This window comes from Callionymus lyra, chromosome 4 (assembly GCF_982586985.1).
Source record: "Callionymus lyra chromosome 4, fCalLyr1.hap1.1, whole genome shotgun sequence".
Lineage (NCBI taxonomy): Eukaryota > Metazoa > Chordata > Actinopteri > Syngnathiformes > Callionymidae > Callionymus > Callionymus lyra.
The window spans coordinates 28,214,582-28,268,951 of NC_141821.1; the positions used below are offsets into that span (position 1 = coordinate 28,214,582).

The 54,370-nt window shown below is 38.0% G+C and overlaps 5 protein-coding genes across 9 annotated transcripts; 3 read left to right on the plus strand and 2 right to left on the minus strand.

Annotated features, from left to right (window-relative positions):
* The first annotated feature begins 2,442 nt into the window (after positions 1–2,442).
* LOC148082354 (Y-box-binding protein 2-A-like) lies at positions 2,443–5,552 on the plus strand. 3 transcript variants are annotated; one of them, XM_087789512.1, is made up of 10 exons: positions 2,443–2,640; positions 3,066–3,129; positions 3,199–3,232; positions 3,294–3,383; positions 3,444–3,687; positions 3,806–3,887; positions 3,994–4,162; positions 4,705–4,851; positions 4,916–4,989; positions 5,069–5,552. In XM_087789512.1, exons 1-9 carry the CDS (start codon positions 2,565–2,567, stop codon positions 4,952–4,954), a joined length of 945 nt encoding a protein of 314 aa, XP_087645638.1. In that variant the 5' UTR covers positions 2,443–2,564; the 3' UTR covers positions 4,955–4,989; positions 5,069–5,552. The 3 variants fall into 3 exon arrangements, with proteins under 3 accessions (XP_087645638.1, XP_087645639.1, XP_087645640.1); XM_087789513.1 differs by having other exon boundaries at positions 3,444–3,647; positions 3,802–3,887; XM_087789514.1 differs by lacking the exons at positions 4,916–4,989; positions 5,069–5,552 and having other exon boundaries at positions 3,994–4,211; positions 4,705–4,779.
* A 292-nt stretch (positions 5,553–5,844) lies between these two features.
* On the minus strand, positions 5,845–15,767 carry LOC148082355 (solute carrier family 2, facilitated glucose transporter member 4-like). The gene is made up of 11 exons (XM_087789517.1): positions 15,566–15,767; positions 14,194–14,289; positions 11,481–11,641; positions 8,956–9,080; positions 8,764–8,879; positions 8,537–8,699; positions 8,152–8,339; positions 7,976–8,080; positions 7,406–7,507; positions 7,136–7,339; positions 5,845–7,058 (listed from the first exon to the last, which is right to left on the minus strand). Exons 1-11 carry the CDS (start codon positions 15,596–15,598, stop codon positions 6,840–6,842), a joined length of 1,512 nt encoding a protein of 503 aa, XP_087645643.1. The 5' UTR covers positions 15,599–15,767; the 3' UTR covers positions 5,845–6,839.
* A 2,421-nt stretch (positions 15,768–18,188) lies between these two features.
* LOC148082356 (cellular tumor antigen p53-like) lies at positions 18,189–27,086 on the plus strand. Its single transcript, XM_087789535.1, has 10 exons — positions 18,189–18,295; positions 19,182–19,349; positions 20,366–20,545; positions 22,389–22,563; positions 22,632–22,744; positions 23,177–23,286; positions 23,361–23,482; positions 26,483–26,562; positions 26,626–26,693; positions 26,768–27,086. The coding sequence occupies exons 2-10, from the start codon at positions 19,221–19,223 to the stop codon at positions 26,850–26,852; spliced, it is 1,062 nt and encodes a 353-aa protein (XP_087645661.1). The 5' UTR covers positions 18,189–18,295; positions 19,182–19,220; the 3' UTR covers positions 26,853–27,086.
* A 451-nt stretch (positions 27,087–27,537) lies between these two features.
* On the plus strand, positions 27,538–34,273 carry LOC148082357 (uncharacterized). 3 transcript variants are annotated; one of them, XM_087789519.1, is made up of 18 exons: positions 27,538–27,823; positions 28,470–28,694; positions 28,867–29,012; positions 29,793–29,862; positions 29,928–29,995; positions 30,378–30,453; positions 30,520–30,575; positions 30,696–30,753; positions 30,903–31,066; positions 31,417–31,486; positions 31,564–31,634; positions 31,711–31,794; positions 31,877–31,972; positions 32,037–32,140; positions 32,598–32,703; positions 32,801–32,945; positions 33,006–33,032; positions 33,106–34,273. In XM_087789519.1, exons 2-18 carry the CDS (start codon positions 28,478–28,480, stop codon positions 33,645–33,647), a joined length of 2,100 nt encoding a protein of 699 aa, XP_087645645.1. In that variant the 5' UTR covers positions 27,538–27,823; positions 28,470–28,477; the 3' UTR covers positions 33,648–34,273. The 3 variants fall into 3 exon arrangements, with proteins under 3 accessions (XP_087645645.1, XP_087645644.1, XP_087645646.1); XM_087789518.1 differs by having other exon boundaries at positions 27,539–27,823; positions 31,546–31,634; XM_087789520.1 differs by lacking the exon at positions 28,470–28,694 and having other exon boundaries at positions 27,542–27,823; positions 31,546–31,634.
* Positions 34,274–34,591: 318 nt separating this feature from the next.
* On the minus strand, positions 34,592–48,784 carry LOC148082358 (calsequestrin-1-like). The gene is made up of 11 exons (XM_087789521.1): positions 48,380–48,784; positions 38,388–38,481; positions 36,975–37,075; positions 36,715–36,826; positions 36,533–36,606; positions 36,336–36,466; positions 36,157–36,202; positions 36,038–36,092; positions 35,365–35,465; positions 35,094–35,168; positions 34,592–35,010 (listed from the first exon to the last, which is right to left on the minus strand). Exons 1-11 carry the CDS (start codon positions 48,614–48,616, stop codon positions 34,600–34,602), a joined length of 1,437 nt encoding a protein of 478 aa, XP_087645647.1. The 5' UTR covers positions 48,617–48,784; the 3' UTR covers positions 34,592–34,599.
* Between the last annotated feature and the right edge of the window lie 5,586 nt (positions 48,785–54,370).

The window sequence follows — 54,370 nt, forward strand, 5'->3', positions numbered from 1 at the left end:
AACTGTCAACACTAGCTTCAGACAGTAAAAAAAATGGCTGCTCAGAACTTCAAAATAAGAAAGTTGTACCAATAATACCGTATGTCTGTGGTATATTACTGAAAAGGGCCCCTTTAACTATTCATTATTGAATGAGGAAGTGTTTGTGTGTAAACACACATAGTTTGTCTAACTGGATATTTGTAATCTTTAAATAATATAACAATAATTTGTAATTTTTAATAGATAATCTGGTTCTTGAAAAGTTGACTTTCTTGACAAAAGGGAAAATACATGGCGTTTATGCTGTTTGGACATGTTTTATTTAGTTAATTTGGTTTATAATAAGACGTTTTTATTTGTTCAGGTTTTTCCTTGATTTTCTGGAACTCCTGTTGTGTTATCAGTTTTATCTTGATCTTTAAAGTATATGTTTTATTGAGTATTGTTTTGATTGTTTAAGCGCTTTGTGACCCTGGTCTGGAAAAGCGCTATACAAATAAAAATTACTTACTTACTTAGTTACTTATAGTTTCCCTGTTTTTTTTGTTTTTTTTTGTATTACAGAGAGTTATTACTGTATTGGGGTGGAGGTGGGAAAGGGGAACTCATTTGGGGTGTTTTATGTTCTTTGTATTTTGATGAATGAAAATCAATAAATAAAGAATATGTATGAAAAATTAGACCATATCTATCAGGAGCTGTATGTATGTATCTTGACTCCATTCCAACTTTTTCAACGTTCATTCCTGCAATTTTATTGTAGCTGCAAAACCCTAATAGGGCCCCATCCTGGATGAGGAGTGACAGAGGAAGGGCAGGGCAGAACGCACACTTCATTCATAAATGAATGTCTTAGTTACACCCTTTGAGATTTGTCCGACATTTGAGATTGCCAAACTTCCTAATCTTTGTTAACGACGGCCTTTATTATGCACATTTCCCTCCCTGTGGCTTCATAACTAGTGGCCTGGCTGAACATGTCAGAGACTCCAAGATATATTTAGAGCCCTGAAACTAGAGTCCTATGACCTATCTGCTCATGCTGGTAGTCAGAAGCATGGCTGACCCAAAAAGGAACACACAATTCCAAAACTCCAAATCTCATGTTAGCAAAGCACTGTCTATCTGAAAGGACCCTATTCTTTTGTCTGTTTTAAATGTTGAACTATTATTTTACTCTGCTCCGCCCCAACCCTATATTGTTTGTGATTGGTCAGGTGCTTGAGTTGAACTGGGTTGAAAATGAAGCTGTTCAAAATAATAAAATGAATATTTTTGCATTTAATCGTATATAGACGTGGGGCCCTGCACAAATAAAGCTAACCTACTTACTTACTTTAATTGCAGTTCTACTACTTAGATCTCATCATTTAGGAAGATCACTGGACAAACTCATCAACACATGAAGCTAACATGAAGGTATCATGACATCTAACTGAACAACGCAAAGACCCAGTTCTCATACTCTATGTACTTGAGACCTTGGATAAGTAAGTAAGTAAGTAAATTACATTTGTAGAGCGCTTTTCCAGACCAGGGTCACAAAGCGCTTAAACAACCAAAACAAAACTCAATAAAATATCAACTTAAAAGATCAAGATTACACCAAGAATAACACAGGAGTCTCAGAAAAGTCTCAAGGAAAAGCCTGCACAAATAAAAAGGTCTTAAGATGTTTCTCGAAGGAGTCAGTAGACTAGAGGGAGAGGAAGATCGTTCCAAAGCTTAGGAGCAACAGCCTGGAATAATATTAAAATTAAATAAAATTAATGAAATGAAATTAATGACCCAACCAACAGAAAACCATATCATAAAGTAGATGGGCTGGACTGGACTTGCTTGTGCACCAAACATTGTGAAATGTTTCCTCAAAAATCAAAGCATGTAGCTTGCATCACATCTACTTTTGAAATTACATTTTCCTCAGGGGCCACATACTAATAATACGATAAATTATATAAGATAATTTTATTTAACTCTTCTTTATATATCTTCTTTTTTTATCTAAAAAATGTTTAGGGTTCAAGGTAAAAAAAAAGTGGGGAAAATACCTAAAAAAAAAACAATATTAATATATTTAGAGACTAGCTGTGGGATAAATAAATACAAAATAAAATGGTTAGGTTTGACCAAGGCATGTAGTAAACGTAAGCTAAAGAATTACAGAGTGTAGTTTCATTATCAGTAAATGTGTGAAAGTATTTTCCTCGCGATTGTAATTTTTTTTTAAATAAAAATAAAAATACTCGTAAAGTTTTTTTATCGGCTGTTGGACTTGTAAGTCATATAAGTAAAACTGATAAAATAGTCAGTTATTTTTTTAATTTAAACAATACATTAAGGACCAAACCCCTAGCTCTCCTTCCGTCTTCTCTCCTCCTCCCACTCACCTGTACGTCCCCAATTTCCGGTGACGCTCGACTAATCACGGCGAGGCTGCAGCGACCAATAGGACTTAAACCCGGGGTCTCTCAGCCGGCGCCGGTGTTGAGATAAAAAGAAACACTCGTGCATGACTGAGGTTTCCCGAGTAGCAGGAGGGAGGGGACGCCGGAGAGAGAGAGAGCGAACCGACTGCGAGCATGACCGACGCGGAGGAGAGCGCTCCACCATCGGCGCCGGATGAGGAGCAGCTCCAGCCAGAGAGGAGGGTCATAGGTGGGTCAACTTGTGGGTCACTGAATATGGCAACAGTTTTCACCAAAGTGTTCACAGTGAGCCTCAATAATTCTTCTTTAAAGTCTGCTCACTGGTTCCTGTCGAGCCTTACACGTGTGTTCAATACACAAAATTAGTCAGAACCAATGATCACATGGCGTTTGCAATGGCGCATGCGTGAGTGCCGCAGGTGAGCATGATTTTTACAAGGCCAGGTACTTGTCTTTTTCCTAAAACAAATTGAGTTTCTAGGACTTTAAGGCAGGTATGTTTGACATCAAGTCAGTAGCAGGTCACTCCCAAAGTATTTACATCTAGTTGGAAAAAAAAAGAAGAAAAGCTTGACCAACAAATCAAAGTACTATGTTTTTATTTGTGTGTGTATACATCTTTTTCTCAAACTACTGCTACCGCTGTTGTCACAGCCACCCTTGTGCAAGGCACAGTCAAGTGGTTCAATGTCCGAAATGGCTACGGCTTCATCAACAGGTACTGACCAATGCCACGTTATCTTTTGCCTTGACTGTCAATAATGGACGACTGTCTCTTTTTTTTTAGGAACGATACCAAAGAGGATGTGTTTGTTCACCAGGTAACAAGGACGACGCCTGTCCCGAGCTTTGACCTGTTTTAAAAATAATGCGTCTTCCCAGACTGCCATTAAGAAAAACAACCCGAGGAAGTTTCTGCGCAGTGTAGGAGACGGGGAGGTGGTAGAGTTTGATGTGATCGAGGCGGCAAAGGTAAAACATGTGAAATAATTTGTTTTGCAGAAATCATAGATCTCTTGTTTTGCCTGGCAGGGCTCTGAGGCAGCAAACGTCACAGGTCCTGGTGGCGTTCCTGTCAAAGGGAGCCGTTACGCTCCGAACAAACGCCTCTTCCGCCGACGCCTCTTCCCACGCAGCCCTCAGCCTCCCAACGAGGGCGAGGAGACGGAGAACGGCGAGGCGAGGCCTCTGCAGAACCGTCGCCGGCCTCGCAGACCCCGGCAGGAGATGCAGGATGTGAGTGGAAACATTAACCAGGAGCAGACTGAGCAGGAAAGTGTGCTACAGGAAGTGATGTCTCTGTTTTTAGGTTTGAGACTTGAATCTGCTACTATTTACACTGAGTTTTTAGCAACCATTTTTACATGTAAAAGTTGTTTGGATTTGTCAGGGAGAATCTGCTGAGCAAAATGACAAAACCGAAGGGGACCAATCACAAAGACCCCAACGGCGTAGGTTCTGGAGGCCGTATCGTAGGTGAGACTTCATACCGCTCTGGATTCTGCTGCGGAGAATCTTTTTTTTCCAAAAGAATTTAACCAATAAAAATGGTAAACAATCTGCTACATCTTTGGCTTGTCAGGCAGTACCGTCCTCGTCCTACACCTGATCAACCAGGAGATGGCGACCAAGTAGCAGACACGGAGGACTTGAAAGAGGAGCCAGAGACGAATGGAGATGTGACGGATCAGAAACAAGCTCGTCAGGCGAGGCGCCGCCGGCAAAGAAACTCTGAGACCTCTCTTTCTAAAGTCAGTGGTTATAAACTTTTTTTTTATTTGAAGGCTGTCGTCACTTCCAGTGAGCATAAAGTGATCTGGTTAAAGAAATGTTGGCGATTGAACTAGATCTGGTTATTTAGGATATAATTTCTTACAATTGTCAGTTTATGGATTTTAACAAGTATATTTCCTACAGTCCTTGTCATGTGTGTTGAATTTACCACTTCTGGCTTATTCAATCTTACATGGTGTAGAGATGCAAGGAGGGGCTGTTACAGCGATATTTATTAGCTACAAATTTATATCGCGCTAAAGCAAAGTATGATAAAATTCCATTTGTGTAGTAATCACACAATCAATCACGATTGAACTTTTTCTGTATTGAAGACGATTTATAAGGTTTTAGTTACTGAACATGTTAGTTTGTCTTACTGGAACCTTTTGAAATGCAGCCTTGGTTTGAAGGTAATCATTACACATATTGTTAAGTTTGTTGCTCATACATGAAGAAGTAAGAATTGAAGGATTTGTCTTATCCTGGAGGTAGGTTTCCAGTAAACTTGTTTTTACAGAGTGAAAACGAAAAGCTGCCGTCTGAGCCTACAAGTTCCCCTCAGCCCTCGAAGCCTGCAGATGCTAAAGCTGCTTCAAAATCTCAGAAGTCTTCTCCGAAATCTTCACCAAAATCCTCCCCCAAAAGCTTCAAGTCAGAAGAGGAGGTAAGCCGGTGCATTTTAGTCATTGAGATGTTTAAACAAAATGTATTTTGGCCCCACGCTGAAGGCAGCAGGGATGATATCGGAGCCAGCATTAGCGAAGTGATGTGGAGAGGACAGTCAAATGGCCCTTGGCAAGAGGTGGGTTATGGAGTTTTGAATTTAATGTTGGGTCATGAGTGTGTGAAGATGGTTCTTAAACCTCTTTGGTACTTGTTAGGTACAAGGGTTGGAGGACTGGACTCTTGGACCACGTACACTTCTCTCCCCTCCCAGCACTCCCCCATCCTCAAGTCCACTCTCTCCTGTCCTCAAGAGTATGATCGTGGTGCAGGGAAGATGGAAGGTTGTGGCTGTATAGTTAGAAATGGAAAGCCAAAATGGGAAATTTTGCTGTGCGTCTCAGTTCTTTCAATCCCCTTTCAAAATAGATTTTCTTTGTCAAGATTGGAGACGTCAAGTAGTTGTTAGAAACTATTCTTGATTTTTATTTAATTTTAGATTTATTTAATGTGGGGAAGCCAAGCAAGCGAGGTTGGTGGTGCATTTTGGGAGTTTGTTTAGTTTGATTACCACCAATTTAAATCGACTACGCCCATTTTCTCAGTTGTAGACAGACTAATGTTTTTGGGGGGTTACTTTTCTGTTTGGAGGGGGTTCTGTGCAATGTCATTATTGTCGTAATAAATGTCTGCAAACTTCAACCCTATTGTCTTTTTACATCTGGACTGTTGGATCTGTTGGGATGTGATGCATGTTTAAAAATATGTTGCTTCTGTGCAGAATGACTTATGAATGTCTTTTTGCACCTTGTCGATAAACATTTCAATAAGTTGGTTCATTACTTATTTACATTAAAAATATTTCCTCTAATGTGATCTTTCTACTTCACTAAACTATTAAATGCTTTAAATCTGCATGCATTTGTACAAGTAAATAAAAGGGTAAATCTCAGTCAGTCATTAGAAAAGCTGTGATTAAATGGATTAGGAAATGAATAGTTGAATCTACTTTATTTACATGGTTAATTAAATATTCACACATATAAATACCATTTTTCAATTCATAGACATTTCACACAGTCAAAATACACCCCAGTTCAAAAAAAAGCTTATGACTTGTACAAGTTATTGTTGTATGGAAAATAAATTGTGTGCGTTTTGTTTTAAGCATACTTGTAATGCCCTGAACATCTCGAGGTGTTTCCTACTGCAGTGTGTTGAGCAAAGAAAGTACCCGTCGGTTCCTAAATATGTACACTGTGTAATTGGAAGTGCTTTTATATGGACAAGTATTCTGTCTTTCCCCAATCACATCAGCACTGTTACAGAATTTGTTGCCCATAACCATGCTACCAGTTACTACTCCAATACGCTTCTTCATGTCGTTCATATCTAGCTCTACCAGAACTGGAGGTTGTGTTGAACTGACAATAATTGTCATCCTTCAAAGGAAATGAAAGTATGTCGTCACTGCTGTTTGTATGATCCTGGGGCATGATTGATGACCGACACTGACCAAGGTTTCATAGGATGGTCCTAAACTCTTTTTGCACCATTAACATTTGTTGCATTACGTCTGTCAAGCAGACCAAACTCGACTATTGAAGATCTTAACATCTTTGCTGTGTTTTGATAAAGTGCAGGAATTTCTGTCTCTCCGCCCATATATACATATTCCGCATTGCCATGGAATCAAAATTAAATCCTACCACACTGGCCCACAAGTCTCTTCTGTGCAAAGGAAACGGCTATGACACTCATTATCCAAAGGGGTCCGGAGCGAGGCAACTCTATTCTTTGGAACCCATTGGATAACCATGGATGAATGAGAACCTCCACGTGCTCATTCCCATTAGTGTCTGTGAGTCAGGTCCCTCCAGCCTGCATTGGCCTGTTATGGCCGAATGAAAATAAAAATACACTGCAGTGTGAATGAATGGTACAATAATGTGATCAAAGACTTTTGGAACAACAGTGAGTGAGGGTCCCTCAGTTATCATCTTGAATCTCCAAGCATTCCATTTCGGTGGAAAGCTTTTCCAAGCTGTTATCTGTGTCCATTATCATTCCCGCAGAGGGCTGGTGGAACCCTGCTGTTATTTGGTCGAAGGTCCTGCCCTGTGTCTCAGGTACTCTGAGAAATGTGTAGATGAGGAAGAAAAGCAGCAGTGCAGCAAAGATGAGGAACACGTACGGCCCGAGAAGATCCTGTGGAAGTTCAGAAAGTTGCTTTATATTCTGATCTGCTGCTGATTCAAGGCGATCTTACTGGTTTTAATACTTACAGCGACATACTGGAAGCACATGCCAACAATGAAGTTAGCAGTCCAATTGGAACAGCCGGCTACAGCCATGGCTGCCGGTCTGGGGCCTTGAGAGAAGAGCTCGGCTACAAAGAACCACGGGATTGGACCTGGACCCACTTCAAAAAAGGCCACAAACCCAAAGATGGCAACCATGCTAATGTAGCTCATCCAAGGAATGTTTTCCTACCAGGTGATGGAAGATGTTTCACTAACAAGACAAAACTTTTTGTGGCTCTCTTTTTAACTCACCAGCAAAGCAAGAGCGATTGTCATTATGACGGCGCAGATACACATCCCTGCCAGACCCAGCATATGAAGTGTGCGCCGACCCATCCGCTCCACAAAGAAAAGCTGTAGTGAAAACAAGAACATTAACCTGTTTAATTTATTAAATTGTTTAAAAATATATATATATTCCTCCTTTATACTGAATATAATTCTCTTAACTTGCGTTATCAACTGTTGTTTATTACTCTATTAATACAGCACTGCCCAACATTTTACTACATATGTCTAGTCAAAAGTATTTTTGTATTTGGCTCTCGTGTTAAATTGTGTATTTGCATTGTCATGAAAACACTGCATGTGCATGTGTTTCTAAAACAAGAGAAAAGTTTTATTTTGTCTTAGAAAAATTGATATGAAAATGTTACGTAGTGCTGCTTTAAATCACAATTTATTTAAAATATTTAAACTATTGTGTGCATTGCATCCAAGGGCGTTCATCCTGTCACACAGTTTGGTGAGTGGTGAAAATGTAACAGAGTAAAGCTTTGCTAAGTTTAGTTTTTGGATGTTTATACCAGGTCTAATACTGACCGAGACGATTGTGAATACACAGTTAACCACACCAGCTCCTATGGTGGCATAGACTGGACTCTCGACCCCAGCTTTTGTGAAGATCCCGGTGGAGTAATAGAAAATCTGGAGAAAAAAGATGCATGACATCAACATCTTCAACCTGAAGAAAAGAAGAAGCTTTGATCCCATCTTACAGCGTTGATCCCGGAAAGCTGCTGAGAGAGTTGCAGTAGGATCGAGATGATGATCGGCTGACGGTACATCGGCGACCGGAAAAGCTCTGGGATAGAAACTTTCCTCTCCATGTCCATCCTTCTCTTCTCCTCTTGCATCTCCAACAGAATGTTGTCCACGTCCTCTCGACCAGTCAGCCTCCTCAGGCCTGTGGGAGGTGGAGGTAATGTTAGAGTCAAAATCGAGACCAACACTAACTTTAAAACTAAAAATCTTTAACTGGTTCTGCTTACTTTCCCCCCTCTTTAACTCCCTCTGGTTTAGGTAAATATAAAAAATCCTGATCACTGAAATAAACCACCTGTCTAGTAGTCAGACACTGATAGAGGGGATGGTTCAACTCACCACTCTTGGCATGACGATCCTGGCATCTTACGATGTAGAGAAATCTGGGACTTTCAGGGCAGAAAGGCAAAAGTGCCATCTGAAGTACGGTCGGGACCACAGTTAGACCCATCAGGACAGGCCACAGCTCCTTACTTCCCAGTAGTGACTCCAGGCCAAGAACCTGTCGAGAGCAGGAAACTGATGACAGATTTGTTCTTCATCCAAACATGAGGTGAAAATGTTACCTGAGCAAAAAGAATACCAGTGACTATAGCCAGCTGGTGCAGCGTGCCAAGAGCTCCTCGTAGACTAGTGGGAGCAATCTCACCGACATACATGGGGGTTAGACCTGAAGCCAAACCTGTAGAGACTCAAAACAGTCAGAAAACCTGTTCTGACAAAGGCCACTTGGAATTAAACCAAGTCTCTCATCTTACCACAGTAGGCACCAATGACAAACCGTCCAAGGATCATCATTTCAAAAGACCTGCACACCTTTGACAACCCCATCAGACTTCCACCAATGAAGGCCAGAAGATTATTGATGAGCATAGCTTTCCTCCTGCAAGCAGATGATCCTCATCACTTCTTTTCAATGACAACAATAAAATCTTTTTTCTATCCTATCAGGGTAGTGTCACATTAAATGTCATTCTTATTTGGAAGGAAAATATTTTGCGGGCCCTGATAACACCTCATGGATTTCACTGAGGACACACTCGTATCTGTTTTCTTTTTCTAGATAAATCACCTTTTAGAGTTTTAATAAATGTAACATACTTTTCTTGTTGTGCAGTAAGAGACTAACAGAAAGAAAAAGTCATTAATATCATTCTATTGATTATGACTGTCTTGAAGGTTTTGTTTTGAATTAGATGGTTATTTTCTATTAAGTAACATTTAGCATGTGACTCCTAACTCATCAAGGCACTCATTTTAAGTCGAGTTTGCTCAAAAAAATAAACCTGTAATCTATTGTAAAATTGTTTTATGTCTGTGAATATAAGGCCCACATTAAACCGGTCGGCGCTGCAAATAAGCCACACCCGCCCACAATTAAACGAAAACAAAAGACCTTATCTATGTCACGTTTTAACATGAGATATTTACACTATACCATTGTACACAAAAGATTCTTTACACTTTTTATTCAATAAATAAGTTTGTCTCATCCATCACAATTTTAGGCGCATTATCTATTTCATTTTCATGTAGGTCAGGTCAGCCTGATCGATCACTTTTAAAAGCGGCATCATATGTATTGCATCATGTGTATTTTCAAGAAAGTCGTTCAAATCGAATTGTCGTCTTCCCAGGCTCACTATCTCCTCTGTCTTACTCTTGTGCTTCCTGCTAGAGCGCCTCCAAGAGGCCGTCAAACATAATTATCTTTAGATCATTGTATAAGCCTAGGGTTCAAAAATATCAATAACCTTGTTTGCCATTTCCCATCAGGGTAACTCTTCCTGCTCAATTTAGAGACTTCATGACTTTCTTCTTCCTAGTCACGAGCCCCACTGAACAGATAACTGGTCTATTCCAATGCCAACACACTCTTGTCACTACCCTGATTGAAAATATCGGATTTCATTTGCGTCTCTAGAATTTAGTCGTCAGACAAAATCCAACAAGTAATATCCATGCCACTCATTGAGCTAATATAAGTAGTTCTCCTGCCAAATAAAAGCACATGTCCTATTTTACTCCAGCACTCTTCGTACCGAGGGCCCGAGGGCACCCAGTTCAGTCTCGCCACCCATTTGAAACACTACCTTGACCCAAAGCAGCCAACTGATATTAATATTCTACTTCAGTGAGTGGGCTGCGGTCCAAACCAGCTTGTGTTACCGCAAGGAAATGTGGGTCATTACAAAACTTCTTTTGATCACTGATAAAGCTGAGATGTTTAAGTGTATTTCCCCTTTAAGGTAAATTTATCGAGTATAGTTTTTACTTACTGCTATATGGTGAGTCAGCAGTTTTGTTTATGATGGGATTAACTCAAGACTACTGTCCTTCTAGATGTTCTAGATGATTCTCAGATTTAGTAGAAGCTTCAAGAATTCAAACCATGGACTTATAGTACTTTTACTACATATAATTGATCTTCTGCAATAATGATGACCTAAAGAATTTCCCCTAGTCATGAGACACACGGTGGCATTTCTATCTAAGGGAGGATTGGAATACAGTAACCCCAAATTTCCACTGCATCCGTCTTCATTCCGTTCCGCTCCGACTGACACAGCAAACTCTTGCCCACTGTTTTAGTTTGAAATTCACTAGATGCTTTCCTGATCCGTTCCTGGTCTGTCTTCGATCCGTTGCAGCGCTTCGTGGAAAAGAGCTGGAGTCGCAAGATCACAAAATCAAAGGAGATCTAAAATCTTGCGCGGGATTATGGAATTTGCGTAGTATTGGGCATCTCCAGAAGTAATCACACACTCCGATGTTGATCTGCAGGTCACATCCAAAATGTTGTGTTCCTTTCAACTCCAACCATGTGTGAGTGGAATCGGATGTGACGTAATGTCTACGAAGTGATGTTTTACAATTTGGATTTTGATTATTGTGTTTTAGTTTGAAATTCACTAGATGCTTTGTACGTTTCACTTCTTTTGTGGTGCGATCTAATCGCAGTGGATTGATGCATGACGGCTGCGTCATCCGGCAAAAATAGACCTCTTGCGTATTTCTGCCGGACGCCAGAGCTAAGACGGAGCTGAGACGTGCTGCAATGCACGTGGTGGAATAACTTTAATCGACTTTAATGAGTCTGAGTTGGTCCAGGGATCGCAGCGGATTGAGAACGAAGCTGAGACGGATCCAGTGGAAATTTGGGCGATTCTTGATATTAATGGGCAGCTGTAAAATTCTACATTTGGAACTTAATACTGATTCATGCAATACTGTAAGACTCTTAACTTATTTTGTTGGATGAAATAATTCATCAATTTCCTACCTTCCCAGCCACTCTGAAACAAAGCCCACACAGGATGAGGAAACCATCCCACCAATGGAGAAAATGGCCACCGACAGTGACCAAAGAGACGTGAGGACCCCTGGAGGAATGGGCTCTCCATACCTGTGCACCCATGTGGAATTATAATCCTGCTCAATGATCTGAAAAAAAAACAGTGAAACATACCATCATTAAAAAAATGTTTGTGTAATTAAGACAATACTTTGCTATAAAACCCAAAGTGTGCTGGTGAAATCACACATGCGTTTGTCTGAGTGGAAAAGACAGAGTTTTACTAAGAAATTATGAGCTTGAATCTATTCTTACAGTTTACTATATGGTTTCTTTGTCTTTACCCAAATATGTGGGCTATTACCATCCGAACTGGCCTCTTGACGTCCCTTAAAAACACTGAAACTAAACCTGTTAAATACCTCAAAGATATTTCCTTCATTGCTTGGTTCTATACAAGTGGTTATACTCTTTCTTGTATTAGTGCTTATGCTACTGGTCTATTTGGCTTATTTAAAGTAGACCACCCCAACCTCATCCACACCTACACCCACATAAAGGTAACCAGCAGTATAAGATGAATTAACTGTTTGATTTGCCATCTTCTTCTTGCACAAGTAACATTGATGTTTTGACTTAAATAAAATACAGTTCAGATACAAACTTGAAGCAACAATACTTTACATTTTTACATGAATTCTTTATTTATTAATAATTATTTATAAATACTGTGAGACTTTTAAGCAAATTTAAATGTATCAGGAGGATAAGACCAGAAACTGACCAAACACTAGCTTTTATCTTGTTATATAATTAAATGTTCATGCCCTATGTGGTAATAGTGCTACAGTGATTCAACAATATTCTGGGGCACTCAGAAACAATATTTTTTATCCTATATATTGCTGCTTTAACACCACAGCTCTTCCTCCTGTTGTTACTATTTCAACTTCTATTTCCCCCCTTTTTGAAATATTAATGCTTTATAACACAGAAATAAACAGATCAAATCAAATGTACTTAATAAGGGAAGAAGAAAGAAATATCAATCTTCTAGCACCAAACTCAGTAGCTAGTCTAGCTTTACTTACAAAACCACAATTTGTATTACCATTTTAAATTCTGACACATTTTCCTAAACTGACTGTATGTGTTCAAATACCACTAAAATGAGTCAAACATTTTTTACAAGTATATACTAGTGATGTCCAGATAAAACTTCCTGAAACAGTGTCATAGTAGATCCAACTAGGTGGCTTGGTTTCAAAATGATAAAGAGATGTTCAAAAACAATAGAATATGAAGCAGTGAAATCCATCTGGTGGACTCTGAAAATAATATCACTGCTTCATCAAACCATAAACCACCATCAACTTATTACTACTACATACAGTAGCACCTACTATAGTAGTAGAAAACAACTACTATTCTTAAGCTTCTCTTGATTTTAAAGCTTGAAGAAGTTTATTCAAGGGGTCGGCCACTTTTAATGTGTAGACACCTATTTAACCCTTGTCTTATATAAGGGTCAAGGTGGCCCAAAGGCCCGAAGACAAATATGTTTGTGGTATCCCTTGTGTTGTCTCTGGGTCAAGGTGAATGACCATCACTGCATATGTATGGGGGTACTACAAACACATTCGTTTTGGGGCCTTTGGGTCACATTGACCCTGATATAATACATATAAAATATATATATAATATATACAAAGTAAGTAAGTAAGTAAGTAATATTCATTTATATAGCGCTTTTCGAGACCAGGGTCACAAAGCGCTTAGACAATCAAAACAATACTCAAAAAAGTACACACTTTAAAGATCAAGATAACACCGAGAACAACACAGGAGTTCGAGAAATTCAAGGAAAAGCCTGAACAAATAGAAACGTCTTAAGGTGTTTCTTAAAGGAGTCAGTAGACTCCATCAAGCGCAAAGAGAGAGGAAGATCGTTCCAAAGCTTAGGAGCAACAGCCTGAAAAGATTTCTCTCCTCTGGTCCTGAGCTGTGTGCGTGGAACCATAAGTAGATTCTGATCCACAGACCTCAGAGCCCGAGCTGGGGTGTAAGGCTGGATCAGATCAGTGATGTAAGGAGGAGCCTGACCATGAATAGATCTGAAAGTAAGAACCAGAATTTTAAAGTTGATCCTGAAAGAAACTGGAAGCCAGTGAAGAGTTTTAAGGATCGGAGAAATGTGAGTTCTCCTACTTGAGCGGGTCAGAATTCTCGCTGCAAGTAAGTAATATTTGTATTAAGACACACTCAGAGCCACAAAATTAATTTGAAAGATAAACTAAATATAACACAGTTAATAGCCGCCAAAAATATATTATATAAATAAATAAAAATAAAAAAATGTAACTATATTGTATATAAACTATTTTATATTATATATTATAATATATACATTTCAGTGGAACTAGCTTTACTCAAAACTACCAATTGAAAAAGTAAAATAAATGGAAGTTAAGGGCGTTAACTGTTCACACGATTATTTTTGTCTCCAAACGTCTTCTCTCTAAACTGCAGGAGCTGAATCAAAGGTGTGAAGAAGCCGTATGGGCTGAAGACCCCTGGTCTATACTATACCTTTACTGAACTAAACGTCCAATTCTGCATCCAATGCACTGATACCAGTATTTCTCCTCACAGAAACACCACTTCACTAACTGTCTTGTGCTACTGTAGGGTTGTGTTCTACCTGCTGTGGAGCATTGATGACGCCAATGTTGTATCCAAACTCCAGAGATCCCAGAACAGCTGTGAAGACTGAGAGAGCGAGGGTTCCAGTCACTGTCTGGGAAAAAGGGAATAAAGACACATTGAAATCATCTCTTCTTTATGATATGGCAGCGGACGTATTGACAGTTATTCTGAGAGCTGGTCATGATCACTTCCCCTCGGCTGCTGGTGACTGAATGAGTTTGGTATCATGGCAACCTCGAGTTACCTCGAGTTTCCCATCAGGCCAGTGGCAGCTGTCTTGTTGGTGACAGACGAGCAGACCCTTGAGAGCCTCTGGACCCCCCCCCACCCCCCCACAACCACCACTAAGTCTGCTGCTGCAATCTCACAACTGTTGGATTCCCCTCAGTGCTCTTCATTCATACATGCTGAGTCAGACATTAGCCACATAACCCACATTACCAGCATCTCTAGATTCTTCCCTATTCTCCAGATTTCTGGGGGTAGTCCCTTGAAACCTTTTAATTTAAACATGTCCAAATAATTTGTACCAACCTCCTCTGAGTATTAACCACATTCTGATCCAGAATGTTCATGCAGATTGGTTCGACGAGAGTTTTCCTGTCTTCCACTGGTGTAGCTGCAGAAGAGTCGTGGGAGGACCTTTGACAAGATCTACTAAGTTTGTCCTGGGAATGTGTCTCTACCTGTCAGTTCAAGTTCATGTGGCCCAGGCAAGGGACATTTAGGGAACTCTTCCCAATTTAGTGCCTTCGTGTGACTCAAAAATGATTGAAGAGACAAAGTTTAGTGACCTTTCAACCACTTTTTGGTTTGCACGTTGATGAGTCACTGGTAGGACTTGGAACATTTGTTCAGTTCAGCGACATGCCCACTCGACCTTGTCTGTGACTCATGAAAAGGGCACTTTAGTGTTCAAAACAAAGGGGCGTGTGTGTGCGTTTGCACCTCCAGTTACACAAGTAGGTTAAGCATTAGAACTAAAATGTAATGTGCATTTCGTTTTTTAATGTTGCACCTGCTCCTGTAAATGTAATTTGCAAGACTTCAAAAGTAAATCGGATAGGTTGAAACCAACAAAGAATTAAGTCCGGGACAGGCTTTGTTTATATGTTGACAAAAAAAGAACCAGTCAGTCAAGGTGACTTTCTTGGACTGGGCTACAAGAATCTGATCTAAATGTGTTCTATAGCTCTTTTCAAATATCTGTTGTTTAAGAAATCTATGTGACATGAAAAAAATAGACAATCATTCAGAAAAAAAATGCTCTGTGTTATCTCTCCTCTTGTATATACCAATTTATTTACTTGAATACCTTTCTAAGTTGTATTTTAGAGAAAAAAAAAACAGAAAAGAAACAGACCAACCTCTCCTCCGAGTTGCTGAAACCCGGACGGCATGACTTTGGCTGCTCCAGTCACCCAGTTGCTGGTGACAAATGTGCTGCCAAATGATTTGTGGAACTTCCTGAAATAGGCAACAAGCCCCGACCTAGTGCCCTAGTGCGTTGAGAAAAACGAAGAAGGCGACGGCTCCTGTGTAGTCCGTATTGAGTTTGTGTTGTGTTGGTCCACCTGGGTGAGAATGACACCAGATCGCACGCCTCTCTCTGTAGCCATGCGGGTGGAGGGGATAGGGGGGAAAGTGGGAGGCTCCACGCTTGATCTTTGTAGGTTACCACGGAGGTCGGAGAGCACGGCAGGAGCCATGATGACCTTAAAAGCAGCCGATGGCATGACAAGAACCCACATCAACATAACCTATAAGACAAGAACAGGGGTTGTTTTCATGATTAATATTGTTTTCTCTATGTGATTACAAACATGGCAACACGACGTTTACTTGGACAAAATTTGAGTTATTAGTTATGAAATTGTTTTGTTTTTTTTACTTAAGATAAGATAAAGATTAGGTCAAGGTATCCGTCAATAAAAAATGACAAATTAATAAAAACGAAATGTTTAATTTTACTGAAATGATGGGACATTAATCCAGGACCTCAGACGCACTCATGATCATGATGAGTCAACACTTCTCCGGCAGTGGAAAGTGGCTGGTCTATGCTCAATGGTTGCTATTGTCCACGTTCCCAACATCGACAAATCCCTTTCTATTTCAGAGTGCATGCCAAAAGAGTCATGCACCCTACAATACAGCTGCTTCCTCCGGTGTGGGGCAACAGGTGGTCCCTAAATTTAGGCTTCACTACCTGGATTACCAATGTGCGCGTGAGAAGTTCAAAATAGAGCCTGGTGAGTCCATAGTTGTGATTGGAGGGTTACAATGACACATAGTCATGGAGAGCACTTTCAATAAGGAGGTTCCAATTGAATCGTTTTAGCTCCGCCCCTCAGACGCACCCCCAAGTCAGGCTACTTTTCCCTTTAGCGGGGTCAACTTGACACTGGTGTCTGAACCTGTGAGTGTGTGTGTGTGTGTGTGTGTGACTGTGACATCAGAGAACACTCTTGACAGGTTCACGGACCAAGTGTTGACGCATCAGTTTACAAGCTGGAAAAAAGTATCACATGAATTCATACAGTGAGAGCCAAGGCGTGTTACAGAGCCAAAAGAAAAGATGACTTAGAGTATAAATCACCTCTTAACACTTGGGAAAAACCAAAACACTGTTTCAGCGATTCAAGGTCACAATTATTGTGACATGTGTTGGTCGAAAACCGAAAAGTTTACCGGCAAAAGGGAGGTGTGTCTGCGCACGTGCCCGTGTCCTGGTGGTCAGGTCATCTGGTCTAGAATCACGCTCTCGTAAAATGAGTCCCGTGACCATGACAGCTGTTGAACTGGACATTCAGTGAACGACACTGTAGGGCCCTTAAGTATGGGAACAATCATGAGTCAATGTATATTTTAAGGGACATAAAACTTATTTTTGAAGATATGTATATTTGAATATAATTAATATAGAAAAGAATAGAATATTAATAATACATTATTATTATTACCAAAAAGTGGTCTGTGGTTGGTTTTTTTTCTTCTTAAGAACGTTTGTATCAAACATTCGTATGACTCATATTCCATTTAAAAGTATTTAAAACATATTATTTTGGAAAACAAAGTGGCATCCTGGTTAGCAAGAATGTTCGGCTTTCAAATTCAGATGGCGTCTAGGTGGTTGGTTCCATTTTTCTAATGCTTGTTTTGTGTGTTAATACTGTTTCTTTTGAGTCATATTCAAGAGATGAGTTTCTTATTTTTCAAATGCATTGTGTTTTATCCTCTTTTTATCTCATTCGTATTATTTTACTTTTACATTTTGTTACGCCATCACAACAAATCCCAGTGTTGTGTTTACAGCCCTGGCAATAAAAGTTTTCTGATCTGATCTGTGCTGATTTTCTTCTCATGATTCAGGCAGATGCTGCAGAATTCACCTGTTTACTATTTCTTTCCATGTTGCACTGACTGTTTCTGGCACTCATTTTGCATAATTAATTTGAATACTGTTCTGTTTTTTTTATTCCTTATATTTCTATTTCCTGTATACATTTGTATAAAATAAAGAAAACATCTTGAACACAACAGCAGGGGGAAAAAACCTTGTATACTGGTGATATAGATACTTGGCCAATAAAGTTGTTTGATTCTATTTAAGTCAGGGAAACTCTAACCTACTCCCACATTCCAAGAATATACGTTCGTTAATACGTTAAGTGCCAGTATTCAATATGTTAAATTGAGCCTAGAATAATAAATAGTATTTAAAATGTATTAATTTCGCCAAGATATGACGACATTATGCTAGATTCATGTGCAGTTGTTTTTTTCATAATTAGCTAAATTAATCACGTAAAACCAATATATTTGCACAGAGTATCGCCGTAAAAATTATTTTCTGTGAGTGAAATACGCGTTTATGGGAGTAGAGATAAATTATGAATTACATGCATGTTTTTTTCCCACTAACATCTGCAACTGGTATCGATGAGAGTAGGCTTTACCCACTATTTAAATAGCCCTTGAACGCAACATAAACGTCACTGTTTTTAGGGAAGCTGCTCTCCCGCTGACAGCGTGCGCTCGTTTGCTGGAACAAAATAATCCAAACTCCTGTAAATCCGACTCGTCTGTCGACTGAGGTAGAAATTTCATTGTGTTTGAAGTTTGTGTTTCGTAATTCGTCGATTAGCGCTGCTAGGAAAGTTTTGCGCAACGCAAACTTGTTTAGGGGGAATTCCGAAACTCATAGCTAACGTTGTTAGCCACGGAAGCTAACAAAAACATCGCTGGCTCAAATCACTGCGTGAGTTCTCGCCGCACAAAATGTGTTCCTGTTGAAGATACATCGATCAAAGTGGATTGTTACGCGAATAAAACTCATTACAATTATTTAAATCTAACCTTTGGTACGGCTAATGGTGGCGGCTAATCTTAACTTTGTGTAAAATGAAAGTTGAATGTGTTTTTCTGCGATATTCAGTGCAAATAATCGTACAACTAATGATAAATTATTGGACGTTATAACCATCCACAGCTATTTAGTGGAAGACAGTTGTGCACGATAGCGCATAGGCCTTGTGATCGTGTGTTTCCTGTGCCAATGAAGGTAGTCGGTAAAATCTCGATTCAAACTTCTCTTGATAAAACAATGTTCAAGAAGTGATCAAGCTGTTATCAGACTCTTGTTTACCAAAAACGCCAGGAAAAAATGCAGATGAAACAAGTTAAATATTTCACCCCAATATACCCAGGCAGAAACAAAGACTGCCTTGTTTTATCAAGAGAAGTTTGAATCGAGATTTAACCGACTACCTTGGTGTTTCATTGGTGCAGGAAACACACAATCGCAAGGCCTATACGCTGTCGTGCACAACTGTCTTCCACTACATATTTGTGGGTGGTTATAACATCTATTAACGTATATTAGTTGCACTGAATGTTGCGGTAAACTGGCGTCTGATAACAGCTTCACCATTTCATTACTATGTCTATCGAAATGTGTAACGTTTTCATTAAAATTTTCAGATTTTCTCTTCCTCTTGCCTACCGCCTGGGCCGGTGAGGATGGACGATTATAACCCTGAGGCGAGCCAGAGCCTTCCTCTGAGCCAGGACACGTTTTCTGCATTATGGAGTAATATTTCGAATCCTCCCGAAATCCCCTGGAGAGCGGAACAACCGATGGACGACATTGTAAATATATTCTTTCTTCTTTTAGGCCCGGTCGGTGGCCACATTTACTTTGCCAATGACAATTTTACAATTATGTCACTTCTATTCTATTCTTTCTCGGCAAGTGGTTCTGCTTTTAAAAGTTATAATTTGCTTTTTAAAGCAATGTTTCGCCCCAAATCCAAACTTCACTTCTACATTTTCGAGTAATATGTTGCTTTTACAGTTGCATGCAAAAATGTATGTTCGTTTTAATGTAGCGGCTAAATTATGCATTTATCTCTGGGTCAAGGTGAACAACCTCCACCACTGCATATGTATTTCTGGAAGACGGGGTGGTCGTTCACCTTTTACCCAGAGACAACTTAAGGCTTAAAAACTTCCAAATACTACTAAGGTCATCTTCTGTGTTGTCCATTTGTATTGAAGCCTCGATGTGAAGACTTGTCCTGGAAAACTTGAATAAGTCTGTATATTTTAAGTTTGTTTTTAGCGGACGCTGCTGGGCCATAAGTCTAAATCTTCACTTGAAATGTTCTCGAAATGTTTTCGTTCCTCAACTTGTGCAGACGCTCAACAGCGAGAGCGCTGCCCTGCACATAAATTTGCACCAACATTATTCTTACAGAAGAGACACAGTCTGTTAGATTAGTCTAACCGGCTGGAACTTAGTTTGTAGCTGTGCAGCGCGCATGTCTTCTTTACTTTCAATTTACACGGGATTAGTATTATCACCCGACGTCTGTGTTTGGTGAACACTGCAATCACTCAACCCTTAGTGAACATGAGGGTGAGTAGAAAATGAGTGAATTTTGATGGAACTATCGCTTTAAATGGTAAATCAAAATATACCTTTCCTTGTTCTATGCATCATTGAGGAAAGTGTAATGTACATTTAATATTTCTCTCCTTTATGTCTGTCATAAATTGAGTATTCCTGGATTCTTTTTTTTAAGATTTACATGCTGTTAACATGTTCTGTACATGCATATAAACGGGCTTGAATTAACCTTTTTTGTCAACCTTCTTTGTTGCAGTTTTTAGACGACCAATCCCTGGCAGTATTGAACTACTTTAGTTTGCCACCGGAGGTGTCCCCTCAAGATGTTGCTGCACCTCAAGCCCCAACGGTCCCCGTCACCACCGATCATGCAGGCGAATTTGGATTTGGGCTTCAGTTTCAGAAGAGCGGCACTGCCAAGTCGGTCACCTCGACTGTAAGCAATCCCAGGAACAAACTTTATTTCCTACATTATTGCATGCAAGTCAAGAACAACGTTTTTGCAATTTGGTGAATATTTAGATTGGTTGATTGGAGAGAATATTTATGATGGAGCGAAGTGTCTCAGCTGCTGCTCACACTCTCCATCATATTTTCAACGAGAATTGCAAGGTAAGATGGTTAATGCACTAAAGGCATTTGAAAGAATGAACCAGCAAAAGGAGGATGTGCCTCCGGTTCAGACATCTGTCACTTGTCACGATTTGATACGTTGGCCACTGATTTAATTCATGAATCTAAAAATAAGGCCATAATTGGAATTAAAATTACATTTCCAAACGTCTTTTAAATGTGATCACATGACACTTAAGATGTTATGTTGGTTTCAAATCTCAACAAATTAGGTTTTTAATTAAATAAAGGTTACCACTTACTGATAGACATACAATCACGATAATGGAACTAACGAAACCGTGACGTAGTTTCAGCCTGCTCTCACAGTACGCTGCAGTTCTACTGTAGCAACTTCACAAAAAATATTTACATTGCGCAACATGGGAACGATTACATTCATTAGGTAGGTAAATGGAGTATCAGGCAATGTGTGCTATAATACTTTGTTCAAGCAAATTGAAAGTCAAGTTTGTTGGGGATTTAATTTTAAATTGTATTCAAGTCTTGAAATTAAGTTGCCTTATGTGGGAGGCAGCCTGCTATATATGATGTTTTAATTTTCAAGAGATGTGTTCGATTTATAGTCTGCATATATTTATTTTGCATACTTTTTTTTGGCCAAATATTTCCCTAATAAATGCAAAGAAAAACTAGTGTTCTAAAGGACCGATGATGTGTAATCCTCATCAAAGAATTTCCAAATTGCATAACGTACACTTCATAAAATAAAATGGAGGGCAGAAATGGACGTAAACCACAACTGCTTTTTGCGATTATTCGGTTTTGTTTTTGGCTGGTTCTAAATTGACATTCATTTTTATTGAAAGGCTAATAAGAAACTAAAAGCAAGCTAGTTTGTTTGAGGAGAAGGAATTTAAAATGTGTTTTTTTATCTTTACAGCATTTCTAGTAATCTTCATTACAATATTGATCACAAACTCTTTTTTTTTTTTTCCCTTTCGGACAAAAATCATGCAGCATCTGAGTTTATAGAATGCTTGCTCGACCACTAAGTGAAAATGAGCAAACGTCTGCCACAATGGCCTCTCTTCAGACGAAAGCTCAGCAGTTGTTGAACAGTGAAATCTGCATGTATTTGTTTCACTTTTCTCTCCCAGACATGAGTTGTGCACACTTTTGTTAGTATTTAAGTTAATAAAATATAAAACTAAAAAAAAAAAAATCGGATCTGCTCAGATTAAATCATCCAGTGAGTGTTAAAGTCATTCAAACAACTATGTAAAAAAAAAAAAGTCTTACCACAGAACTCTATGAAATAATCTCTCGAATCGCTCCTCACTCCATTCTTTGTTGAGTCCAATTCATTCTGGTTGTTCGCTAAGTTTTAGGTTCAAGGGTGACTGCGTTTCAAGAGCCAATAGCATCCGTGTTTCTTCAGTGACTCGGCAAACATCATGCCGTCGTTGGTCAGTTTAGGTTAGGTTAGGGTGATCTGAGCTGCTAGTCCCGCCCCTCAAGGCGCCGGTCTCTGGGAGAGCCGTAGTCTGGCTTCAACTGGGTCCTGACATGACGGGACATGTTCCTGAGCTGCTTTCCTGTCCTCACCAAAGATGGATAAACGGCTTTCCACAGTTTTGCAAAAACTCTTTTGACGTGAGTTACTTTGCAGCAGAGATCTGATGTCTGTCCTCTTTCATTTTCAGTATTCGGAGCAGTTGAACAAATTGTTCTGTCAAATCTCCAAAACGACTCTCATCGAAATCCTTGTCGCAAAGGAGCCTCCCCTGGGGGCCGTGCTCAGGGCCACAGCCGTTTACAAGAAGACGGAGCATGTGGCCGACCCGGTCCGTCGATGTCCCCACCACCAAAATGAAGACTGTAGGTCTATCATCATCTTTGTCTGCCTGCTGAGCATCGGTGCGACCTGAAGTGTCTCTTCTGTGCAGCTGCGGAACACAAGAGTCACCTCATCAGAGTGGAGGGGAGCCATCGTGCAGCTTACTTCGAGGACCCCTACACCAGCAGGCACAGCGTGACCGTGCCTTATGAGCCTCCACAGGTAAGACCTTTAACTTGGAAATAATCAAAACCTTTAACAACTGTATGTATCATCTGAAATGCTTTTTATAGTTTAATTTTGACCATAACCTGGAAGTTTAATAAAAACAATTTGTTGATTTATTGTGATTCATAATCATCATTTGAATATTAATTCTTATAATTTTAATTATAGGAGTTTGTGTGTGTGTAATGGCCGTTGAATAGCATACAGACTCTTTTTTTTATACAACTGTGGTGTCAAACTCTGCAGCTGTGAAGGACTGTATGGTGATGGCAGTTTTTAATCTGAAGAAAGAGGTGGACTACTCGATATGCCACCCAAGAGTCTTGTATCTGAGAGAACATGGAGCTTCTGACCTGTCGAAGAGCTCCAACAAGCCTACATGTGATCTAACTTGCACAGAACCAAGTCTTGCTTCTCATCTAACAGCTGGGCTCGGACCACACCACCATCCTGCTGGCGTTCATGTGCAACAGCTCCTGCATGGGTGGGATGAACCGGCGGCCCATCCTCACCATCTTGACTCTGGAGAGCCAAGAGTGAGTTTTGTTCTCCTGGCGTCATCTGCTGAGGTCCAGAGGTGTTGAAGGTGTTCATGTTCCTCTGTCTGTAGAGGCATGGAGCTGGGCCGTCGCTGCTTCGAAGCTCGCGTCTGCGCCTGCCCTGGTCGAGACCGAAAGACAGAGGAGGAGAACAGCAGGAAGACTCCCAGTGGAAAACAAACAAAGAAGCGCAGTAAGTATAGTTTAACAATCACATATATGAACGTTTTTGTTTATGTTTCGGCCTTCAGTCTGAAAGAACCTGTCCTTTATTAACAAAATAAACTGGTTTGCTTTTTTTAAGCCCACTTCTTTTTGTGTCTGCTCAGAGGTTTTCCACTGGAGGTGGATCTCATGATTCGATTCCCATTGTTGGGATATGGTGCAAAACTATTTAATTCAAAATCATTTCTGAATTAGTCAAATTAAAAAAACATCAAACAACTGTTGCACAAAGGCTAAAGATTCATATTTCTTAGTCAGTACTTCATAGTAAAAAAAAAAGCTGGTAAATAAAAGTTGTGACCACTTGAAGCTGGCAGAGAACTTTGTGTGTCCGTTGATCTGCAGCTGGCGACATACGATCCACGAAGTCCAACCCTTTTGATTAGAATACTAAGCTTACTCATGTTTGTGTGTGGATGTTGAACACAGTGATCATTCTCTTGTATTGTTTAACCTGGACTTCATCCCTGAACCTAAGCCTTTGAAAGTTAGGTCTCAGAGGCGTGTCATCTCAGACGATACTGCAGACAGTTTTTTTGCTATGTTTGACCGTCTTTCCTTTGATGACTGCCCAGACGTGGACAGTTTGATTCACTGTTTCACTGATCATTGTGTTGAAATACTGGATCAAGTGGCACCTGTTAAATCGAACTTGAAAATTCAGAAAAAACAGTGCCCTTTGACAAATGAAGATCTCCTGAGTCTGAAGAGACTTTGTCGAAAGACTGAGCGTCTCTGGAAGTCCACTAAACTTGAGGTGCATAGACTTCACCTCAGGGATCTGATGACTTCTTACAATGAGATGGTAGAAACTGCTAGATCTGATTACATCAGAAAACTGGTAGCAGCAAATAGGAATAACCCCAAAGTTTTGTTTGACACGATTAATTCTCTCGTGTCTCCTGCTCCTCAAATCACGCCTGTCTTCTGTGAAGCTGACAGCAATGCATTGTTGAGATTTTTCATTGACAAAATTAAATTGATCAAAGAGAAAATCTCTCCCCCTTTGTTTGGAACCCCTACTGTCTCTGAGCCCCTCTCCTCCTCTTGGTCCTCCTTCACTGCTGTATCTTTGGGTGATATTTCGGCACTAGTGAACAAGATGAAACCCTCCTCTTGCTCAGATGACGTCCTTCCGTGTAGGCTTTTTATCAAAGTATTTGATGTAATTGGCCCCTGGGTTACCAATATGGTGAACCTCTCCCTTTCCACAGGGGTTTTTTCCCAATGCATTTAAACATGCCATTGTGGAGCCTCTACTCAAAAAACCAGGCTTAGACCCAACTGACTTCAGTAATTTCAGGCCTATTTCTAAGCTCCCTTTCTTGTCCAAGATCTTGGAGAAGGTGGTGTCTGAGCAGCTGTCTTTGTTCCTGGATCAGAGCGACATCCATGAGAAGTTTCAGTCTGGCTTCCGTAAACATCACTCTACGGAGACAGCTTTATTGAAAGTGTCCAGTGACATCATGATGTCGGCTGACTCTGGTAAATTCACTGTTCTGGTTCTCTTGGATCTGTCCTCAGCCTTTGACACAGTTGATCACCAGATCCTGCTGAGAATACTGAGGGATGAAGTGGGACTGTCTGGGTCTGTGTTAGAATGGTTCTCATCTTACCTTTCTCGGCGCAGTTTTAGTGTATCTGCCAATCAAATGAGGTCTGAATCGGCAGATCTGTTGTGTGGAGTCCCTCAAGGTTCTGTTCTGGGTCCTTTATTGTTTTTGCTGTACTTGATTCCCCTCGGTAAAATCATTCAGAGATTTCCAGATGTTTCTTATCACATTTTTGCTGATGACATCCAGCTCTACTGCTCTTTTGATCCAACTGAGCCCCAGAGGCTGAACAGCTTAGTCAATTGTTTGCTAGACATCAAACAATGGCTGAGTGAAAACACTCTACAGCTAAATGTGGACAAAACTGAAACACTGGTGATTGCTCCTGATGATAAGATTCCAGGGTTGAGTCAGTACTTGGGTGACTTAGGTCAGTCTGTCAAACTGAGCCTGAGAAACCTGGGTGTTGTATTTGATAAAGACATGTCTCTTGTTCGACATTGCAGAAAACTAACCAGAAACTGTTTCCTTCAACTGATAAAAATCTCTAAACTTGGGAAAATGTTGTCTGAACATGATCTGGAGCTTGTAATCCATGCATTTGTTTCTTCTCGTCTGGACTATTGCAACAGTTTGTTTTCATGTCTTAACAAGAAGGAGCTGTCTCGTCTGCAGTTGATTCAGAACTCTGCAGCGAGAATTCTGACCTGCTCAAGTAGAAGAACTCACATCTCTCCGGTCCTTAAAACTCTTCACTGGCTTCCAGTTTCTTTCAGGATCAACTTTAAAATTCTGGTTCTTACTTTCAGAGCTATTCATGGTCAGCCCCTCCTTACATCACTGATCTGATCCAGCCTTACACCCCAGCTCGGGCTCTGAGGTCTGTGGATCAGAATCTACTGATGGTTCCACGCACACGGTTCAGGACCAGAGGAGAGAAATCTTTTCAGGCTGTTGCTCCTAAGTCTACTGACTCCTTTAACAAACCTCTTAAGACGTTTCTATTTGTTCAGGCTTTTCCTTGAATTTCTCGAACTCCTGTGTTGTTCTCAGTATTATCTTGATCTTTAAAGTATGTACTTTTTTGAGTATTGTTTTGATTGTTTAAGCGCTTTGTGACCCTGGTCTCGAAAAGCGCTATATAAATGAATATTACTTACTTACTTACAGTATCCATCCTGCTGTGCTGACCAAGGTGGAGGCACATGCTCTATGAGTGAGGCTCCTCGGTGATGAAAGGAACTGAAATAATACTGAAACATTTCTTAACAAAGTTATCCATCAGAACACTTTACTGAGAAATGGAGATGAGACTGAAAGCTTGGCAGCCATGTTGCTGTAGTTGAAACATTACTGCATACATATGTTGCAAAGATATAATCTCTGACTGTACTGATGATCTTTTGTCCGCCCAGAGAGCGCCGCTGCAAGCACTGAGGCCAAGAAGAGCAGATCTGCCTCCAGCACAGAGGATGACGAGGTGTACACGCTGAACGTATGTACTAATTTTCTTGATCTGTTTTGCTTCATGTATCCGCTCACTTCATGATCTCTGCAGGTTCGAGGAAGAAAGAATTATGAGATGCTGAAGAAGATCAACGATGCTCTGGAGCTGCAAGATAAAGTGTAAGAGTCCTGCTGGCTACTGTACTGTGGTGTGTGATGCATGTCATCAAACCTGTCTTTTTATCCATCACCAGAAAGAACAAAAATACTGTCAAAACCGAGATGCCGTCCAGTGGGAAGAGGCTCCTGCAGAGAGAGGAGAGGAGCGACTCAGAATGAAGATTCACTCTGATGCCATTTTCTTTAACATACAACTTTTTTTCTACTGCCGATTACGTTTTTATCCGTTTTCGTTCCTTGTCTACTACTTGGCCATGTTTTTATACCAACTTGAGGCAACACTGGGGGCTATGGGTCGTTTCTGTTAGACCATTTTTTTTTCTATTTTATATTTTTGCATGCATTCCTTTTTCATATTGACACGGATGTCAAAATAAAATCTAATCATGAAGATGTCGTCATTGGCTTGTATTTCTCATGTTATTCTGTACGCTCATGTTTGGAGTGGAGGTTCTCAAGAGGAGTTTCCTTGTATTTTAACATCTATGTTTGTGTGTGTCGCACAACAGACTTACGCACACTTAATGGAAGTTGTCTTTTTTTAATAGATGGTTATAACGGGTCAATTTCCTTACATTTATGGTGCCTAACTATCGTCTCTGACTTGTGAAGCAGGAGGTAAATGTGTGTCAGTCAATTACAATGACTGATGCGTTGGAATTGTTGTAGAAACATTTTGATGTATCAATTCTAGCTCTATGACTAGACACTGGTGTTCCGTACAAATGTACGACATGTTCTTGAAAATACAGTTTGCAGATAATCTCTTCCCACTGCGGGAGAATGACACAATGTTTTTGTTGGCGCCATGGACGGAAGGAAAATAACTTCTATGAGAAAGTGTGGGATTCTTTCTATTTTTGAAACTTTTCCTTCGATCGTATATACATAATTATCTGAAACTCTGCTAATATGAAATGTTTCCTTTCCGGTTCATTCGCCCCGTAATCTCCCGTGTACTCGCGCACGTCAGATTTAAGCCGCAAGTGTCTCCGAATCTATCGCGGAAGCGTCGCATTGTTGAATCCAGTGTGATTCTGTGTCTGCAGAGAGACGATCGCATTTTATTAGAAGATACCAAAGATTGTTTCGGTTCAAAAGACGCTCATAGGCACAGTGACAACAAAAAGGTAAGATTTGTTTTACAACACGTTATTTTTTTTTTTTACCTATTAACGCGGAAATAATGAATTTGCCGATATCCAAACCAACGTTACCTTCAAAGTTATTTTATTGTAATAAACCGTTTTTTTTTTTCAACCACATTGAATTAAGAAGAGGCATGTCGACGATTGCACACACTTTCAACTTGTCAAGTTTGTTATAAGACGCCATGCATCTTTGAATTTGGTCAACAAAAGTTGGTGACGTTTGATTGAGAAACGAAACTCATGTTTCACTGCCATGTCCGGTTCTCCCTCGCTAATACAGATGTGAAACCAAACCACATGATCAACATGTTTTATCTGTATTCAAAATGCTTTAATATGTTTAACCGATTGAGAAAATAAATGCATTTTTTATTTGAACCTTTATTATGCAGGTTGTTAAAAAAAATTCAAAGTTTCATGACCTGATGAGGATTCGTTTTTTTATTTTCACTATTCCTCTTTTTTCCGACTGTCCCTTTTTGAATCAATATCAAATATATATTATACAGTATATATAAAGATGAACAGAAATCATCAGTCAACAGAAATGTAACAGTGAAGTGACCCTGGGAAAACGTTGGTTTAGGGTTATAACCTTCTCCTCAAAATCCTTTTATTTCTACAGACTCGAAAATGTCCAATAAGAGTCTTCAAGTATGTCACTGTGGATGGTCCAAAGTGACAAGTTATCAGGGCCTGAGAATTCATCAGGGAAAAAAAGGATGCACACCGAATACAAGCCAAGAAAACGACTATTCAATGTTTTCCTTGAGCTCTCCAAGAACTGCGCCGACGTCTTTGATCAACTTGGAAAATCCTCTGCTGGACCGTTTGATTTACTCCACAGACGGTGTGTAGTGATGCAGACAACTTTGTCTGAAAATAGATGGATCAAAACGTACCTCTCTGCTTTACCTTTAGTATTTTTAGGATCATCCAGTCTGCATATGTTTCAGGGACCTGTAGCAGGACTTGTTTTGTTTTAATAACCACCAAAAGTGAGGTTTATCTTTGTCACACAGGCCCCCCCAGTGACTGGAGCATCATGGATCAAATGACTCATTCGGGTGTGGCGGGAAACGCCCAGTCATCAACGGCATTGTCCACAATGAACCCAGGCTTTCGGAATGGTCCACCTTTGCCCCATCTTCAACACAACTTACTTGAGGTGCCTAGTTCAGATTATTTTCGATGAACAGTGTCCATTAGAAAATGGCTTAATTTCATGACAAAATAATTTAATGTTGTTCATGATCGGGCATTTGTCACCGAAAGACTTGGAATTTAGGTCTATCATGCACTGTTTGTATGTTTGACCCTTGGAATTTCAGTTTTAATGGATAATTACTGTATAGTCTGAAAGATATAACGTAGAAAAAAATCTGGATGGTCTCTTGACACATCAAGAAGCATGTCTCAGTCATGCAGTAATACACAATTTCAAAACAACTGCACACTAACGAAAATGAGTAAAAAAAAAAAATACAATATAATAATAATGAATTTAGCTTTATTAGGTTTTATTACATAGTTTTTTATTTTTGCTACTTTATTTGTGATTGATGGCCCCTCAAAACACCCACTGTATGAAATGTGGCCTCCAAGGAAATAATGTAGCCCATAACTGAAGGAGAGGGACTATCTCCAGCCTATCAGACACCACCCAGTGTTGCCTGCTTGCCTTGTTTGCTATCAAACTAGCATCTGTCTCACGCAACGCAGTTGAAAAACTGGTTTTAATTTACATTTAATTTGGCTAAAATTGACAATTGTACTGGAGCACATTAAATGGAGCTAGAAAGTAAAAAAAACAAACAAAAAAAACTAAATGATTCTTTCAGGGTTTTTTGCATAAAAATAAAGTAAACTCATGCGGACTTTTGCAACAGCTCTGATCATCAAAGTTTTTACTTAACAATGCCTCAAATCTTCTTTTTCTCTTTGCTAGAATCAATCCATCACCTGGAATCCTACCTTAAATGTTGCTTGTTTAGATGAGTTACAACTTGTCATATCAGGTTTGTATCTTTTCTGAAACATAATTTGATAGGATTGTTTCCATTTATCAATACCTTCCATCCAGGTCTTCCTCTATACCAACCACCTGACAACCTCAAGATTCCCTCTTCCCAGATGACTTTCCTACCACAGGTACCACCAAGAATAATTTTTGGAAATGTTCAGTACTTCATTAGGTCTTCGTAATGTCTATTTTTGTGGTTGTGGATTTACTTACTCGAGATAATTCTCATATAATGACTCTCATTCTCATTAATTATATGCATATTTTTCTTTTACCTCAGGTTTATATCTTTTCTTTTCCTTTAATTCTTAATAATTAAAAATATTCTTATCACTAAAAAACTGCCTTCATCTGCTTTTATGTATCTACAGTGCAGCATCAAAATCTTCACTTTTCAAAGTCTGTTTAATGTTTTTGTAAACAATGAGCTCTGGGCTTTGAAGGAAGGAAGAAGATCTTCTGCACGTGAGGAACATAAGTATGTTTAAACCACTTCCTTTGCTGTGGTAGATGGGTCTCTTTCAACGTCCAAGCACTCAAACTGTTGCCTCGACCTCAGGCCTGAAAACAGCTACAGGCGGAGCAGGTAAGATGTTGTCGTGAGTGTAAAAAGAAATGTTCTTTTCATCTCTTCTTCTTCTTCTTCTTTCAGAGAACCCACAAATAGAAGCTGGTAGAACGATGCTTCCGTACACACCTGCACCACCGGTCATTGAAAATTTCCTTGTTCATTTTGAAGAAATATTACCTTTACCATTACTAACATTTTTTAAGGAACCATAAAACAAAACACACAGACCTAACGAAACATGTTATGATTTATTTCAGGAAACACCGACACTAGATGGCGCTGCCACAACACACATGTTGAAGAAGAGCAATTCATGTTGGTTCTTTTTTTTATTATATTGTGTTTTTGGTTATATTTATATATATATACATATATATATATGTATATATATATATATTTATGTATATTTTTTGAGGCACATGTAAGTTCACTGAATAACGAGTAAATTACATACATCCCAACAGACTCTCGAAGTGAGGCGAGTATCGTGGACCATAGGAACCTTCAAGTCCTGATGGAAAACATGTCGACTGCGAAAATAAATTCAGGAAACAACAGCCACATTCTTCCCAATCAACCTAATCAAGAGATTGGAAGATCGACACTGGATGATTGGAGTAAAACACAGGTAGTGTTTATGTTGAACCTGCAGCAGACCTTTGAATGTGCCTCTACGAGATGGTGCTTGTTAAGAGGAAGCCTTTCATTTTGTGCATGACTTGTGTTGTGTTGTTGATGTTGGTCAGTTAAGTCCACTTTTTGCCTCACTCCATAGACCAGTAACGGACATATCTTATCTTTCTAAAAGTGTCAACAAATAAATATGTTAACTCTGCGTAAAACACCTCAGTGTTGAGCAGCACCTGCTATCTCTGAAGGCTTGTGACACATGATGAGACTTCATTTTGAAATAATAGAGGATTTTCTTCTTCTGGCCAGTAAACTGATGATAGATTCTTTTATTCATGATTTTACCAGGCGCTGATGTCAAGGGACCTGGACCGTCAACACAATGCTGACAATTCAGAAGCTGAAATACAGAACTTAAGTATGTTTTACAAATTGATTCTTGTGTGCAAACTTTGAAAATGTGTTTCACATCCTCAGCTTTTCAAACCCCTCAAGGAGATCCGAGAAATGCCAACAAGGTTGAACCAAGCCGCAGAAGGCTGGACTTCTCCGCTGACCAGCCAAAGGTGGAAGAACGTCCCGATGTTAACCTTTATCAACACTTTTCTGTCCTGACATCATTTCTTTATGTTGATGCTCAAGGTCGCAGAACAACTGACGAATGATGTGACATCACGTGATCAGAGAGAGAAAGAAAATGAAAAAACTTCTCAGAAACTCTTGAAGGTATTTAAACCATTAAAACCATTCAACACTATTTAAGTATTTTAATGATGTAGTTATTGGCAAACGTTTGTATCTTTCAAAGGCCAGACAAGACCAGCTGCGAGCCTTTTTACAACAAGAGACCCGAGGCAGAGAAAAGAAGCTGGTTGAAGTCAGATCCACAGTGAAAGATTGCACTGTAAGACGTGGAACATTAGAAATTTGACGAAGACACATTTGATGAAAAGCTACATGACCTGTAGGAGCATTTGGCAGCCGAGTGGTCGGAGATCGACGCCGTCTTCTTGGAGGTGATGAAGATTGTGGAGGACTCGTGGCAAAGAGCTCTTCAGCCTCTGGAACAACGGTTAGTCAAGTGAGGGAGAGTGACAGCGAGTGTGTGTCCTCTTTTAAGAGTTTTCCACAGTGTTATCATGGTGTAATATCAACTTTATATTATAAAATAATGATGTTTTTAGGAGTAATTTAGTTTTTAAAAGCTAGCTTTTGTAATATACTTTGCGGTGGACTACTACCTGATGACTATAACTCATGCAAAGCATCATGGGATAAATGACCAGGACAACCTGGAATAATAACAAGGTCAGTAGGATTTATACTGACCACACACTCAAAGTTGTGTGTCAATGTAAGAATGAAGGCTTGAAACAAAAACTACAAAGACGGCCCCCTGCAGGATGAACACGAAACTGCACATTTGTAAATATTTGCATGACGTGATCTTGTATTGTGCGTGAGTACTGCAATAGTTCACTTGGCTTTCATGGCTAAATGAAATATATTGTCTAACCCTTCATTATCAGGAGAATGGATGTGGAAAATGATTCTTCAGTCGTGGTCCAAACATTATCTCAAGACCTCGGAGATTTCAAAAAGAAGATGGAGGAAATGGAGCGAAACCCTGTTCAGGTTGGTCTGACCACAGTCTTATGGATCAGGCTTCATACTGTCCTCTTACACCTTCTTACCACGAGATGTGTCTTTTGCTGGAACATCCACACACCAGGTCCCCTCCATGAAGACCATGAACAAGTCCAAAGATTGGAAAAAGTTGTCGGTCAACACCAAGGTCAACTTTGGGACTCTGAGAACTACAACATCATCAATGATGGATCAAATAAACCAGAAGTTAGAAAAGCTTTCTAGCATTGGTGAGTCCAGGGATCTTTGTTACTTACACTGAGACAGAATCTAATCGTATTTTCCAACAGAAATCAACAGGATTCCTTCATTTGAAGGTTGGTCTTGAATCTCATAATTGAAATTCTGAGTCACGTAAAGGTCATGAGGTCAAGCCTTTTTTTTTTCTAGTGGACGTGAAGTTGGACCCCGAGACCGCACACAGTTGCCTGGTCGTTTCTCCAGATTGCAAGAGCGTACATGATGGAGGAAACAAGAAAGAGGGATCTGAGTCCCCAACTAAGTTCAGTGTCTTCGGCAGCATTCTAGCATCAAACAGGTTCACCTCGGGCAAGCACTACTGGGAGGTGGAGGTCACCAACAAGACCGGTTGGGATCTTGGGGTGGCTTCAGTCAAGGCCAATCGTAAAGGTCAGATTTCCCTTCAGTCAGACAAGGGCTATTGGATAATAGTGCACTACGAGGGCAACAAATTCGCGGCTATGTCCGTTCCCCCCACCAGTCTCTCCCTGAAGGACAGACCTGAGAAGGTCGGGGTGTTTGTGGACCATGAAGAAGGTCTTGTCTCCTTCTATAACGTGACACATCAGTCCCATATCTACTCCTACACTGGCTGTTCCTTCACAGAGGAGATCATGCCCTACTTTAGTCCACATCTCAGTCAGAACCAGAAGAATGCTGACCCCCTGATTATCTGCTCCGTAAAGAAGTAACTTTGACAAGAAATCCCTTCACATGATCGAACAGAAGCTGATGGTATTTCAGAGTATAGTAATCATTTAGACTTTCTTCTTTTTGTTGAAGTATTTTTCCAGTTCAATCAAAATCATTTTATTCTTCAAAAGTAATCTCTTAATTTTTCATCAGTAATGTCAGGTCTGGGGGAAACAATACCAGGACCCCCAGCAGTGTAAATAAATGCAGAACCAATAATACAAGTTAATACAAGTTAAATTGCAAAACATCATTGAACAAAACTATTGTAACTATAATTAACTGTGAAATATTTTTATAATGTAGAACAATATAATCTTAACAAGCTCTTAAAATAAAACCATTAATCATTGATTTAGGTGGAAACAAATATTTCTAAAGTTGAGTTGACATCATTTGCATTGTAATTTAAGTGAGGCACCTTAAAATAAACATAAAAACTATATTATATACTGTTGATAGTATATTTATTTCTGTTGTTTGCATCTTCCTTGTTTCTTATTTAGTCACCTTAATCTGGTGGGATTTACAAAATCAGAGACGACAACAAAATTGGTTGTGAAACCTTTCTCTTTCATGGTTGACAAGTGACCAGAAACAAATAAATGTCATGTTTTAATATTCAGGCTTATTCAGATTCTTTGATCATCCAAGTTGAATGTTTGCCAACATCTTAAGACTGTTCAGTGGCTTCATCATCTTTGAAGATGTTCGATTAAGCATTTGCTTCTTCTTCTCAGGTACAAAAACAGAATTGTAATTTTAATGAATCTTAGACACAACGATGAGGATCACTCTTTCAGCCTCTTGTCCAACGAATTTAATTTTTTTTTCTTGTGTTTGATTCCTTCATTATATTTTCTATGGTTGTTAAAAAATTCAAAATGTAGGATCAGGAACGGGTCCTGTGTCCTGATCTAATCAATGAGATGTGATGTCTAGAAAAAGTTTTTAGTCGTCGTCGTCATCGTCATCGTCATCGTCGTCATCGTCGTCGTCATCATCATCGTCATCGTCATCGTCGTCGTCGTCATCGTCATCGTCATCGTCATCATCGTCATCATCGTCATCATCGTCATCATCGTCATCGTCATCGTCGTCATCATCATCGTCATCGTCATCGTCGTCATCATCATCGTCATCATCGTCATCATCATCATCATCATCATCGTCATCATCGTCATCATCGTCATCGTCATCATCGTCATCATCATCATCATCATCATCATCATCATCATCATCATCATCATCATCATCATCTGGGTCAATCTTTCCGGACAAAACATCCTCAATCCACTGCTCCAGCTCGTCAGAGCTCGGCATGTCATCCTGGTCGTCCATTTCCATCCAAACGCTGTCGGCCTGATCGGGAAAAATATGTCTTGCGTTAGATCACGTTTATACATTCCAATAAAACTTTGATATTGCCAAAAGTTGGGTCGTACATCCTCGACATCAACAACACCAATCTGAGGAGAGGACAGGTCAATGCCAAAGGTCTTCTCCCAGTAAGGAACCAGCTGCAAAGCATAAAGAGTCAGGTAAGTTCACCTTAGAAACAGACGAAAAAAACAAATACTGAAAATTTGATACACCAATTGTGTGTTTTGATTTGCTTTCACACCGTAGCTTCTTACCACCACTATATTTCTCATCCTTATCACCGTAACAGTCTTAGATTCAGAGTTAAATCATTAATCCTTGTAGGATTCCTACCAGAGGGAAGATGTCAGGGTCAATCCAGATGATGCTGAGGTTGGGGTCGTCTGTGTTTTCTCGGGCTACTTCCTTGAGGATCTCCAGAAACTCAAAACCGTCTGGAAAAAGTGTTTATTCAAACATTACATTTGATTTCGGTTGAGGCCAAGAAGTTACATTTATATTCTGACTGTCGCTAAGGGCTTATAAACCAATTAAAACAAATAAATAAACAAGTTAATATCTTGTTAGAAAACATGTTAAAAGTCTGTGATGTCATTACACGGAAACTCTCGTATACTATTAAATGAATATGGTTAGGCTCCTCTCTTTTTTCTCTTCTTCTCTCTGTCTCTCTTAAAGCTGTTCAAAGCAGACAATAGTTCCTACTGAGTCTGGTTCTGCTTGAGGTTTCTGCCTGTTTAAAGAGTGTTATTTTCAACTGTTGTTCATTGGGATTGTGACCTGTTTTTCTTACATTTGAATTAAATTAAATTTGAACTTCTCAAATATCAACTAAAGGAATCGTCATTTGGTCATTTTACATTTATTATTTTTCATTTAAATATTTCATTGAAGAACAGAACTAATCTAAACTACAAAAACCCTCAATGAATTATGAAATCACCAAATTAACAAATCTTTATGAATCATTTCATATGTATATATTTCTAAAAATAAATATATATACCGGGGTCGTCTTCCTCAGCAAAGGCCACAATATGTTCTCCATCGATGTCATCCTCCTGAAGAAATACAACTATAAGAAATCCTCACGAACTAAGGAAAAACTTTATTTTAAAATCTTACCCAGATCTCATACATGCTGTGAGGCTCAAGCTTTCTCAAGGTTGGTCTAGAAGACCAAACATAGTGCATGAAAATATGTGTTTGTTTAAACATTTTCAGAAGGATCCATGACTGAATAATTACACTGTAAGTTTGTATTCAAGAGACAGGTCGTGTCCACATAAGAAGTGAGCTCTCACCGATCATGCTCTTCAATATACTCCACCAGCTCATCCTCGGTGTACGGTTTTCCTGGAATGGATACAGGCTCATCCATGAAGGGTTCGTAGAAATCAACTTCATTCATCTTCAGTTTCAACCTCCTGGCGATCTAAGTCAACGCAAGAGTGTGTTGGTGAGTATGAAGAAACGACGGATGGCCACACGCGCTGGATACCTTTGGATCAAATGTGGCAAAGAATTTGACGAAGGGGTGGAATTCCTCAGCAGCATCATCGTACTCAATGAAATCTGAAAGGAAAAAAAAGAGGAGACATTTAGATTCAAAGACATACCAGAGCTCCGGCTTATATATGGAATGATTATGTTCGCCTTGAGGACGTCAGAGAGTGAACATACGAGAAGACCTTTCACTCTTGAAGTAGCCCACCAGTTTGATGACTTCGTCCAAATTGTGGAAACCCTTCAGCTCGCGCTCGTTGTCGATGATCTCGATGGGATCTTCAATCACCTTCAGATAATCACAAACGCATCAAACTCTGCAGTCAGAGTTAGACTGAAATAAAAGCACTAAATATAAAAAATATAGTAAGTCGAGCAATAATCAGTCATGAACGTCTGACTACTAAAGTGCTCTTAAAAGCCCATTAAATACTTACATCGTAGATGAACTCGACTAGAGTGTCAGCTGCCAGCTCTCCATCGTATTCAATGATCTCGTTGTCAGCAAAGATGTAAATGCTATCCACCTCATCCAAGCCTGGGGTGTGAAAAAGAATGAAAGATTCAACATAAATCTTTGTACAACAAGACAAGAGTCAAGACAAAGCTAGCAGGAGATAAGTGGCCCATAAATACATGGAGGACTTTTGATCTTAAGAGACTCAACTATAGACATATTTGGCAGGAAGGTAAATTGAATCTATAAAAATCAGTAGGATAAGAAGGTGGAAAATCTAACATGCAAATGGAAAGAAGGAGAGATTTGACTAAAGTTGAAGGGGATATTCTAACAAAAAATAATCAGAAAATGAGATAAACATTGAATGACCATGTCCTCTACCCACTGTGGGATTAATAATGTAATCTTATTTTATATTATCTTATCTTGTGAATCTTATGGGGAAGACAATCTAAAGTTTATTCTAAAAAGAATATAATCAAAAAAGAAATCCATAGAAGATAATTAAACATTTATCTGAGAGAAGACATTACATAGATAAAAGCTAAAGAATGAATACAACATCCACCTAGAAGAATAGGGTGGAATCCAACAGGAAAAACAAAAGAGATACAATAAAACAAATCTAAATGAAGAGGAATTATATGACGATGAATCTTACTAACGTCTTATTTTAGTGTCCAGTTTAAGATGTGATGCTCTTCATCAACACTTGAGGGCAGAATTGTTTTATCTACCCTCAATAGTTCCTTGACCGCAACATAGTTATTTCGGATTCAAATGTTAAAGAGCAACTAATGTGTTGATTTAAGTGTGTCTTAAATAGATGTTGGACTCTATTGTGCTCATAAGTATGTGTCTGTTTGTACAAAACTCTCTTTTCATTGAAATATTTACATTAGAAAATGTGCTTAAGCCCCGCCCACTGAAACCATTTGGTTTTTCTCAAGCTTAAATCTTGTTCACCATAACCACGCCCAATCTACTGTGATTGGTCAAACATCAAGATTTGTCATCGCAAATCAGCAATCCAGGAAGTCCCCACCTTCAAGGGATTTGTTGTATTAACACAGTGGGACATAATTACAGTTGGCTGGAGGAGGAGTGAAGCCATTATCAGTTCATATTGGGCTCCACTCTCGTAACCTTTCGTCTGTTGAGATTTCAGACGAGGGAGAACTTTATAAATTTAAATTTAAAGTAAGTTAAAACATGGTCATGATGAGGGACTTATTGCATCTTGGAGATGAAGACTTGTGAAAACATGCGAGTTAGTCAAGAGAGTTGGTATTTGGTTATTAAATGACATATTCTGTGAAGCCGTTTATTTTCTTCAAGTTAATTTTGAGTTTCACATTAGAGTAACTGTAAAGCCAGATGGACGACTTACCTAGTTTTTTGGCAACAGCTTTATCCTGCTTTTCATCAACCAAGCCAAATCCAATGTCTTCATCATCAAGGTCATCCAGCACTTGAGCTGCAAGCTGCACAAATAAAAGAAACAACATTAGTCGTATAGCATCAAATAATTATAATAACATTTAATTAGGAACTTGTTTATGAAAAGCAAAGACTGTGTGTGCCAGATAAAAACATTCCACTTGAGCCTTCAACTCTAGTAATCCCAAGCATTCCAATTCTCTTTCACGGCCTTAAAAGCAAAAGCTTGGATTGCTGCCTTGCACTTTCTAAATCGGAGTGAAACCAAAGCCAACAATTGACAGCCCTCGTAGCCGGCCTGTGAGGAGCATAGACAGCAGGTTCTAGAAGAACAAGAGGAGCAGAACTTGAGCTCGCACTGTCGAGGGGAAGAGACACTGTGACAGGTGTGGAGGACGACCGAAGGAGCCAACATTGGGCCCACAGAACAAGCTTAAGGATTCTATGAAAGTCAACTAGAGTGTACCTTCTGCACAACATCAACACAATCTTGTTTTATTGATCCCAACAATATGATCGACTCATCGGCTCCCTCTGCCTTCCAGCAATATGTTTGAATCGAGACTCGTCTTGAGATTTAGTTCGTCCCCACTTCCACTGTCATACAAACACTTTCACCTTCAAGTCACATTAAACTCCTTCACATTTAAATGCAGGGAAAAAAACTCTTTAGATTATTTCTAAACATTGGATAAAACCAGACATATATTCATTATATTCATTATATATTCTGTAGTGCTTTGGTGTTAAATAAGTAAGTAAGTAAGTCATTTATATTTGTAGAACGCTTTTCCAGACCAGGGTCACAAAGCGCTGAAACAATCAAAACAATACCAAATAAAAATATATACTTATTAATAAACATACAACTAACACAGGAGTCTCAAGAATCAAGGAAAAGCACAAATAAAAATGTCTTAAGATGTTTCTTGAAGGAGTCAGTAGATCATCAAACACAGAGGGAGAGGAAGATCGTTCCAAAGCTTAGGATGACTTAAATGTGAATGAATGGATGATTTTAAACAATTGCACACATTCTGTTTCGTAGACAACATATTATATCATTTTTTGCTACAAGCCGACAATTTCTACTGGAATCATAAACAGTTATCATCATTTTCAAACAACATTTGATGGTAATCACACAATCTTTCAGCTGATATTTATTGAGAACATGAGCAGAAAAGAAGAACAGTTTTTATTACTTCAGTCCCTCATTCATACGTTCTATTTCACTAAGTATTTACTTCCTACTTGAGCTCATGGCTTTGGTTCATTTATTATTAATGTTAAAATATTCAGTTTTGATTATGTATTTTTGATCATTGATGATATCATTATGTGTGTCAATAAAAAGATAGAAGCAACAGGCATATTTCAATTTGAGTTTTCAGATATTTTATTTGATCTGTGTCTTGCGAGATCAGATCAGGTTTAAGAAGTGAGTACTGATGTATACTTATCTAAATATAACTCCTCAAGACACATATGACTTTCAAAAGATCTATTCATGGGAAATGTTGCAACAGGACGATGTATTCTTCAGCCAGTAGGCATGCAGACATCATAGCGTTTGGTCTAAAATCAAAACACGGACTAGAGGTGGAGGTTCTGGCTCTCACAGGGAGGGAAGCAATGCAACGGCATGTTCACATGTTGAGTCTGTGTTTCAATCTCGTGCAGCTCTAGGCTAAAGAGGGACATTGAGAGCAGTTCAGTCTCCAGCACTGTGGTATTTGAACGAGCATTCTGTTGAACTCAACTGCAGTCAAGTCGAGAGGATGGACAACAATCGGCACAAACTGCAGCGAGAGAGTGTGTTGGCAGCCCAGCTTTTACAGAGTACAACAGGCAGACCGTAACATACCTGAAAGATAATTGCTGCTGGAGCTGAGATCAACTGCAAGAAGAGGCAACGCTTTAGGTGATGGGAGTGGGCTTGATGGGAGACAGGTTTCAAAACAGACACTGGTGATTGGACAGGATATTTCAGGTTTGATTGTAAGGTATGCTGCAGCCTTTCCCCCATACAGTCAGTGAAATATTAGATTTGACTGATTTTATGAAGCTTTAAAACATTCTCGCAAACTCAACAACTCACACACATCACAGAGCTTTAGGTGTGCACGACAAGCTGCTTACTATTCTGACAACAATATGTGGCGTTCTAAACTAGACTCTCTCTACATCCCTTCTCCATTACCACTGAGCATGGCCATAACTGGGACACCGGGGTATTTTTAAAGGCAGGGAAATTGTGGTCGCAGGTTGTGATGCGTCCACCAACCCAAATAAGGACACACAATGAAGAACTTTGTCCAGCAAATAGGACTAAAGGAATATAAACTGAGGAGCAAAATCTAGTGTAGGTAAAGTTGATCAAGTGTGCTAAATAGTTACCACAATATCCGCATTATGGCAATTTTCCAGGTAAAATGTCAACGCTTTTTATTATCGTAGTAGCAGCGGATCACTACAATATCTAAGTTCAGATGTGGGCTTGTGTCAGCTTGTCCTAGTGGCATCAGAGAATCTGGTACTTGACGTGGAAGCAGGTCAACTCAGACACTTGCAGCTCCTCACACTCTCAGGGACACTTGTCAAGTTTGTCCTTGTCGGCCTTCATTTAGCATCTTATCATCAGTAGACGACTCAGTAAATCTCAGGGTCACATTCTTGAAATCTTCCCACAAAGTTGAACTGTCTCCACGCAACATTGTTGAATATCTTTATATTTATCTGGATCACTGGTCTCAAGGAGGTCCTGAAACTTCAGGCATGTGAGTGAACAGTCGTTTTCTATAATGAATTATAGTTGGGATAGACTTAGAATGAAACTTCTGAGAATTACGTCTCTCGGTCAAATAATACTTCAGCGACATTATGGAGCAATTGATCTACCAAATGTACCAACACAGCAAAAATGATTTAGTATATTTTCTGACCCACACGTCAACAATGCACTTTACTCACCAAATGACACTGCAATTTATTTTACACCTCGACCTTGATCTGGAAAAGTCTTAGACTTGGTCTGTCTTTGTCATGTCTCGACTGATGTACTAGTCAGAACTCATTTTTCTCAATAATAATTTATAAAGAGAATCCTGAAGAATACTTTGTAGAAATAAAGCAAGATAGTATTTCCACCATATAAACAGCATCATTCTTGTCTTCCTTATTTTGCATTTTTTTTAATTATTATTGGAAAATAATTCTGATTCGTACTTGTGTAAAGGTAACCGTGGCCCTCTCGACTGTCTAGATCAGCAGCAACATTTAGTTATGTAACCCATGGCTGTGTTCATAAAATATTAATTCTACCCTGGCTGACAGACACACACAAACAAATTATTAAATCTCCAACTTGGAGCAGAATCTTCATATTTCAACTTGTTTTTCTCTTCACGTCACAGCACGGAGTCATGGGAGATATGATGATGACTCACATAAAGAGCTTTTGGGAAACTCAAAGGCTCTGATTTAGAGGCTGAATTATAAGCACCGAAGCTTTCAGGACCATCTGTGAATGAGTCACTTCAGCAGTAATGAGGTTCATCGTAAACATGTCACATCAACATTTGCTGCTCTAAGCCTTTCTTCTAATATTCTGACGGATTAAACCGAGTTGCATTTACAACATATTGGATCTTAAACTTTAATTAAATTAGTTACTTTTCAGATATGATCCACCAGCATGTATCATAATTATTTTTGACTTTTAAATCAAGCCGACCACGTCGAACAATTGTGAGCACGGCAGTATAAATTCAGAAATATACAGTATATCACTCGTATAACAAATGTGTGCTGGTCATGAGTGCTTGGTCTTATTTTTGACAGGCCTTCAATATTCAGACATTTCTGACTTAAATCCCCCAAACAGAGGAAGTAATAACAATCCAGCCTCTAGAAAGAAGTTTTAATGATAACTTATTTTCAAAGCAGCGTTTGACTGATGCAGCTCTACTTGGGCAAGAGAATCCTGAAAACCTCAAAAATGTTGAGATCATTTTGAGATAAAACGTATAAATCTTGATTTAGAGGTGTGACTGGTTGACATACTTTATGTAACAACTGTTGACATCAGCACATTTGCAGATGGTCGTCAAATGAGTCAAGATAAGGCCTAAGTGGGCACTGACCTATCAACCAATAAATCCAATGTTCAACACTTATTTTAGGAACTCTTAAAATTCAATCCTGGTGCGTCTGACAGCTGCTTATCAGACCACACACCCTAATGAGTGTCATTGGTGTCCTTGTGTGTTCAGAAAGGCGCTTTTATAAATAAAAATAATTATTATTATGTGAATGAAAAATTCTAATTTTAGGTGCTTCTGCCCTTAGTTTATAAAAAAAAATGGTCTACATTATTGAGACTTTACACTCATTAAATCTTGGTGGGCAATTACAAAAAAAGATCCTTGTTTGTGTGCATTATATAGGGAGTGTAGACCGAGATTTATATTATTTATAGTAGAAAACATACCTGCCACCATCAGCACCAAAACAAGTTCTATTCTGTTCAATTCCACAAGTGCCGACCTTAGGTAATCAACGATAATATAAGAATGAGACTCTCTGCATCATTTTTCCTTAATCCATTGTCTTTTTTTCACCACACCCGAGGCACACCTGAACTATGACCTGCTGTTTACACCTACAAAATCCTGTTGAATAAAATAAATGCATAAAAGAAAATAGACAAGTTAACAATATAAGTTAATGCAATCAACTTCCTCCCAGAGAACCCAAAATTGCATTACTTTGTATGTGTTTTAGGTGTACACGTGTTTAAGTACACTTAATCTTCCCTTATGTTGATTTAAGTGTGTCTTAAATAGATCTTAGTCCTCTATTGTATCATCAGTATGTGTATGTTTGTGCAAAACTCTCGTTTAATTTAATTGTTTACATTAGAAAATGATATTAAGCCCCGCCCACAGAAAAATGCTTGTTTTTTATGGAGATAAAATCTTGTTTACCATAACCACACCCACTCTGCTGTGATTGGTCCAACATCAAGGTTTGTCACCGCATGTCATCAATCTCAGAAGTATCCACCTCCAAGGGACTCATTGTATAAACAAAGCTGGGCGTGATTACAGCTGGCTGAAGGAGGAGTGAAGATATTATTGCGTCATAATGCAGTTGGGTTTTAGTTGAGCAGCATCGACCGTGAAGTATTTTAATGAATTGTTTATAATCATCATCATAATCATGGCACATGAAGACTTTGCAACTTGAGTCTGCAGAGATTTAATTTGAATCGACTTGAAATGAACAAAATGAGATACATTAAGTGTGAAGTAAATATTGTGTGCAGCGAAATAGAAAACAATGAATAGATTGAAAAAGAAAAATTCTGTACTTCTTTTCTAAAATATCTTGTTCTGTAAAAAATAGTTTGATGAGAAACTTCTACAGTACTTTGTGCAAGCTGCATGCAAAACATATAAATCATAGATATACTGTCAACCAATGTATACGACAAGATAACAACAACAACAACGAAAGCAAATCTATTTTAAGGTCAAGTGCCACTAATGTTTAATCATTCATTCAAATAGTAGAAGAGGAAAAGGACTATAATTAGAGACTATGATTTAAGGGTTGCGAGGTTAAAAGGTCACCATGACCAAGATAACTTTGGGTAACAAGATCACATCCTGAAGTAGGATGTAAAGTCTTATGAATGTGATTTGACTCCTTGACAAGTTCGCAGGTTGATGAGTGATGGACGGGAATGATTGACATGTATTGTGCTGCCAGTGGAGAAATTCGACTTTACATCCCAAACAATGTTTTGAGAACCGTCAGAGAAAGTGGTTTGTTGAAAACAATGATTAAAGTTTCAGTCTGGGGCCAAAATAGAAACAAGACAAGCTGTCATTGAATAAATGTCATTGACGGTAAGAATGGAGACGTTCTGAGCACTCGCTCCTTGAAATAGCCTTCAGTGATCCAACCTTCTCCACATTGTTCTTACAGGTCATTGAACTGTTAAGTGTGAAACATGCTGCACGTTGAAGGTGAGGAAAGTAAATTATTGCTTGGTTGCTATAGCAACTCGTTGTGCCGTTTAATGTACGCTCGATACAAATGGTTACAAATGTTTAAAGACATGTTTGAGAGGAAAAAGCTGCTTCTACACAGGGTCTGTAAATCTCAGCGCTCCAAATATGAGACCATGAAAAGGCTCTATTGACGTTTGGGTGGTGTCATGGCAACCATGAGTGAAGAGCAGAAAGAAAGGCGTGATAATGAAGCTAGACTACGATCCCAGCTGCTTGCAGTGACACTGATTGATGCCGAACAATACACACCTGGTTCTAAGACTCCTAGGAAATATCTGTTGCTGCTCCAAGATCTTTGTCTGAGGTGGATGCACAATAATAGATGGAAAAGATCTACAAGACAGTCTGAAGCATGTAAATGTTCCATTATATTTTGAGATTCAATCTAAATTATGTGTTTAAATGTTGTCTTGAGAGCAACTATGCAGAGAAACTAATCCTTTATCTTGTGATGTAACATCTGTGAGTGTAAAGTCAAAGGACCAATTAGACACCAAATGTTTGACAGAGCATACTGCAAGAAAAGCTGCAGCCCTCCAGGGTGAGAGTCTGTCAGACTGTTGAATAAATAAAATCTCATCCTGTCATCTATTCATAGCAGGAGCTATAGCCATGCCCTGTAGCCTCATCTGCTAATATTAGGTCCGATTGTCCCCTGTCGTACATCACGTTAATACTGGATCGTCCATTATTGTAAATGGATTGATTGAAAACACTTTCTTTCTATTTTTGTCTGAATTGTTCTTGTGACACAAACACAATTTCTCTGTAGGATAAGTGTGGTGATGTAAGAACCGCGGATTTCATTGCAGACGAGTGGAAGTAGAAGATTGTCTTTATATCAGGGTTGAGGAATTGATTTACTTTTATCAATAAAAGTGTCCTTTTAAATCAATCAAGAAAATATTTGTAATTCAAACTTTGCTGTTAAACCAGATGTAAGAGGCTACAAAAGTGGGAAATATTAGTTTTTTATTCATTTTTTCATTCCAGCACTACTCTGTATATCAACTATACAACTATGTAATATATATGTTTAGATGATGGTCAAACATTTTTGACTTTCTTAGATTAAAAAACAAAACTTTCAGTAAATAGTGGTTCAGCTTTTAATGATCTTTATTTAGTGAAGTACAAATCGACAAAAAATTGAACTAGAAAATAATATTTTTGGCATCTTTATGGTCTTATTTAAACTCTTACTGAGTTGACACACATCATCTGGTCTGACATATAGTCCGAAGCCCTCCATCCATCCCAGGGAAGACTTCAGCTTCTTGCAAGGCATGCATCTCTGTGAGCGGCTATTTACAGCATGGACTTATGCAGTGTAACATACACTGGGCTGCTGTAAGAAGACACTGCTGCTGCCAAAGCCCAGGATTAATGAGTCAAAACACTGATGTTAGAGGCCAGATCGACCAGTGATGAAGACCAAAGAAAAATGTAAATAAAGTGAAAGATGACAGTGTTGTGATTGGGATTCAAAAATCGTACCACTTGTTTATTAGGTTTAGGATGTGCATAGAATGAAAAAATGTCAAGAAATAATAGTTCAATTATTATTTCTATAACGTTAGTTCATTCATATCATTATCATCTCTAAATTGTTTATATGGCCGACTGGACTGCTGTCTCAAATCAAATGACCTTAATTTTCCTGTTAATGGTCAGAACCTGAAGATGCCAAGGGTGTTTAAGATAAGATAAGGAACAGAGACACGTAAAACCGACGTTAATTATAATAATAATAATAATAATAATAAGGGTTTAATGAGAGAACAAATGCAAATCAAGCATCCAATATTGACAATAACACAATCAGACTCAAACTTTGTGTTACATACAGTTCAGTAAATACTACATTTTTTATGGGTGGACATGGTCTATTAAAAGTTTCTTATAATTACAATGACAAAATGACTTTTGTATCTGTGTTTGTGATTTGATAAGACAAAGGCAGCAGTCTGGTTCTTTTGTGAATATAGTCATAACTGAACCACTTAAACAAACATCGTTGATTATTTACACTTTCACACATTTACTTATATGTTAATTTAGCAAACAATTTGGTTAATTCAAACATAACACAACCATTAAAAACTTAAAATAATTAAAGGAACATTACATATGAGGTTAGACGGGTAAGAGTGGTTTGTGGAATACAATTATGACCTCAAAGCAACTACAGTCTTTTGTAGTTCGATCCCAAATCTCATCGATGGGTATCAACGATGCACGACAGGAATACTTGCTTCTTTGTCAATCGTTGACATTTCAAGTCTTCTGCCTCCATCTTAACTATCTCAATCATTTTTACTTTGTTGCTATCTGCTTACAATGTCGCTAAAACATCTCCACATATATTGTCAGGGAGGAATAAGAATGATGGTTAATGCTAATATAGACTTTACGAGTGCATGAGGCTTAAGACATTTTTGTAAAATCATGGATCATCAAAAGCTTTCATAGACATGGATCTCTTCCATGGACCAACGTTTGGGCCTTAGATTAGTGTAGAAAACGGGCTTTAATGTTTCAGCCAGTGAGTGGATGACACACTTCTTAGCCTAAACATAATTAAATACATTCATTATACTTATACATCATGGCAGGCAGGTTATATCAAATGATACTTTACTTGTTAATCCAGTAGAGGATTGGTCATGAGGACAGGGCCTCACATTTAAATAATAATAAATAAATAATCACTTAATAATTGAAAAATTTCAATGGCAAAAAGGATCTATATTCGATATGTTTAAACTAGCTGACATACCCGGTGTTTCCCATGAAGTTAATTTTCAAAAAAGAATAACCCCCTAACGCCACCCAAGAAAATTTTGAAATGAGGGTAAGTAGTGAGAATTATGGGCAGTTCAATGACAAAAATTAGCTAAAATCTGAGAAGTTACCCTTACTTAGTATGTTGTGCATGTGGTTTAAATACGCTGAAAATTTGACGCTTTTAAAATTTCAACTGGTCCCTTGATCCAGTTTCCCTCACCCTCATACCATCACTCATAGCTCAGTCGTCTATATGAGGGGTCCCCAACGTTTTTTTGCACTACGGACTGGTATTATGTTTAAATCATATTCACGGAACGACCATCAGATGAAAACAGTAAAAATAAATCGCATAGAGTTTGTGTTTTACTCATTTTCACTAGTTTACAGGTTGATCTTTGGAATAAACTTGACTTAAACAAGCGCCTTGACGTGTCAAGAGACACAAGCTAAATTTAATTTGGAGAAAATACCATCTTTTTGTCAAAACAAAACACATTTCAGACAATAATAATCAATAATACAAATTGTAATTCTTTCTGTACGGCCCAGTAACAAATGCCTCACAGACCGGTACTGGTCTATGTCTACATGATAATAATAAGCAGTTTGGAAGTCAGGCTCGCCTTTAATCCGATGCGCCTGCGTTTCATGTGGTACAAGGCACTCAAAAATCTGTCAAAATGTTGGTAACCTACGAAGCCTTTGACGCATAGAAGTAGGGTCTCCTGGTCAGGAGCATCCTGGAGTCAAGGCCATCTGTCATACAGTCGAACTATAAGTGCGCCTTATTCATGAAATAGAACCCGTTCATTGATAGTGAGTCTAATGGTCCAAAAAATACAGTAGATGAAAACTTGAACAGAGGGAGGCAAACTACCAAAGTCTTGAGAGACACCTACTCATCCCTGATCAAACCAAATCTGCTGAGACACTGAATGATGAATGAGGCCATGAAACTGAATGATGGAGCTAAACTCAAGCCAAAGCTTTATCAAGGAACCTCCAGTTGAACTGGAACCGAATGAACAAATGATTCTTTGGACTCAGGTGTCATGCTTTGGTGGAGACCCACCTCTAACGCCAGCTCCTCAATCTGGAACTGCTTCATGGCACTGCGATTTCCAGCCACATGTCTGTGGTAGTAGATCACCATCACGTCGTACTTCTTCATGATGGACTTGTAGTTCTTGGAACTGAGAGCATGGACGCGGTCTTTGCCATCATACTCGGGGGTTTCCAAGCCCTTCTCCCCCCAGGACAGGACCCCCAAGGAGAGGAAGACCGCCAAAAACAAGCAGCTCCACTTCATGGCTACCTGCTGGTCACAACAGTGGCTCTTCTCAGAACCGTAACTGCCGACGGTGGGTCAGAAGAGAAGGAAAATGGTCTTCAGTGGCGTGAAGTTGTCCCTAACGGTAGTTGGTGTAAAGCAGGGAGAGTTAGGAACAAAGTTCTGCTTCCTGTCCCTACCAGCAAGAGAAGAGCAGGTCCAAGAGTGGCAGCCTGTCTTTAAAAGTGAGCTGTGACAACGTCACCAACCGGAGGTGGAGTCGAGGGTGGGGGGCTAGCTATGAGCCCTGGTTCCACGCCAGTGGGGCTTCCAAAAGGTTGTGTGCATGGGAGGAGCCTCGTTTATGTCGGGCGACCACCTGTTTGATGCCAAGGGAGTGAGAGTTGGTTGTTTGGAGAACCGGAGATACTCTGCTGCTGTCTTGGAGGACCCAAGGAATGGATGGATGTACTAGGAGAGTCTGGTGAAAGAAGAGATCCAAGATGCCATTCCCATTTTAAGATTTGCAGGGCAGCTTAAGTCTCTAAAAATAAAGCATCCTCTGGACAACAGGCTGGATAAAATGACTGTTTTAGAAGATCATTGTGGAAATTCCAGTTTAGCAACTAAGTGTATCCATTATTTCTTTCTTTTTATGATTGGATTCTTCTGAATTATTGGTATTAAATGTTATTCCACGATTGAAACAACTCAAGACTATAACTGGAGTAAATAATGAATTATTGTCAAGAATTACCAGAATATTCTAGAATGTTGTCTTTAATTTTCTTTCCCAAATTGTTCTTAAAGTTTCATTTCTGACAAACATTATGCTTGTTGATATTTCTAATCAATTTCCTGAAGGACACCTCCAGAGGGATCAATAAAGTTTATATATCTATCTATATATTTGGTACAATCAATGACATGTTAAAAGAGATGTTTATAAAGTGAAGCATGAATGTCTACACATGTGTTCTTTGTCTGAGGGATTCATACATGAGAGAGTGTTATGTAATAGTGTCTATTACAACTATTGGTTTGGAGGGAAAAATGTTCAACTATTAATAACAGGCTGTAATATGATCCCTGAAGCACAGACGTGGTAATATTTTTGGCGTGCTGTCAAATAGGATTACAAAGTTAAGTGATACATTTTTCAATTAACTTGAGTTACTTCCGTAACTTTGTTTAAGTTGGAGCTATAAAATATATTAATTTATGTAAAGACCATACGAGTGGTTGAAGAACTATTTTATTGCAATGTCTTAGAAGTCTGTCTTGTAGATTTTGAAAACTGGTACAGTTTGATTTAAGTTAAAATGTGTTATTTTTCAGTTGAAAATGGTTTGATTACAGTTGAAATGTGTTATTTTTAAGTTGAAAATTGTTTGATTACAGTTGAGATGTGTTATTTTTAAGTTGAAAATTGTTTGATTACAGTTGAAATGTGTTATTTTTCAGTTGAAAATGGTTTGATTACAGTTGAAATGTGTTATTTTTCAGTTGAAAATTGTTTGATTACAGTTGAAATGTGTTATTTTTCAGTTGAAAATGGTTTGGTTACAGTTGAAATGTGTTATTTTTCAGTTGAAAATGGTTTGGTTACAGTTGAAATGTGTTATTTTTCAGTTGAAAATGGTTTGATTACAGTTGAAATGTGTTATTTTTCAGTTGAAAATGGTTTGATTACAGTTGAAATGTGTTATTTTTCAGTTGAAAATGGTTTGGTTACAGTTGAAATGTGTTATTTTTCAGTTGAAAATGGTTTGATTACAGTTGAAATGTGTTATTTTTCAGTTGAAAATGGTTTGATTACAGTTGAAATGTGTTATTTTTCAGTTGAAAATTGTTTGATTACAGTTGAAATGTGTTATTTTTCAGTTGAAAATGCTTTGATTACAGTTGAAATGTGTTATTTTTCAGTTGAAAATGGTTTGATTACAGTTGAAATGTGTTATTTTTCAGTTGAAAATGGTTTGATTACAGTTGAGATGTGTTATTTTTCAGTTGAAAATGGTTTGATTACAGTTGAAATGTGTTATTTTTCAGTTGAAAATGGTTTGGTTACAGTTGAAATGTGTTATTTTTCAGTTGAAAATGTTTTGATTACAGTTGAAATGTGTTATTTTTCAGTTGAAAATTGTTTGGTTACAGTTGAAATGTGTTATTTTTCAGTTGAAAATGGTTTGATTACAGTTGAAATGTGTTATTTTTCAGTTGAAAATGTTTTGATTACAGTTGAAATATGTTATTTTCCAGTTGAAAATGTTTTGATTACAGTTGAAATTGTTATTTTCCAGTTGAAAATGTTTTGATTACAGTTGAAATTGTTATTTTCCAGTTGAAAATGTTTTGATTACAGTTGAAATGTGTTATTTTCCAGTTGAAAATGTTTTGATTACAGTTGAAATGTGTTATTTTTCAGTTGAAAATGGTTTGATTACAGTTGAAATGTGTTATTTTTCAGTTGAAAATGGTTTGATTACAGTTGAAATGTGTTATTTTTCAGTTGAAAATGGTTTGGTTACAGTTGAAATGTGTTATTTTTCAGTTGAAAATGGTTTGGTTACAGTTGAAATGTGTTATTTTTCAGTTGAAAATGGTTTGATTACAGTTGAAATGTGTTATTTTCCAGTTGAAAATGGTTTGATTACAGTTGAAATGTGTTATTTTTCAGTTGAAAATTGTTTGATTACAGTTGAAATTTGTTATTTTTCAGTTGAAAATGGTTTGATTACAGTTGAAATGTGTTATTTTTCAGTTGAAAATGGTTTGATTACAGTTGAAATGTGTTATTTTTCAGTTGAAAATGGTTTGATTACAGTTGAGATGTGTTATTTTTCAGTTGAAAATGGTTTGATTACAGTTGAAATGTGTTATTTTTCAGTTGAAAATGGTTTGGTTACAGTTGAAATGTGTTATTTTTCAGTTGAAAATGTTTTGATTACAGTTGAAATGTGTTATTTTTCAGTTGAAAATTGTTTGGTTACAGTTGAAATGTGTTATTTTTCAGTTGAAAATGGTTTGATTACAGTTGAAATGTGTTATTTTTCAGTTGAAAATGTTTTGATTACAGTTGAAATATGTTTTTTTCCAGTTGAAAATGTTTTGATTACAGTTGAAATTGTTATTTTCCAGTTGAAAATGTTTTGATTACAGTTGAAATGTGTTATTTTTCAGTTGAAAATTGTTTGATTACAGTTGAAATGTGTTATTTTTCAGTTGAAAATGGTTTGGTTACAGTTGAAATGTGTTATTTTTCAGTTGAAAATGGTTTGGTTACAGTTGAAATGTGTTATTTTTCAGTTGAAAATGGTTTGATTACAGTTGAAATGTGTTATTTTTCAGTTGAAAATGGTTTGATTACAGTTGAAATGTGTTATTTTTCAGTTGAAAATGGTTTGGTTACAGTTGAAATGTGTTATTTTTCAGTTGAAAATGGTTTGGTTACAGTTGAAATGTGTTATTTTTCAGTTGAAAATGGTTTGATTACAGTTGAAATGTGTTATTTTTCAGTTGAAAATGGTTTGATTACAGTTGAAATGTGTTATTTTTCAGTTGAAAATTGTTTGATTACAGTTGAAATGTGTTATTTTTCAGTTGAAAATGGTTTGATTACAGTTGAAATGTGTTATTTTTCAGTTGAAAATGGTTTGATTACAGTTGAAATGTGTTATTTTTCAGTTGAAAATGGTTTGATTACAGTTGAGATGTGTTATTTTTCAGTTGAAAATGGTTTGATTACAGTTGAAATGTGTTATTTTTCAGTTGAAAATGGTTTGGTTACAGTTGAAATGTGTTATTTTTCAGTTGAAAATGTTTTGATTACAGTTGAAATGTGTTATTTTTCAGTTGAAAATTGTTTGGTTACAGTTGAAATGTGTTATTTTTCAGTTGAAAATGGTTTGATTACAGTTGAAATGTGTTATTTTTCAGTTGAAAATGTTTTGATTACAGTTGAAATATGTTATTTTCCAGTTGAAAATGTTTTGATTACAGTTGAAATTGTTATTTTCCAGTTGAAAATGTTTTGATTACAGTTGAAATTGTTATTTTCCAGTTGAAAATGTTTTGATTACAGTTGAAATGTGTTATTTTTCAGTTGAAAATGGTTTGATTACAGTTGAAATGTGTTATTTTTCAGTTGAAAATGGTTTGATTACAGTTGAAATGTGTTATTTTTCAGTTGAAAATGGTTTGGTTACAGTTGAAATGTGTTATTTTTCAGTTGAAAATGGTTTGGTTACAGTTGAAATGTGTTATTTTTCAGTTGAAAATGGTTTGATTACAGTTGAAATGTGTTATTTTTCAGTTGAAAATGGTTTGATTACAGTTGAAATGTGTTATTTTTCAGTTGAAAATGGTTTGATTACAGTTGAGATGTGTTTTTTTTCAGTTGAAAATGGTTTGATTACAGTTGAAATGTGTTATTTTTCAGTTGAAAATGGTTTGGTTACAGTTGAAATGTGTTATTTTTCAGTTGAAAATGTTTTGATTACAGTTGAAATGTGTTATTTTTCAGTTGAAAATTGTTTGGTTACAGTTGAAATGTGTTATTTTTCAGTTGAAAATGGTTTGATTACAGTTGAAATGTGTTATTTTTCAGTTGAAAATGTTTTGATTACAGTTGAAATATGTTATTTTCCAGTTGAAAATGTTTTGATTACAGTTGAAATTGTTATTTTCCAGTTGAAAATGTTTTGATTACAGTTGAAATTGTTATTTTCCAGTTGAAAATGTTTTGATTACAGTTGAAATGTGTTATTTTCCAGTTGAAAATGTTTTGATTACAGTTGAAATGTGTTATTTTTCAGTTGAAAATGTTTTGATTACAGTTGAAATGTGTTATTTTTCAGTTGAAAATGGTTTGATTACAGTTGAAATGTGTTATTTTTCAGTTGAAAATGGTTTGATTACAGTTGAAATTGTTATTTTCCAGTTGAAAATGTTTTGATTACAGTTGAAATATGTTATTTTCCAGTTGAAAATGTTTTGATTACAGTTGAAATTGTTATTTTCCAGTTGAAAATGTTTTGATTACAGTTGAAATTGTTATTTTCCAGTTGAAAATGTTTTGATTACAGTTGAAATGTGTTATTTTCCAGTTGAAAATGTTTTGATTACAGTTGAAATGTGTTATTTTTCAGTTGAAAATGGTTTGATTACAGTTGAAATGTGTTATTTTTCAGTTGAAAATGTTTTGATTACAGTTGAAATGTGTTATTTTCCAGTTGAAAATGTTTTGATTACAGTTGAAATTGTTATTTTCCAGTTGAAAATGTTTTGATTACAGTTGAAATGTGTTATTTTTCAGTTGAAAATGGTTTGATTTAAATCGACAATTGATTGACTGTAGTTAAATATTAGTTTGATTAGTTGTAAACTGTCTTTTACAATACACTTTTTTATAACAGATAAACAAATTGGTTGAATACACTTGTAACGTGTCATACTACAGTTAACATTGTTGAGTTAAAATTGAAATAGTTTGATTACATTATAAAATAATAAGATTGTTTGGGATTGTATTCAAAACAAAACATGTGATTCAAAGAGCAAGATTGTTAAAAGTAAATACACTGTAAACTGACATAAAGGACAAGAGTAGATGAGACACATTCATATTGTGTCACTTTTAACTTTTTTTTAATACACGTGTTATTTATTTGTTGTTGCACCACAGAGGGGAACAGCGCCCTCTTCTGGTCCTTGTACTCACAAACTCTCTTCACCAGATCTCGACCCTTTGTTGTCCATCCTTTTTTTTTTTTTAGATCGACTCAAGTAACA

Coding starts and splice junctions, on each gene's coding strand:
- LOC148082358 (XM_087789521.1), bottom strand. CDS start 48,616: ATGAAGTGGAGCTGCTTGTTTTTGGCGGTCTTCCTCTCCTTGGGGGTC. Junction 35,466..36,037: donor TGCTGAGGAAGACGACCCCG/GTATATATATTT, acceptor CACTTTTTCCAG/ACGGTTTTGAGTTTCTGGAG. Junction 35,011..35,093: donor GTGTTGTTGATGTCGAGGAT/GTACGACCCAAC, acceptor TTTCCCGATCAG/GCCGACAGCGTTTGGATGGA.
- LOC148082357 (XM_087789518.1), top strand. CDS start 28,478: ATGTCCAATAAGAGTCTTCAAGTATGTCACTGTGGATGGTCCAAAGTG. Junction 29,863..29,927: donor GTTACAACTTGTCATATCAG/GTTTGTATCTTT, acceptor CCTTCCATCCAG/GTCTTCCTCTATACCAACCA. Junction 33,033..33,105: donor CAGGATTCCTTCATTTGAAG/GTTGGTCTTGAA, acceptor TTTTTTTTCTAG/TGGACGTGAAGTTGGACCCC.
- LOC148082354 (XM_087789512.1), top strand. CDS start 2,565: ATGACCGACGCGGAGGAGAGCGCTCCACCATCGGCGCCGGATGAGGAG. Junction 3,130..3,198: donor GGCTACGGCTTCATCAACAG/GTACTGACCAAT, acceptor CTTTTTTTTTAG/GAACGATACCAAAGAGGATG. Junction 4,852..4,915: donor GCTTCAAGTCAGAAGAGGAG/GTAAGCCGGTGC, acceptor CCCACGCTGAAG/GCAGCAGGGATGATATCGGA.
- LOC148082355 (XM_087789517.1), bottom strand. CDS start 15,598: ATGCCGTCCGGGTTTCAGCAACTCGGAGGAGAG. Junction 8,880..8,955: donor TGTCATTGGTGCCTACTGTG/GTAAGATGAGAG, acceptor GAGTCTCTACAG/GTTTGGCTTCAGGTCTAACC. Junction 7,508..7,975: donor GTGTATTCACAATCGTCTCG/GTCAGTATTAGA, acceptor TTTTCACTACAG/CTTTTCTTTGTGGAGCGGAT.
- LOC148082356 (XM_087789535.1), top strand. CDS start 19,221: ATGGACGATTATAACCCTGAGGCGAGCCAGAGCCTTCCTCTGAGCCAG. Junction 22,564..22,631: donor CCACCACCAAAATGAAGACT/GTAGGTCTATCA, acceptor TCTTCTGTGCAG/CTGCGGAACACAAGAGTCAC. Junction 26,694..26,767: donor CTGGAGCTGCAAGATAAAGT/GTAAGAGTCCTG, acceptor ATCCATCACCAG/AAAGAACAAAAATACTGTCA.